Genomic DNA, 71,650 nt, shown 5'->3' with positions numbered 1-71,650 from the left:
TTAATGTGTAAGCAGGCTGCATGACCACTTCATGAGTGTGGTAGACAAGACTTGGGAAGTGACTGGATAGATACCAGCTTGAAATAAATAGTTGAAGGAGCTGAGCTGTTTTCACTGAGATAAGGTGACATGAAGGATAAGATACCTGGGTTCAGATCCCTAGGGGGCTGTTTTGGGGCAAAGAAAGTAACTGTGTTCTCTGAGGTCCTAAGGGTAAATGAAGATCGGATCAGCAGTTGACCTCAGGGATGCTTTATAGATGCAGATATAGGCTTAGCAGAAAGAAGGACTAACTGAACTGTCCAATAATGAGATGTGTTACTTCTGGATGTAGAGAGTGTCCTATTATTGGAAGCATTTAAGCAGAAGTCATTGGACATCTCTCAGAAATGTGGAAATTTCCTTTCAATGTGCAGATTCTAACACCAAAGTAATCATGTAAAACAGGGCTGCCAGTGCTTTATCCCAACACATCTCTCATTCCCTCACTGGCTTTTCTTTTTTCCTGACTGGAACCTTCTCTTCTTTGATGACTGGAAGGGAAAGAAAGGGACTCTGAGGTCTTGGGATCAATGTTCTATATAGACTGGAATCTCTTTTCAGGAAAATTCAAGTTACTATTGGTTTTGGTGGATGTAGGGACATAGAACCCTGCAGTAACCCCCCAGACTAATCTGGGAGATTGACAAAGACACAAGATAACCATAGGCAGCTTTTAGTTCTGGCATATTTGCATTATGAGAAATACAGTTGTTTTCATGTCTGTTTTTCCTAATAAACTGTGAACTCTTTCAGGGATACTATATTTTACATTTCTTTGTGTTCTTCCTGCCTTTCGAACCTTACACATAGTGGCTTCTTGATAGTTTCTCCATAAAGTGTTTCTCAGACATGATCAGATGGTTTGTGATGTAGTTTGTATACCAAATGCTAGGCTGGCATTTCCTCCCAGAGAGAAGAAAGAGCTGGCTTCCACTTTCTTTTTGGGTGACATCTAAAGTAGATAATGTGACTATTTCTAAAGGTAGCTCCCTACCACTTCCTTCATTTCATGGCAACCAGGGAGCTAAAACAATACATTTAAGACCTGAGCTTTTGACAAAGTTCCTAGTGCTGGACACATGAATCTGGTTTGATGCCTTAGGTGTGAGAAGAGTGGAGAGGCTGTAGGTATTTTCTTCAAGCTGAGCCTGGTAGGTTGGTGGACTGGGGAGGCATTTATAAATGATCAGGCCTTCTAAATTTTAGAAAACCTTGTTGATATATGTACCAGCATGGAGGTCTTTGCTTCCCACCATCCTCCTCACTCTTGGGAGTGGGGGCATTGGGGTGGGGGAAGGAGAGAGCAATGTGTTGCTGGTCCTTCAAAAAAGGAAAAAGGAAATCCAGAGTGGCTAAGTAGGGAGAGAAAAAGAAGAGGCCTGGGCCAGAGGAAAGTGTGCTAAGGGAGAACAGGCCTTCTCAGGTCCCTTGATGAAAGGATGAGAACACTCACAGCACAGGAGTCTGGCCTTGTAGCCCATATGAATGGTGGGGAGGGGTACCCTAGGACACACTAGGAGCCTGAGTCCTGGCCCAGCCAGACACCTGCCTGACAGTCCTTCCAGGACTTCCCCGAGGATGGTCCTCCTCTCACTGGGATCTCTCCCAGTATGGCATTAGTAAGATAATACGGCCCTGGGAGGGAGGGTGGAGGGTAAATTAAAATTAGCCCTCTGGACCTGTTCAGCCAGCCTTTAAGCGGTGTTGTTAACAGTGGAAACTGAGAGCCCTGCCTGCACCAGCCCCCAGGGCAGTAGGGGGCTCCCCTTGGAGGGGCCACCAGGGCCCAATGCTTCGCAGAGGGGTAGGGGCAGCCCGGTGAGTACCTGGAGCCTAGGACGCGATGATGCTGTCAGGGACGAGTGAACCCTAAGGGCTGCCAGCCAGTGGACCTATAATCACCACCCTTAGTAGTCTGTTTCCACTGGGTCTGGTTTCTGGGGGTGCTTGGGAGGTTAGTGGGGAAACCTTCCCGCAGAGGGAAGGATGGTTTCCTGCCGCATCTGTCCCAGGAAACTGTGTCTGTCTAGGCTCTGGGGTTCAAATGGGCCTACTTCTTGAGGGAAATTGCTGCGGTTATGCAATACAGGGAGGGTGAAGTTTTGTCTTTGTGTCCCTGTGTAGTATTTGTGAGTCTGTGTGTGGATGCAGCAGGGTGGGCTCAGGGCAGAAGGGCAGAGTTCCTCAGTGTGTGTGGCGGGGGGGGCGGGGAAGATGAGTACTAAAAATAGTCTACTAATGCCTGGCAGACTATTCTAGGGCCCACTGAAACCAGCCACTCTCCCGTAGGAGTTCTTAACCTAGATTCACAGACCCTCCCCCCAAGAGGGCCTTAGATAGAATTCAAAGGGTCCAAAAATACAGATGGGGCAAACAATCACCTTTATATCCCCCTAATCTCTAACTGAAATTTACCATTTCCTTCAAGGATGAATGCAGGCAGCAAATGGCAATAGTATTACTAGTTCCTGTAACTTGGTCACCAGAAGAAATCATAGATATTCCCTATCATATTACAGTTGTGGCAGAGATCTGGAAATGTCATTTATACTCATAATCACTTAGAAATTATTAGTAGATCTTGTTATTTAACGTGTTAGTAAAGAACTTCTATTACTATATCATGCAGTTTTAAAAATATTTTGATAGCTGTATTTCAATATAATTGGTTTCCTTTAATTCTATATATTTTATATATTAAAAATCATTCTGAGAGGGGACCAGAGACTTAGCAAGATTGTCACAGAGGCCAATGCCACCAAAAAAGGGTTTAAAACCCCTGCACTTTGGGGATCAGGACGAGGATCCTTGCACAGAATGGTCACACATAGAAACTCTTAGATTAATAAACCACAGTATGGTGAGATTAAACAAAAAATGAGTTAGGTTTTCTTATCCTATCTAATGAGATAAGGCACAATTCACTCAAATGCCCAAGGTAGCTGGGGTCATGCCTTGTTCTCCCTCTGGAGGCTCATAATATGGGCCCTGCTGTGGGTTCATAGTATGACCTTGGTGAGAGCTTCAGCATTTCCCTTCACACTCCCTTTCCTCTTCATTTCTCTGAACACCACTGCCCCAAATAAAATAGTAAGGAGAGAATCCCTACTGGCTGTCAGAAGAAATGATTTGTAAAGCAACCTTCTATGATTGAGATCCTGGAATCCAGTATGACCCTCAAACCTGAGGATCCTGAGAGCTACAATATGACTGCTTGAGGCAAGGGGGAGGGGTATGTGTTTATTTTTCAGGTGGCAGTAGAAAGAACAGGATGGGGAATAAGGAAACCTGGATTCTATTTCTGGCTCTGCTATTGCCCTGATGTAAGGCACCTGGCAAATCCCTTACCCTATTGGACTTCAGTTTCCTCATCCACAAAATGGGAATAATATTACCTATTCCACTACGTGAAATAGCTCTGAAAAGCACACGATTATAGATGTGTTCTGAGTTCTTGCTAATGAGACAACTGTCAATAACAGCCATGTGACCTTAGGAAAAAGTCTCTGCTCTCCTCTAAGCCTTGGTTTTCCCATCTCTAAATTGAGGAGATTAAAGTAAATAATTTATTATGTGCATTCCATCTCTGAAGTTATAGAGCTTTAACCTCAGGAGGGAGCAACAACCATAGAAATTAGAGACCTAAGTAATAATAAAAATCATAGTGAAAATAGTTACTGAGTACTACATACAGGTGGTATTCTAAACATTTAAGATGTATTGATATTAACTCATTTAATCCTAACAATAACCCTCTGAGGCAGATACTAGTATCATACTATCTTTACAGATGAAGAAATAGGCACAGAGAGATTAAATGATCTGCCATAGATCACACAACTACTAATTGGTAGAGTTGAGATTGAAGCAGAATCCTAGACCATGTTTTACTACTTCCATATATGGCTTCCCAATCTGCACTGGGGGCAAAACAGACCTATATAGAAGGACTTATGATATAGTGTGATGACTGCTATAGTACTATTAAGAGCAAAGACTCAAGGAACTAACCCATCAGAAGGACTTACATGTGACAGAAGGAAGCATGATGTATATCAACAGCCATCATTTCTCTTCCCTTATCAATGGATCTTGGGGTATAAGTAGAGGAGTGGTAGGAAATGAGGCTGGAGATATTGGCCAAGGTTTTCTCATGAAGGACCTGTGAGCCTGGCAAGGCATCTGGGCTATACTCTGAAAGAAAGGGGAGTGATTAAAAGGTTTAAAATATAAGATTGGCAGAGAGAAGATTTGTACTTTTAAATGATCACTTTAGCCAAAATGTGGAGAAATTATTGAAAAGATAAACTAGCTAGGAGACTACTACAACAGTTGATGCAAAAGATGATGGGGGTCTGGATAAAGCACTGGCAATCGGGTTGCCTATAGAGGCCTCTAGGAAGTAAAATCCTAGATTTGATAACCAATTAGATGCGAGTGGAACAATGTGATAAGAGGGCTGACATTAGTCTTGGGCGTTTGGTTTGGTTGACCAGTTGGATGATGAGGAACTGAGATGTGGATCTAGTTTGGTGATGGTGATAGTAGTAGTGGTGGTGTGATACTGCTGACTTTGAAGTACCTGAAAGAACTCAGTGAATACATACCTTTTGCTGAAGAGAGAGCTGGGGGACTTGGAGTGGTAGGCTTGAAATCATCCTGATAAAGGTGAGAGCTACAGCTCTAGAACAAGGAGAGAACAAGGGGAACAAAACTATTTCAGGGGAGAAAAATCAGAAGAGTGTGCTGGCCAGGAAGCCAAGGGAAGACTACATAGGAGGAAGTGGTCAGTGGAGACAGATGTCCCAGAAAAGTCAGAAAAGGAAAGAGCTGAGAAACAGCCAGTAGATTTAACTACAAGGATGAGTTTTAAAGAAATATCTCAGTGTGTGATTGAGGGTGGGTGGAGACAGACTGCAGAGGGTGGAATTGGAGGTGAGGAAATGGATGGTAGACAACTCTTTAGAGATGTTTGGTGAAAAAGAGAGAGAAGAAAAGAAAGGTAGCTAGAGTAGGACAAAGGACCACAGAAGAGTTTTGTTTCCAAAGATGATTGAGGGGGAGGAGCCAGTGGAGAGGTTGAAGGCACAGAGGAAGCTCACCTTTGAAGATCTAGTATATGGTTGCTTTCTTTCTCTTAACAGCCCCATGAGGCAGGGACTATCATTTCTGTCTTATAAATGAGGAAACTGAATGAGTGTAATCTCAGATATCAACATTATTCTATTTTAAAATCACGCTATGGAAATATCACCTGCATTCTGTCATTTGTCAGATTTACAGTACCTTTTTTTTTCTTTAAATTTTAGCATTAAATAAAAATAAAATTGGGAGCACTGAAAAAAAAAAAAGGAGGGAAGAGACTTTCCCAAAGCTTACTCAGATAGGAAATGGGGGTGCTGAGTTACAAACTTAGGTCTGCCTGATTTCTAAAATTATCTTCTTATAATTGCACCTCAAAAGTGAATAAATAAAAGACCATATATGGAGTTGATGCTGACTTGTGGCAGGGGGGCTAAAGTTGAGGGAGACCCCACCCACCCACCTCACAATTTATTCTATGAGGTGTGTATTTGAGGCCCCAGGCTAACAAAGAGGGGTGGAGGTGGACAATGAATAAAAGGAGGTTTGAAGCCCTGAGCCCAGGGCTGCAGGGTATGGGATAAGAGGGAGACTCAACCTCTGAAAACCCTACCAGCTTACCCTGATGACATTACCAGCTGAGGTGGGTGACTTTGATTTTGGAGCATTAGGAACAGGACTAGAAATGCCAAGGGTTTAAGTTGAGTCAGCCATTAGGCCATGGGTGATTTTGTAGGGCCTGGGGATAATGAGGAGAGAAGAGTTGAGGGTTGAGGCAAGGCTCCAGGCTGGGTGGAACAGAGAGGATGGGAAAAGGCTCGACTCAGAGAGATTGGGAAACCATAGTTTCCAAAGAGATGCTGGCAATCAAAGGGATTCCTGGATTGAAATGGTCCTGGTGGAAAAACCAGTTGTCAACAGAGAGGAGGACTTGTCCTGGAAACCTCAACTATTTCCTACTATCTCTTCGACTATGTTTTACTTGAAGTCACCTTTTACTTTTACTTGTAATGTCACCTCTTTATTTAATCAGTGAATGCCATTCAACATCCATTTCCTGAGCAACCCTGTTGCCTGAAGCATGGGGCCTGAGTCTGAGGGGAGGTCACATATGAGGGGCTGTGAAGAGGCTGAATCTCATCTAAAAGATTGAGAGGTAGAGTTGAGGGCCTGCCCCATGAGACTGATGTCAGAATGCTCAGGGATGACAGCTTGACACCACAAAACACCATTCTGTTGGCCTAGCAACTACCAGACCAGAACCACCTCATTAGTCCACACATTCTGAACCAAGGAAGATGTATCTACCAACACCCCGGTCATGATGTAGGCTCTACTGGGAGTGGAGGAATAATAAGATGGAGACAGGAGTCCTCACCCTGGAGTTTACACACTGATGAAGCACAGATAAGTGGAAATGTGATGTGAAAGTTCATAGCTAAAGCCTAGTTGTAATCCTTTGGAATCCCTGCACAGAGGAGGAAGAGATTAGGGAAGGTTTCCCAGAAGTAGGAGTTTGAAGGGAAGACAGAAGAGCATATGCAAAGGCACCAGGCTGTGAAATGGCCTGATCTATTTTGGCAGCCATCTCTGGGGTCTGAAATAAGATGGAGTAGGAGTTAGAAGCAGGGGACCCATGAGTAAAGAGCCTGATGTGAAAGATGGGGGGCAAGCATCCAGGCTTTTGATGGGAGCCCTCAGTCTCTGCTGTTTTTGTCATCCACAGATCTGGCATATCCTCCTGCTCATAATGAGAATAGTTCTGCTCCAATTAGCCAAGGTGAACCTCATGGACATCACCAAAATCTTCTCCCTCCTGCAGCCCGATAAGGAGGAGGAGGACACCGACACGGGGGAGAAGCAGGCTCTCAATCAAGCAGTGTACAACAACGACTCTTATACCTTGGACCAGCTTTTGCGCCAGGAGCGTTATAAACGATTCATCAACAGTAGAAGTGGCTGGGGCGTCCCTGGGACACCCTTGCGCTTGGCTGCTTCTTATGGCCACCTTAGCTGCTTGCAGGTCCTCCTGGCACATGGTGCTGATGTTGACAGCTTGGACGTCAAGGCACAGACACCACTTTTTACCGCCGTCAGTCATGGCCATCTGGACTGTGTGCGTGTGCTTTTGGAAGCTGGTGCTTGTCCTGGTGGTAGCATCTACAACAACTGCTCCCCTGTGCTCACAGCTGCCCGTGATGGTGCTGTTGCCATCCTGCAGGAGCTCCTGGGTCATGGTGCAGAGGCCAACGTCAAGGCAAAACTACCAGTCTGGGCATCAAACATAGCTTCATGTTCTGGCCCCCTCTATTTGGCTGCAGTCTACGGTCACCTTGATTGTTTCCGCCTGCTTTTGCTCCATGGGGCAGACCCTGATTACAACTGTACTGACCAGCACCTACTGACTCGAGTCCCACGGCCCTGCACCCTCCTCGAAATCTGCCTGCACCATAATTGTGAGCCAGAGTACATCCGGCTGTTAATTGATTTTGGTGCTAACATCTACCTTCCATCTCTCTCCCTGGACCTGAACTCACAATATGATAAAGGCACTGCATTGCTGCTACAGGCCCGAGGTGAGTGTCAGGCAGACCAGCTCTAATAGGTCTCCTGGCTTGGAGGGCCGAGGGCCCCAAATCACCCCCCAAGCTAATCCTTCTGGGATGAGTTGGAGAAAACACCATCTTCTTCCCTCTCCTGGGGCCCCAGTAGAGAAGAGGTTACAGATTCCTTTTTACGGAAGGGATCACTAAGATGAGGTAGGGGATAGCACTAGCCCAGTTTCTCCTTCTGGCATTGCCCATGACTGTTTTGTGGCCTTGAACATGCCCTCTCTAGGCCTCAGTGTGTCCCCATTGGTACCATGCATTGAGGGCAGGGAGGGGACATTTCTTAGAAGGGAGAGAGCAATTAGGGCTTCAGTAGCCAGGGCAGGATGGATGTAAGCTTGGGTGGGAGAACTACACTGAGAATTGCTTCTCATGACCTGTTTTTCCTTCCTGTAGCCACTCCACGGTCACTACTATCACAGGCTCGTTTAGTTATCCGCAGAGCCCTGCGCCACGCCAGCCAGCCACAAGCCATCGACCAGCTGGATATTCCCCCTGTGTTGATTAGCTATCTTAAACACCAACTGTAACCTTGCAGCCTGCCCAGAAACACACAATGCCTCCAAAAAACCACCTGGGGACCCAGGTAGCTTGAGGGCACTACAGCTCTACCCACTCGCCTGAAGCTGCTCTCCTGTATTATCCTCCACAATAAAATCCTCAACAAAATAAATCCTGGGGGCTGTTGTGTTGGTGTGTGTGTGGGGTGGGGGAGTTCACTGGGGGAAAGGGTCTGGTTGGCCATGGGGAAGGATTAGAGTGATCGGGCATTCAACAGGCATAGGAGCCTAGCCACTGAAAGAGAAAACTAACCCAATGGCCTATACATCCCCACCAAGATCCTTGAGAGAATTTGGAGCTGTAATGTCTTAGAAGCAAGGTCCTGAAGAATTCAGGTAAGTATAAGGGTAGCATCATCTTGCTCAGCCCTGTATCTCCATTGAATCTCTGGCTGCTATTGTTACCAAACCAAACTTGGGTCCACAGCCAATCTACTGACACCGGGTTGTGGTGAAGTAAAGGGGCTTCAGCCTTTTCAGGGGCTGTTGCCCAATACCCTATTTGAGTCAAGTGACCAAGGAGTCTCCCATTCACTCACCTTGAATCATAGGCTGCAATTACATTAGTCTATTTTATAGTCAAGATCTAACTAGGAAAACAAACTACCAAATATTTGTCACAACGAATTTAACACAGAGAAGAAATTGGTTACATAGGTGATAGGCAGAGAATCTAAGAAGGACAGGAAGTTAACCCAGAGTTTAGTGACAGCAGGAGGCCAACATCACCCTTAGGTTGGAGGGGTGAGGGAGGAAGTATGTCCAGACTCTAGGGACAGGGGTCACCTGATAGAAAGTAGAATCACAGGCTTATCATGGGTATCCAAACAAGAGAAAAGGAAGAAATACCCTCTCCATTCCCTCATTCTTGTCCTTCAATCTGCTTTCAATGTCTGTCTCACTGAGGGAAACTAGAAGTCAACTAATATGAGAGCCTGGGAAACACAGCCTGCAGTGGTTAGTCCTCCTAACTGGTCCAGGCAACCAGGGCCTGGACCAGCACAGATAACCACCCAAATCCAGATCCAGGCACCTTCAATTTTGCTAAATCTTCATCTTTCCACGGTACCTTCTTTTATATCTCCTGCACCACTATGGGTGAGGATGTGGATGAGCAGTGAAAAAGACACAAGGTGAAGGGGTAGAGGATGCGAGCCCAGATAATCTATATATGGGGAGTACTTTAGATGTTTGGAGCTTTTCCTGGGAGCTGCCTTGACAGACCCACCCCCCACGCCCCTACATAATTATCTCCCATCATGCAGGAAGGGAGGCAGGGAATGGAGTCTTGAACTGACTTGTCTCTCCCCGTTCTTACCTCTCCCACTCACCCTAGCTCCTAGTGCCTAAGAGACTTTAGGAAGGAAGGCAAGAATATTGGACATCTATCCCCATGGTCCTGCCCCACTCAGCTTCCAGACTTTCAAATGCATAAAGCATTTTGGAGAGCAGTGCAACTGTTTATCTCCAAGGGGCAAGAGAACTGAAGGACTGGACTGTAAACACAGACTTCAGGGCAGTGAGCTGCAGGTCTCTTCTACCTTTCTTTCAATCTGGGTTCCTGAAGGGTGAGTTATCTGGGATTGCACTCCTCACTCTGCTCCCCATCCCTTTACTCAGGGCTTAGGAGATTAGGAATCAAGCTCAGCAGCTCCATCTACTTTAGGACCCCAGGAAAGTACACCCTTCAAATGGGGCCTGGCCAGAGTGGCCTCCCTTGTGCCATCTGGAACACCGATTCTCTGGTTGACCCTTGAAAGCACGTAGATACTCTGGGCATATCAAAAGAATTGCATTTGATGAGGATGTAGGAGCATACCAAATTCTAGGCAGAGAGGAAGAGCTGAAACTCTTTGCCCCATTTCCCAGATGAGCAGACTGAGAAACTTTCAAAGTTAAGTGCCCATGTTATTGGCAGCTCAGCTCTCCAGACCTCTCTGAGCTGTTGTTCTTCCAGTTGCCTGTGCTGCTGTGGGCAGAAACAACTTTAAGGCCTGATGCCTTGGTTTCTTCCCCATCCAGACAACAGGCCTGGAGTAAAAAGGGATCATCTCAAATTCTGATGATGAATCTTCTGAGGCAAATTTCCCTAGGAGGTGTGAGGAGGAGGTTCCTGGAATGAAATGTCACCCTTGGCCTTTAGTCTCTTGTTGGCATTGCCCTCAGATAATAACCTAGCCTCCCCCCACCCTCCATTACAACCACCAGTTTCCAGGTAATTTGTTTTCCCAGTTAGATCTTGACTATAAACTGAACAAGTGGGAATGCAGCTTCCAAGAAAGCTGAATCTTAACCCTTCTCTCCCTCTCTCCCTGTCTCCTCCTAACTTCCCTTTTTTCCTTCTTTCTTCTCTCCCTCTCTCCTTCCCTCCCTCCCTTCCTGGAATTGCCATTAGCCTAGGGCTGGCTCTGCTCTGCACATGCCACTGACCAGTTTGCATTCTTCCCTGCAATGGGAAAATTCTTTCGCTTTATTCGGAAAGAAGAAGTAGTGTTTGATCTTGGCCTTGAAGGATGTAAAGTGTTTTAATTAGTAGAGAGGAAAGAAAAGGTATTAGTGGAGGGAACTCAATGAGCAAAGACATAGAAGTGGGAAAAAGCAGGGCAGTTTGGGTAACCAATTTAGTCTGGTTCGAGTTCAATGTGTTTCAACAAGAGCTCGGCTGGGGACTAGACTGGAGATGGCTCTGAATATCCTGGTCTTTCGGACTTGAAGATTTCAATCCTTAGAATGGGGCATGCATAGTCATAGGAATGACTTACTGAATGTATAGAGAACATGTTCCCTGATTTCCCAGGGCAAATCTGGTATAATTACATTTTTTACTGAAATATAACTGACATACAACATTATATTACTTCCAAGTGTACAACGTAAGAATTCAATATTTGTGTATATTGTGAAATAATCACAACAAATCTAGTTAACATCTATCACCACACAGTTACAATTTTTTTCTTGTGATGAGAACTTTTTTTTGTGTGTGATGAGAACTTTTAAGATCTATTCTCTTAGCAACTTTCAGATAGGCAATACAGTATTATTAACTATATTCACCATGTTGTACATTACATCCCCATGACTTATTTATTTTATAACTGGAAGTTTGTCCCTTTTGACACCCTTCACCCATTTTGTCCACCCCCAACCCCTGCCTCTGGCAACCACCAATCTGTTCTCTGTGTGTATAAGCTCGCTTTTTTTTTTTTTAATTTTAGATTCTACATATAAATGAAATCATATAGTATTTGTCTTTCTCTGAATTATTCACTTAGCATAATGCCCTCCAGGTCAATCCATATTGTTGCAAATGACAAGATTTCATTATTTTCTATGGCAAAATAATATTCCAGTGTGTGTATGTGCGTGTGCACGTGTGTGTGTGCGCACGTGTATCACATTTTCTTTACCCATTCATCCATTCTTGAACACTTGGGTTGCTTCCATGTCTTGACTATTGTAAATAATGCTGCAGTGAACATGGGGGTGCACATATCTAGTGTCTTTGTTTTCTTTGGATAAATATACATAAGCAGGATTGCTTGATCATATGGTAGTTCTATTTTTAATTTTGAGGCACCTCCATACTTTTTTACATAGTGGCTGCATCAATTTACATTCCCATGAGCTGTTCACAAGGGTTCCATTTGTTCCACATCCTTGCCAGCATTTGATATTTCTTATCTTTTTGATAACAGCCATTTTAACAGGGGTGAGGTCATATCTCATTTTGGTTTTAATTTGCATTTCCCTGATGATTAGTGATATTGAACACCTTTCCATGTACCTGTTGCGCATCTGTATCTTCTTTGAAAAAATGTCTATTCAGGTCCTCTGCCCATTTTTTAATCAGGTTGTTTGTTTTTTTGATGTTGAGTTGTATGAGTTCTTTTGATATTTTATATTAACCCCTTATAGGATATACTGTTTGCAAGTATCTCCTTCCATTTTGTAGGTTGCTTTTTCATTTTGTTGATAGTTTCCTTTGCTGTGCAGAAGCTTTTAAGTTTGATGTAGTCCCACTTGTTTATTTTTGCTTTTGGTGCCTTTGCTTTTCGTGTCAAATCCAAAAAATCACTGCCAAGACTGAGGTCAAGGAGCTTACCACCTATGTTTTCTTCTAGGAGTTTTATGGCTTCAGGTCTTATGTTCAAGTCTTTAATCCATTTTGAGTTAATTTTTGTGTATGGTGTAAAATAGAGGTCCAGTTTCATTTTTTTGCATGTGACTGTCCGGTTTTCCCAACACTATTTATTGAAGAGACTGTCCTGTCCTCATTGTATATCTTGGCTCTTTGTCATAAATTAATTGACCATATATGCTTAGGTTTATTCTGGCAGCATTAATTTAACCACTCTCTTGTGGGCCCAGAGCATTTGACTGCTTACAAAACATTTACACATCCATTATTTCATTTACTTCTATTATAACTCTGAGGTAGGCAGAACAGTTTTTGTACAGATGTGGAAACTAAGTCCCAGAGAAGGGAAGAAAGTTGCCCAAGGTCACACAGTGGGGCAATGGTAGAGCCAGAACTAGAACCCATGAGGTTTCTTGTCTAAGACAGGGCTTTTCACAGGATACCATGTTCTACCTCATATGTGAGTGGGAGCACTGGGGAAGAGAGGGGCAAGCCTTGACTTCATTTCATAGGCCTGGGCAGTGTATATACAGGGCTCTCTCTTACTGAGAATGGTGGCAGCCCCTTAGTTGTCAGAGACCCCAGCCCTTATCCCCATGATAGAATTGGCACTCAGGAGTAATGCAGCAAGCAAGGAACCGTGGCAGCCCCAGGCACTGAGGATAGGCTAAAGGGTTTGGGGCAAGTCCAGAGTGAGGGTCTGGACATATGGGAGGAGCAGAGCTCTCCCTCCCCCTGCTCTATTTTTGTTGGTTATTTCCAAGCTCTAAAGAGGTTTCATTGCTCTCCTAGCCTCAGGGAAACCCTGCTCTTTCATGTTCAAGCCATCTTCTTGATGAAGATGCAAGATGAACAACCATCTGTTTCATCCTGGTACCTTCTAAGTTACAGTCACAGTCGACATTAGCTTCCAGAAACTAGTCTACTTGCTAGCTCCTACTTTGCCAGTCTCCTCCCAGCACAGGTTGCCTCCTCTCAGTAGAAAAGTGGAGCCTGGGCTGATGGCAAGGTCTGCTCAAGTGACTCCTCCAATGCCTTCACCTGCAGTTCCTTCACCTCCTTGACTCTCACAACATCATCTACCCTCCATTTTACCACCTGCTCCCTTGGCTTCACCTGGAAATGCTGGTCCTCCTTTCTAGCTAGAACTGCCTGTTTCCAGAAGAGACATTCCTGGAACCTTATGGTTTGACCCCACAGAATCTCCCATTCTTTCACACAACAAATATTTATTGAGATCTACTCTGTGCCAGGCTCTGTGTTTTAGGGACCATGTTATCTCCTACCTTCTCTTCATTTGTTTCCCTCCCCTGTCTTCACTTCCTTCCCTGTCTATCTTTGACCCTGTGTTCATTAAATCACTTCAATCTCTCACCCAGTAACACACAAACTTTGGATCAAGCCATTGTCCTCTCCTAAGCCTGGACTGATGAACACTATAGAAGAAATAATAATAATAACAAAAAGGCCTTTATCGACTTGCCCATTCTCTACAGTAACTATTTCAAACTTTGTCCAATAATAGCAAGTTTCCTTGAATCTCCCCAGTTACTGCTTTTCCTCTCACTTTGGGGACTCTGCCTTCCAGTTCCCAGAGCAGGTAGAGGTCATTAGATGTGATATCATCAACTTTCCATAACAACACATTCTATGGAATCCACACATCCTTCCCTCTTGTCTTAGTCTTTCCTCCCAGCCAAGGCCCACTCATCTGTAGGGGCTCTGGGTCCCATCCCCAACCACATCCAGGGCCTCCCACCCATCAGTTATCCTGTTTCCTATATCTTCACCTTGATTGGTTTTCCCCCTCAGCATATAAACAAGCTCATATCTTTCCATCTTGTAAAAACAAACCTGAACCCAAGAGCCCCCTCTACCTACTATCTCTTTGCAAACTTCTAGAGCAAGGAAGCTGCATACATTCTCCCTTTCCTTGCAGACCAAATTCTTGACACTCCACTGCAGTCTGGCATACACCCTCACATCTGCTCCAAACTGGCCTTGCCCACATCACCAGTGACTACTCAGATCCATATCCAATGGCACCTTTTCTACTTTTATCTTGCTGTGCCTCTGGGCAGCATCTGACACATACACTCTTGGTAATATCACCTTTTATAAAACTCCTGTCTCCCCTGGCTTCTGGGAGAGTCAGCTCTCCTGGCTCTGGTCTCACCTTGCCAATCCCTCCCTCTCAGAGTTTTGAAAGCTCCTATTCCTTACTCTTCTCTTTCTCTCACACCCTTCATCACCAAGTCTGGCTAGTTCTATCTTCCAAATACATCTAGAACTCAACTACTTCTCACCACCTCAAGTGCCTCTACCCTGGTCTGAGCCACCATCTCCTCTCACCTGGATCACTGTAGGGGCCTCTGTCCTGATCTCACTGCTTCCTCCTTCCTTGCTGCTACAGCTCCCTAGACATTTCACTAAGACCATGCCGACTCCTCAGCTCAAAATCTGCAAAGTTTAAAGTCTTTAAAATAATGCAAAAAGTCATATGCCATCTGCCTCCCATGTTCTCTCTGACCCCCTCTCCCACCACTTTTCTCCACAATCACTCTACTCTAGCTATACTGCCTGCCTTGTTGTTCCTCTAATATTCCAGAATGTTCCCACCTCAGGATCTTTGTACTTGTTTTTCTCTGCCGGGGATGCTTCTCCTCCAGATAGTCTCATAGTTTGCTCCCTCAGTTCCCTCAGATCCTTGCTTGACTTTCACCTTTTCAGTGAGGCCTACCCCAATTGCCCTGTTTAAAGCAGCACCAATACTCCTTCTACCCCTTTCCTGCTCTATTTTTCTTTATAACATTTATTGCCATCTGACATACTATATACTTTACTTATGTATTTTGTTCATTGTCAGCCCTCATGGAGCTTTCATTATAATGATGGGAAATAGAAAATTAAAAAGTGACAATAAAAACAAATAAATAACAATAAAAATAATATACCAGGAAGTGGTAAATGCTATGGGTAAGAAAAAGAGGCCAATTAAGGGATTGGAGAGTAAAGGGACTAGGAATGGGGATTGCTATTTTATATTCAAGTATCCAGGGAAGGTTTCACTAATAAGGTGACATTTGAGAGACATTTGAAGGAAATGAGGCACAAACTATGTCAGTAACTATGTCAGAGCCCCCAGAGCATCTGGCTTTGAAGGCCAGGGGAGGTTGAGTGCAGAAGCTCCACAGAACTGGGGGAGACAGAGAATCCATTCTTGGAGGGCTCACACAAGGTCTCATGCACACCAGGACCCAGGGCAAAAGCAGTGACTTCATAGGAACCTGGGCCAGACCTACCTGTGGGTCTTGGAGAGTCTCCTCGGGAGGCAGGGGTGAGCTATGGTTCACTGTGGGGACAAGAAAACTAGAGGCAGAGGTACCAGGGAATATTCATCAGTGTGAGTTCTCCTGGAGGTTGCCATTTGGCACTAAAACCTGGCCCCACCCAACAGCCTGTTGGTTCCAGCACTGGGATGCCAGAGGCCAAAAAACCAATAGGGTGGGAACACAGCTCCACCCATCAGCAGACAGGCTGGCTAAAGACTTCCCAAGCCCAAAGCTGACTCTAGACGTGCCCCTCGACACAGCCCTGCCCACTAGAGGGCCAAGGCCCAACTCCACACACCAGTGGGCAGGCACCAGCCAATCCTGCCAAGAGCCTGCACAAACATCTAGATCAGCCTCGCCCACCAGAGGCAAACACAAGAAGCAAGAAAGCTACTATCCAGGACACTGCAGAACTGAATCTGCAAATACAGATTAGAACCTACTCTGGGAAGAGTTGGCTCCTGGCCCATGGGTGACAAGAGGGGAGTGTACTGTTGGGATACATAGGACATACTCTACAAAGGGCCACTTCTCTAGGGTTGAGAAACATAACTAACCTTCTACACATAAATATACAAAAAGAAATCGAGACAAAATGAGATGGCAGAGGATGAGATAAGACCCCAGAAGAATAACTAACATGGAGTTACGCAATATACCCAAGAAAGAGTTCAGAGTAATGATCATAAAGATGATCCAAGAACTCGGGAGAAGAATGGATGCACAGGGGCTTCCCTGGTGGCGCAGTGGTTGAGAGTCCGCCTGCCAATGCAGGGGAAATGGGTTCAAGCCCTGGTCTGGGAAGATCCCACATGCCACGGAGCAACTGGGCCCCTGAGCCACAACTACTGAGCCTGCGCATCTGGAGCCTGTGCTCCGCAGCAGGAGAGGCCGTAATAGTGAGAGGCCCACGCACCGTGATGAAGAGTGGCCCCTGCTTGCCACAACTAGAGAAAGCCCTCGCACAGTAATGAAGACCCAACACAGCCAAAAATTAATTAATTAATTAATTAAAAAAAAAAAGAATGGATGCACAGAGTGATAAGTTACAATAAAATTTTCACAAAGAGTTAGAAAATATAAAGAACAACCAAACAAAGTTGAAGAATACAATAACTGAAATGAAAAACAAACTAGAAGAAATCAATAGCAGAATAAATGAGGCAAAAGAATGGATAAGTGAGCTGGAAGACAGAGTGGTGGAAATCACTGCTATGAAATAGAATAAAGAAGAAAGAATGGAAAGAAATGAGGACACTTTAAGAGACCTCTGGGACAATGTCAAATGCACCAACATTCGCATTATAGGCGTCCCAGAAGAAGAGAGAGAAAGGGCCTGAGAAGAAATCTGAAGAGATGATAGCTGAAAACTTCCCTAACATGGGAAAGGAAACAGTCAACCAAGTGCAGGAAGCACAGAGAGTCCCACATAGGATTAACCCAAGGAGGAGCCCACCAAGACACATACTAATCAAATGGACAAAAATTAAAGATAAAGAGAAAATATTAAAAGAAACAAGGGAACAGCTACAAATAACATACAAGGGAATTCCTATGAGGTTATCACCTGATTTTTCAGCAGAAGCACTGCAGGCCAGAAGGGAGTGGCACAATGTATTTAAAGTGATGAAAGGGGAAAACCTAAAACCAAGAATACTCTATGCAGCAAGGCTCTCGTTCAGATTTGACAGAGAAATCAAAAGCTTTGCAGACTAGCAAAAGCTAAAGAATTCAGCTTGACAAGAAATGCTAAATTAACTTCTCTAGGAGGAAAAGAAAAGGCCAAAATTAGAAATAAGAAAATTACAAAATGGCAAAGCTCAATGGTAAAGGCAAACATACAGTAAAAGTAGGAAATCATCCAAACACAAATATATCTAAACCAGCAATTGTGAGAGGAGTAGAGTACAAATGCAGGACATTTGAAATGTATTTGAAATTAAGAGATCAGCAACTTAAAACAATCATGAATATATAGACTGCTATAACAAAACCTCAGGGTAACAGCAACCAAAAATCTACAATGGATATACACACAAAAAAGAAAAAGGAATGCAAACGCAACACTAAAGATAGTCAACAAATCATAAGAGAGGAGAACAAAAGAAGAAAGGAAGAAAAAAGACTTACAAAAAAATCCAAAACAAAGGACACAATGGCAGTAAGAACATACATATTGATAATTACCTTAAATGTAAATGGATTAAATGCTCCAACAAATGACATAGACTGGCTGAATGGATACAAAAACAAGACCCATATATATGCTGACTACAAGAGACCCACTTCAGATCTAGAGACACATACAGACTGAAAATGAGGGGATGGAAAAAGGTATTCCATGCAAATAGAAATCAAAAAAAAGCTGGAGTAGCAGTACTCATATCAGACAAAATAGACTTTAAAATAAAGACTGTTACAAGAGACAAGGAAGGACAGTACATAATGATCAAGGAATCAACCTAAAAAGAAGATATAACAATTGTAAATATATATGCACCAAACATAGGAGCACCACCATATATAAGGCAAATTCTAACAGCCATAAAAGGTGAAATCAACAGCAACACAATAATATTGGGGGACTTCAACACCCCACCTACATCAACAGACAGATATTTCAGACAGAAAATCAATAAGGAAACACAGGCCTTAAATGACACATTAGACCATATTGACTTAATTGATATCTATAGAGCATTCCACACAAAAGCAGCAGAATATACCTTCTAATAAAGTACACATGGATTCTCCAGGATAGATCACATGCTAACCCACAAAGCAAGGCTCAGTAAATTTAAGAAAATTGAAATCATATCAAGCAACTTTCCCGACCACAACGCTATGAGATTAGAAATCAACTGCATGAGAAAAACTGCAAAAGACACAAAACATGTGGAGGCTAAACAATATGCTACTAAATAACCAATGGATCACTGAAGAAATCAAAGAATAATAATAAAAAAAATACTTAGAGACAAATGAAAACAAAAGCACAATGAACCAAAACCTACAGGACACAGCAAAAGCAGTTCTAAGAGGGAAGTTTATAGTGATACGAGCTTATATCAAGAAACAAAAAAATCTCAAATACACGACATAAACTTACATCTAAAGCAACTAGAGAAAGAAGAACAAACAAAACCCAAAGTTAGTAGATGGAAAATCATAAATATCAGAGCAAAAAATAAATGAAATAGAGACGAAGAAAACAATAGCAAAGATCAATGAAACTAAAAGCTGGTTCTTTGAGAAGATAGACAAAATTGATAAACCATTAGCCAGACTCATCAAGAAAAAAAGGGATAGGGCTCAAATCAATAAAATTAGAAATGAAAAAGGAGAAGTTACAAACAACACCACAGATATACAAAGCACCATAAAAAACTATTACAGGCAGCTATATGCCAATAAATTGGACAACCTAGAAGAAATGGACCAATTCTTAGAAAGGTACAATCTTCTAAGGCTGAACCAGGAAGAAACAGAAAATATGAACAGAATGATTACAAGTACTGAAGTTGAATCTATGATTTTAAAACTCCCAATAAACAAAACACCAGGACCAGATGACTTCACAGGCAAACTCTACCAAACATCTAGCGAAGAGTTAACACCTATCCTTCTGAAACTGTTCCAAAAAATTGTAGGGGAAGGAACACTTCCAAACTCATTCTATGAAGCCACCATCACCCTGACACCAAAACCAGACAAAGATACCACAAGAAAAAAAAATTACAGGCCAGTATCAATGATGAACACAGATGCAAAAATTGCCACAAAATACTAGCAAACCAAATGCAACAATCCATTAAAAGGATCATACACCATGATCAAGTGGGATTTATACCAGAGATGCAAGGAATTTTCAATATCCACAAATCAATCAGTGTGATACACCACACTAACAAATTGAAGAATAAAAACCATATGATCATGTCAAAAGATACAGGAAAAGCTTTTGATAAAATTAAACATCCATTTATGATAAACACTCTCCAAAAAGTGCACATAGAGGGAATGTATCTAAACATAATGAAGGTCATATATAACAAACCCACAGCCAACACCACACTCAATGGTGAAAAATTGAAAGCATTTCCTCTAAGATCAGAAACAAGACAAGGATTTCCAGTATCATCACTTTTATTCAACATAGTTCTGGAAGTCTTAGCCACGGCAATTAGAGAAGAAAAAGAAATAAAAGGAATCCAAATTGGAAAAGATGAAGTAAAACTGTCACTGTTTGCAGATGACATTACACTATACATAGAAAATCCTAAAGAGGCTACCAGAAAATTACTAGAGCTCATCAATGAATTTCATAAAGTTTCAGGATACAAAATTAATACACAGAAATCTGATGCATTTCTATACACTCACAATGAAAGATCAGAAAGAGAAATTAAGGAAACAATCCCATTTACCATTGCATCAAAAAGAATAAAATACCTAGGAATAAACCTACCTAAGGAGGCACGAGAACTGCACTACAAAAACTATAAGATGCTGATGAAAGAAATCAAAGATGACTCAAACAGATGGAAAGATATACCATGTTCTTATATTGGAAGAATCAATATTGTTAAAATGACTATACTACCCAATGCGATCTACAGATTCAAAGCAATCCCTATCAAATTACCAATGGCATTTTTCACAGAACTAGCATAAAATAATTTTTAAATTCGTATGGAAACACAAAAGACCCCAAATAACAAAGCAATCTTGAGAAAGAAAAAGGGAGCTGGAGGACTCAGGCTCCCTGACTTCAGACTATACTACAAAGCTATAGTAATCAATACAGTATGGTATTGGCACAAAAAACAGAAATATAGATCAATGTCACAGGATAGAAATCCCAGAAATAAACCCATGCACCTAAGGTCAATTAATCTATGACAAAGGAGGCAAGAATGTACAATGGAGAAAAGACAGTCTCTTCAATAAGTGGTGTTGGGAAAACTGTACAGCTACATGTAAGAGAATGAAATTAGAGCATTCTCTAACACCATACACAAAAATAAACTCATAATGGCTTAAAGACCTAAATGTAAGACCGTATGCTGTAAAACTCTTAGAGGAAAACATAGGTAGAATACTCTTTGACATAAATCATGGCAATATCTTTTTGGATCTGTCTCCTAGAGTAATGGAAATAAAAACAAAAATAAGCAAATGGGACGTAATTAAACTTAAAAGCTTTTGCACAGCAAAGGAAACCATAAACAAAACCAAAAGACAACCTACAGAATGGGAGAAAATATTTGCAAATCATTCGACCGACAAGGGTTTAACCTCCAAAATATACAAACAGCTCATGCAGCTCTATATCAAAAAAACAAACAACCCAATCAAAAAATGGGCAGAAGATCTAAACAGACATTTCTCCAAGGAAGACACACAGATGGCCAAAAGGCACATGAAAATATGCTCAACATCACTAATTATTAGAGAAATGACTACAGTGAAGTATCACCTCACACCCATCAGAATGGCCATCATCAAAAAGTCTACAAACAATAAATGCTGGAGAGGGTGTGGAGAAAAGGGAAATCTCCTACACTGGTGATGGTAATGTGAATTGGTGCAACCATTATGGAGAAGAATATGGAGGTTCCTTAAAAAAATTAAATAAAGAACTACCATGTGATACAGCAATCCCACTCCTTGCATACATCCAGAGAAAACCATAATTCGAAAAGATACATGCAGTCCAATGTTCACTGCAGCACTATTTACAATAGCCAAGGCATGGAAGCAACCTAAATGTCCATCAACAGATGAATGGATAAAGAAGATGTGGTATATTTATACAATGGAATATTACTCAGCCATAAAAAAGAATGAAGTAATGCCATTTGCAACAATATGGATGGACCTAGAGATTATCATACTAAGTGAAATAAGCCAGACAGAGAAAGACTAATATCATATGATATCGCTTATATGTGGAACCTTAAAAAAAATAAAGATACAGATGAACTTATATACAAAACCGAAACAGATCTACAGATATAGAAAACAAACTTATAGTTACCTAAGGAGAAAGTTGGGGGGAGGGATAAATGAGGAGTTTGGGATTAACTACTATATATAAAATAGATAACCATCATGGACCTACTGTATAGCACAGGGACCTATAGAGTCAGCATTTTGCAATAACCTATAAGGGAAAAGAATCTGGAAAAAAAAAAGATATATATGTTGTATAACTGAATCACTTTGCTGAACACCTGAAACCAGCACAACATTGTATATCAAGTACATTTCAATAAAATAAGCAAGTTTAAAAAAAAGCTCTGTATAAAGAGTCACAGGCTCTTGTGTGTTTATATGAAAAAATGGTTTCAAAATTAGTTCTATAACTTTGAAGAGCTGTACACTGAATCAGAAGTAGACCAACAATAATAATACAGTAGCAGCAGCTAACATTTATTGAGAGTTTTGTATGTATCAGGCTCTGTGCTGAGTACTTATGTGTAATACTCATTTAATTCTTATCACAACTCTGTGACATGGGCACTCTTATTATTACTTTTTTTCAGAAGAGAAAACTGAAACTCAGAGAGGGGAATTAACCTGCCCAGTTCACACTGCTCCAAAGTGGTATGGCCAGCATCCCAACCCAGGCAGTCTGGTAGCAGAGCCACTACACTATTTAGCTTGCTTCCATAGGAAGGACAAACTTAGCTAACTGAGCCTCAATTTAGCCAGACAGCCATGGTCTTTTACACTTTCGTCTCAGACCTATCTTTCCAGCCCAGTTTCCAGCTCTTCCTCTCTCTCTATACAAATACTTAGCCCCAGATGTCTAGAATCCTAGCTTTTGCTTAACCCACCATACTCTCTCAGACTGATGGGCTTTGTATTGGGCAGGAACCCTTTCCCTACTTTTCTGACTTGACATAATCCTCAAGGCCATCCTCCATGGAACTTTTCTCTGATGCCCTTCCCTACCCTGGAGGGAAGGAACCTCTTCATCTGCAATACTCCAGATCACCTTTGCCAGACCTCTAGTCTAGCTTTCAGCTCCTCTCAGAACTCCATCGTCAGAGTCCCCTTTCTCCCAGAATGTTACCACTATACCCACTCCTCCCAATGCCTATCACCAGGCCTGGCATAGAGGAGGTGCCCATGGAACATTTGGTGAAGAAAGAAATGAGCAGTATAGTCATGTGAATCAGTCTGTCTACCTGAGTTTATAGAGTTGCCTCCACACAGCCTGCACATCTGTTCTCATGGGCTTTTCACCACAGAAACAAGGTATTGAGCAGCAGAGTGATTATCTCCACTTTGGAGGTGAAGAAACTTAAGACAAGAAAGTATTCTTGCTCCCCACCACCAGCCCCTGTAGTGACCAAACAAGTTGATCATGCATCACTCAGCATGTGTAATGGGGGCCTGGAGGGCACCCTCTTCAAGAAGGCAGTTTGAGGTACAAGTTTATGCCCATACTTGGTCTTGCCATACGTTGTCCCTGGGGAGGAGTGGGCCATACAAACAAGGAGCTGTGTCACACACCCCCCCCAACATCCCTTCTACCTTAATGTGTACATACACAATCTCTACCTGAGACTTGGAAATATCAGGACCAAGAAGGGCAACCAGCTGAGACCTCTTTAGCATGTCAAAGACTACTTTCATTTTCATCAATCCCTATTTATTTTGGGCCCAGCCCAATGTCAAATATCTATCAGTCCCAAATCTGACTGGTGTGGCAGAATGTTTGGTAGCTGGGTAGAGGATATGGAGGACTAGCTCCTGTGACACGAGCCATGCAACAGTGCCCCCTCACCTCAGGGTTATTTCAAGCCCACCACTTGACTACTTTGGACGTCTCTTCTCCCTGTTCCCACAGCTGAGACTGTCCTGGCCCTGTGTTTCCCTGGGCTCCAGATTTGGAAACTGTCTTCTCCAAATTGTAATCTTTGGTCTACTCCAGTGAATCAAGGTTCTGGGTGAAAAGGGAACAGATGGCAGGCAACTAGAGGCACGAGGCAGTGAGAAAGCCTATGAAGGAGGTGCTGGGGAAAAAAAGACACCTCCAAATCAGGTCCAATAAATGAGAATCAGGACTTTGAAAAGCAGGAAAGCACAGCACCAGGGAAACATTATAGTCCAGCCATCCTGATGGGGAAACTGAGGCTAGGGAGAAGAAGGCACTTGCCCAACAAAGTTGCACAATGAGTTAGCCACAGCCCCCTCCTCCCTGACATTTATTTGGACCTAGGACTAGGAGAGGAGGTCTGATGTTCAAATACTGATTTTTGTTGGCCATGTATAGAATGTCATGGAAAGTCACGTAATATTATAAAAAGAATTGAGTTGAACTGTCAGAGTTGGAAGACATCAATGAGCTTGAACAGTCTTACCCCCTCCTTGTGGAGATGGGATAATGGACTGGCCCAGAGAAGAAAATGGACTGGCCAAGGTCATACAGCAACTCTGAGGCAGAGTTGGAGCCAGATCCCAGCTCTAGCGGCCATGTCACTTCCTGTGCCCCACACATGCAGGGGCAGCAGTCCTCCTCTTACTAGTTTAGCAGCTGGATCTTTTCAAGGCAGACAGGACCTAATAGAGCAGCAGAGAACACTCCTCCTGCAATGCAAAAATGGCAGGCATTGTTCTCTAACCCCTCCCCTCTCCTCAACTTTACCACCTCCACCCCCACCCCCCCTGCTTTTTAGACTTTCACAGAGTTTTAGGGCTGGGCCTTCTGGATATTCTTGAGCTAGTGGTAGAACTGGATTCTTTGTTTCCTCTGCTCACCTGGCCCTGGCAGCCACCAATGCCACTTAATGCCCTCAGGCTATTTAGAGACTACCGAAGTTCAGGCTGGCCCCCTGCCACATCTCAGACACATCAGCGGCAAGGCTAGTACAGGCATCCTCACTCCACCTTCAACTTTGACCTCCAGTCTGGGGCCCAGACAAGATTTTTCTCTCAATATCCATATTTTTCAGGGGCAGGAAACTGCACAAAGCCTAGCTCACCATTAAAAGGTTGAGGAGGTCACTAGAGACCTTGGGGATCCCCTCAAATTCCGTAAAAGTTGGGAAATTTGGGTGAGGGTCAATCACGAAAACAGGTCTTTACAGAGAAAAGTGAAAGCAGCCCTGGACTGGGAGCCTGGGCTCTGAACTCCAAATCTGCCCCAGTCGCTGGCAGGGTAGGTGACCTTGGGGAAGCACTTTCTCTTCTCTGGGCAGCAGCAGGCCCTTCAGTAACTGGTGGAAGCTGGATTCTATGGTCTCTTAAGGCTCCAGTGTGCCGAAGAGGCGGAGGAAGCTGGGACGCGGGCGCTGCAATTCGTTTTCCTGGCAGGTGAGTCCTCCGGCGCGGCCCAGGGGCGCGTGCCCCGGGGCCCTGTTTCTATGCCTAAGGATGGGCCCGGCAAGGTGCCAAGGGGCTTTGTAGTCCCCAACCTCTCCGCCCCCGCCTCTCCCCGCCGGCCTCTCGCTCTGGAATAAACTGCCGGGTGGCGGCCAGGGCGCCGCAGCGCGATTGCACCGCGGCCACGGAAATGGGAACGCATGCAAAATCGAAACTGAGCTCCAAGGCTCCAGCGAGCCCCATCCGGGCGGGACCAGCCCCTCGAGCTTGCGGTGTCGCCAAGCAGCGACCGGCCTGGCGTTGGGGGGGGGAAGTGGAGAGTCCCAGCGAGGGGTTCTGCAGCCTCTAAGTCCCCTGCCAACACCACGCCCGCGCTTATTTGCATTTAAAGAGAAACGCACCAAGGAAAACAGTGGGCGAGTCGGGAAACGCCTTCTCACCGTGGCGATTGGGCCATACGCCTGCCAATCAGGGCGCCGATGCCCCACCCTGTGGCCGTGGAGTCCGGGGGGAAGGGTATGGGGGAGCTGCCCAGAGCTTGGGGTAGGGGAGCCGGTGCAGGAGGTGACTGGAGCCGCGGCGGCGGCAGGGGTGGCGGTGGCGACTCTCTCAGCCGTGGCAGCCAAGGTTCCAGCCCCGGCCAGGGAGGCGCAAAAGACAATAAGCGGGCTGGAAACCGGACCGGGCCGGGTAAGCATTGCGCGCGGCCAGGAGCCTCCGCCTGCCCGCCGTCCGGTGCAGTCTCGCGTGCTCCGCTCTGGCCGCCTGGAGAGGAGATCTAAGGACTGGGCCGGTCGGCATCCGGACCGCTCTGCGCTCCCCTTTGGAACCCGCTTTGAGGACTGTCCGGTGAGGGCCAGAGCAGTGTCCCCTGGGCGCGAGCGACCGCTGCTAGAGGCGGAGAAGAGGTGGGCAGGCCGGCGGGCTATCCTGGGCCATGCCTTGGGGCTCTCGGGGGAGGCGGGGATGGGGCCCCACACGTGCTGCCCTGCGGTCTCGGGAGGGGAGCAGCCAACCAGCACTCCCAGCGGTGCATTTGTAGGCCAGGAGCTTTACAGCTTTGTTGTAGCATATTAGCTGGAACAGCTGTGTTACGCGGGTATTGCTCACCCCAGCGGCTCGGCTGCCGCCCCGCCCCTCCCCTCCCCTGCGCATCTCCTGCCTCTCCCTGTCCTCTAGGGACGAAGCCAGCGCGCTAGGCTGGGCCCGACGGGTACTTACTTTGGCGTGGATTGGGGTATCTACATTGTCTGCCTTCTCCCTGGGGGAGCTCATTTGGGCCTGTGGTCTGCTCACTTCCCTTTGGAACCTCGGCCTTGAGGCCCCAACAGCCGCGCCCTCTGCTCCTGGGCCTCCGGGCGCATCTGGCGCCCCCCACCCCCCACCCCGTCGCGGACAGGCGGGCTGGCAACCCGGCTCTCGCTGTACCTTGCGTTAGGGCAGCAGCTCAAGCTAGTCCTTGGGTTAGAGCTGCAAGGCCGCTTTGTGTCCCCCCCCCACCCCCGCCTCGCCTCGCCTCCTCTCCCCTTGGAGGGCACTGGCCGCGTTTTTCTCTCCAGCCTCCGGTTTAAAAATAGCGATAAGCATGGTGGGGTGTGTGTGTATGTGGGGGGGAGGGTGTTCTGTGCCAGAGGCCGAGGGAGCAATTATTGTAGTAGGGAACGAACCGTTTGGGTGTGTGTGAGAGAGCTAGAGAGTCAGCCAAACCCTCCAACTTCGCAGTTACTTAAAATACCCAGGCTGCCGGGCCGCTGTCATTGTCTGCTGCAGACACCTTTGACACTGGTGACCGCTGGACTTTGCCTAGGTTTTCCGGTGGTGAGGGGTCGTGCCCTCCAGGCGCGCCACAGCCCAGGCGGCAGCTGGACTGGCCCCGCAGAGCCGGCCTCGGTTTGGCCAGACTTGTCTTGGCACGGGCCGCGGGGTCAAGGTGAGCCTTTGCCCCTCACACACTAACATCTCCCTCTGCAGCTTTGCCTGCCTGCTGCATTCATCTGGGCTGGGTGGACGGTGCTGCGCTGTTGGACTCTGCACCCCTTGGGGATTCCAGCAGAGCCCCCTCCCCGAGTGCAGCTCCCCCTCATTCGGCCCCAGCCCCATCCACCGCTGTGTGCCTCTGGCAATGGACTCTAGGCCTTTCTGAGGAACAAGAGGGAGGGAGCTACCTAGGGGCTTGAAAGGCTTTTCTTGGACATTTGACCCACCTCTGAGGGTGGAGAACTCTGTGGGCTGCAGGGCCCAGGCAAAGCCTAGGTACCTTTGAGAGGAGACAGTGAGACCCAATAAATCCCTCACTTAAGGGAAGGCTAGCTGGGGACCTTTGCGACACTAGCCAGGACTGCAGATACTACACTACAGTCACCTCCTCTCACTTTGACCAAGCACCAATACAGTCCCCCTATTTGCAGCTGGGCATCCCTGGCCCAGAGCTGGACATGTCCTCTGCACTGCCTCAAACCAACAGCCACCTAACATATCTGCCCTATATAACTCCCTCCCCACACCCAAACCCCCTCACTCTGCACTGTCCAAATTCTCTTCCCTCTCAGCTCTGGGCCTATCTCCTCAGTGCCTTTCCTGCCTGTCTCTTGCAGTCCATGATGACCTCTTCTTTCTCAGAACTCCTCCAGGCTGCCTGCATCCCTTGGGCATTTTGGGGCTTAAATTATAATAGGAGACAAATTATAATTGAGTTTCCCTGCCTCTACTTTGTCTCCCTGATATCATGGATGTTTGGGTTCTTTTGGAACCTCTCAGGGGGGTAAAGGAAACCTGGATCTCAGCCACAATCCCCTCAAAGCCTAGCAATGCATAGCAGTTAATGAATGCTCCAGAAGGACTTGCCGTCTGTAAAGCTTTGGAGAAGACCTTTACCTCTCCAACGTCCTGGTTCATATGAAAATGATTAGAAAAATGATACTGAAGGCTCAGATATTTATTGAGTATACTTAATGAAGATTGAGAAGGGGGGTGGGTTACATCTGAAATTAAAAGTAAATAAATCATGATGTCTCCCTTCAATAAGCTCAGGACCTGGACTGCCCAGTCCCCAGACTACACTACCTTTGGTTGCTGATTCATGAGTCTAGAGGCAAACTACCACGGAGAGAGATGAGAGATCTGTATATACAGGGGAATTGTCCTGGGAAGCCTCCAGAAATTAGAGGGGTTTGTTTAGGCAAAGGATAGTGGTATAAGCAAAATTAGGAGTAGGAAGGGGTGACTTGCAAGCAGGCTGAGTGCAGTGACAGTCTTTTTTGGTTGATACTGTAAGGTAGAAAGGAGGTTGGGGCCCAGTGGTGGTGGGGTTCCCAAGTGCCAGGTTGTGGAATGAGGATCTGATCTTGGGGGAATGGAGGAAGGGGCCATCAAAGAATGGGGAATTGGGAGGTTTTGATATTTTTTGTGTGCAAATATGCCACAATAAAATGGGATTTTAGAAAGGGTTTTAGAATGGGGTCTTAGAAAGGGATAGGAAGAGCACCATAAATTGGGCAGGTAAGAGGCCACCTTTGGATCTGAAAGAACTGGGGGGCAGGCTATCTCTAGAGGGAAACTGTATCTTGTCAGCCTCTCTTTGGCCTTGCAGGGGGTTGGGGGAAAGGAGGGAGCCTGGAGCCTACATACCAACGTGGTGGAGGCTAAGTGTCCCTCAGGCCTCTGCTGATCCTTTTTCTCCCAGCTGGACAGGCCTTCAGGGAGCACCAGTTTGGACACCTATGTTTACAGATGGGAATCCTGAGGCATTGGAAAGCAACAGGGACTTGCTTAAGGTCACACAGCATTTAGGGAGAGGCTGCTGCCTCCTGTGCAGTGACTCCACTGTATCCCACTGTCTCCAGCAGCCTCCATTCAACACAAATCAGCACAAATTGTATTAACTAACCCCTCATCTTACCTCACCCATTCATCAAGAGTGAAGGGATGCTAAGTTAGCTTTCTAGGAACTCCTCCCCTGGCATGTCTCTTGCGTTTTAGTCTTGGTCTACAGCCTGTCAGGGGCTGAAAGTTTCAGGAAGGGAGGTAATTGAAAGAAGTTGGCAGTCCAGTGATCCTCTCCTAGTATAGTGGAGGTGTTAAAAATTCCTCAAGAACTGTTACATTTACAATCTCTGAACCAGGGGATGAAGGGAATGAGAGAAATAGCAACAAGTCTGGTTTGCTTGTAGAATCAAAGAGGGAGAAGGGCTTCCAGCCCCCTCATTTACAGATGGGCTACAAGAGGGCATGCCCAGTGTTATTTCATCAGTGCCCCTGCCTCAAATCGTGACCAGGCAGATAGACTAGGTGATAAAAGTAAAGCCCTCGGAGGAGGCGTTTCATAGCCTTCCTGTGTCATTCATTCCTGGGTTACCCATCTCATTGCCAGGAAATTCTTTCTCAGATCTAACCTGAGCCTCTCATGCTATGCTTAAACCAACTGTGTGTGTGTTGGGGGGTGGGGTTGAGAGCAGCTGGCCACCATTGCTCTTCTGCTTAACAATTCATTGGAGATTTCATGGGCATTAAACCATCTCTTCCACCTCCAACTTCTATTCTCTGAATTAAATAATCACAGTCTTTTCACCTCTCCTTGGTCTTATTTTTCAAACCTGTGCATGTGTAAGTATATCACTAGCAAGGCAGGCAGGGAAACCAGAACCACTGCAGAGGTGCAGGTGCCAGCCGAGTGAGGGTGCATTGCTCCCCTGCACCTCCCCTTTTGGGATTAGGGGATAATATGAACAATGGAGGAAATGGCCCGAGGGAGCTTGGTGGAGTCAGAGGCAGCCATAGTGGTGCTGCAGGGGGTGGGGGTGGGGGAGCTTTGCGACCCTTTGATCTACATTTCTTGCTGCAGAGCCTTCATTGCTTTCATCTCCTACAGGTTTTTTCCCCCCTGCTGGGTTTCGAAGCAGATACTAACCCCTCTTCTCTAGCCAGTACTCCTCAGCCCTCCCTGCTGGGGGCTGCAGCTCTTTCCAGAGAGAGAGGGCTAGGCCCAGACAGTTGTGGTCCCCCTCCTCTCTGTATATGTATGAAATATTCATAGGCTAGGCTTTGTGCATTCAGAAAGAGTAAAATGCTGGGTGGTCTTGCATGGGGTAGAAGTGAGAGGCATGAGGAGTGAGGCTGGGCCACAGTACACCTCTGTTCTGCAGTGGACCCAACCAGCTAGGCATCCAGGCCTCCCAGTGAAGCCTAGGATCCCCAACATCCCATTCCCTCAACATGCCTCCTGACTCAGCAGCCACTAGAAAACTGGACACAGGACCGCCCTTTCCCCAGCTTCTCATGCATCCTGGGGGAAGCAGATCCCCGGTCCGAGCTCCCATTTCTACATGGGAAAACAGAGGCCCAGAACAGGGAAGGGATTTATTTGCCCAAGGTTACATGAGAGCACAAAGCTCCTGGCCCCCAATTCTAGGCTTCTTTCTCTAAGCACACTGATCCTGATCCCCACCCCCCAAACCTCAGTTTCCTTACCTGGTCTCTCACATAGGGTATGGTGCATACAGAGGGGTGGATACATAGGAAAGTCAGGAGTCTCTATTGTTCACTCCACCCAGCTGCTCCTCTGCAGGCTTTCCTCGGCTGCCTTGTCACATCTGTTTCCCTGGGGTTAGCTCCTCTCTTGTTCTTCATCTGAACAGGGGTGGAAGGAGGTAGTGCCTGTCTTTGATCTCACCCTTGCTGGGTTAGTACTGACATAGTGGAAGCCTTATGATGCAGGCATGACACCTTCCTTGGATACATTCCTCTCTAAGGGGGTTGGAAGCCTGAGAGGGGAGTGGCAAGTAGGTGGCTCCCAGAGCCCCCACCGTTCCAGGCAAGTTGGGTAGGCAGCCTCAGCAGCCTGAGGAGAAAGATGGAGCATCAAGAAGATTCACCAGAAAGGCCGGTTTCTAGGCAGAGGCAGTGTCTGGGTGACCACACCTCCCAGACTGGAGAAGCCCCTGTATATTTGGGGCTGAAGCTAAGGGGCAGAGAAGTGAGCCTAGGAAACCTGCAAAGGGCATGCAGAGAGCAAGTCTTGAAAGTCAGGCAAAGGAGTTTGGCCTTGATCCTGTAGGCAAAGCGGAATATTTGGTAAGTAGAGGAGTGATGTGCTGAAATCAGGATTGTAAGAAAATGAATCTGGCAAGGGTGTGCAGGATGGATGAGATGGAAGTGGGGAGGCACGGGGTGGGATTTCAGTGTCATGGCAGGGAGGAACCAGAGGGAACTCTGCTAAGATGCTTTTGTCATCCTCATAGGACCGTGAGGGGTGGGGGGGAATCTGACGAGCTGGAGTGGAGAAGGTAGCTGTAAGAGGCCCCATCACAAGGGCACGTTATTGAACATCTGCTTGGTACCTAGCAAGTAATCTGTCTTTTACATTTATCATCTCTAATCCTTACTGCAATTCTACACGGTAGGTAGCATTTTCTTCATTTTATAGATAAGACGTTTGAGTTTCAGAAAGGTTAGGCCACTTTCTCATATCCCACAGCCTGAAAGGGATGAAGCTGGCATTTTAGTTCTGGGCTGACAAACTCCAGCTAAATTAGAATTCAGTTGAACCAGCGTTGTTTGAGCTCCTGCTCTGTGCTAGATATGGTGACTACCGTATAAGATGAAGGCGGGTGCATTGAGAGAAATGAAAAGACAGACTGAGGGCTGCCAGAATGAATTGCCCAAGGCTGAGTATGTTAATTCATTTGACGGACTAGTGGTGGGGGAGTAGGAGCAGGGGCTAGAGGGCCCAGTTTGGGGTCTGTGCTGCATCTAGAGTTGGTGGGATGCCCCCTTGAGAAGAGGTCCCCCTCAGGAAGCCTGCAAATTAGGGGAGGAGTGGTTTCAGGGATAGCTTGGGTGGGGCTCTGCCAGCAGCCTTTACAGCTCCACCAAAGAATACCAAGCTAGACAGCCCTTTCTTCAGGTCCTGAAAAAAATGGTTTTGAGAGTAGACTTTGGCTGTGGGCTTTAGAAATGGTTGATTCAAATTCCAAATCTCATAGATCATTTTCCTTAAATAATAGCTCAAATTCTTTGTCCCCGTTTTGTCTTTACCTTTATCTTTGTCCCCACTGGCAGGTTTCTGTTTGGACCTTTTTTTTGGCCCCTCAAACTTATCTCCCAAGGAAAAGAAGAGTAGAGAAACATATTCCACGGTTTGGGAGTAGTGATGGTGGGGTTGCTGATGAGGAGAACAGCCACAGGCTGGGTTGGCAGCTCTTGGATTCTGAAGTCAGCAGGCTTTCTGGAATGTGCTAGGTGGGGCCAAAATAGTGGTAGCCAGTGAGGACTGGAAATGCTTCAGAGAAGGCTCAGCTGGGTTGGGACAGGAGTGTGATGGGAGGGGGAGATGATGGCTCTTTCAGGTGTGAGGGGAACCTGCACAGTCCTTACTCTCAGTCTTCTTCCTTTGATTAGGGGCCAGAACGGTGCAGCAGAATGGCATAGAATTGGGACTCAAAGAGGCCTGGAAACTGGTGTGGCTCTGTCATCATCCCACTGTGTGACCTTAGGCAAGTCTTTTCCCAAGCCTAGGCAGTTTCCTTTTCTGTGACAAGGAGTTACCATCCCCTACCAGGCCTGATTAATGGATTGCTGGGAAGGAGAAATGGGGAGTGAGGAAGTGGGGAACACTTTGTAAGCTGATAAGTACCATGAGTGGATAAAGGACATCCGCTGATTTGCATTTCCTTTGATGCTGGTACTTTAGCTGAGTTTGAATTGTTGACCTTTCTGGCTTGGGCTAGAGAACCTGGCTACTTGAAATTCCCAGATAATCCAGAGCTGTTAGCCAGTAGCTGATTTGAGGCAACATTTTGAGTTCCTGAATGTCAAATGTTGGCTAAAAGAACAACTAAAGCCTCCTGTGAGATAACTGCACAGTCACCCTCATTTACCATTTGGGTAAACTGAGGCCCAAGCAGGTTTGGTGACATACCCTTAGAGCACTGGGGAGCACTTTAGTCAACCCTGACTGAGGTAGTTTTGCTGCTAGAAACTGTCCAACTATAGTTTGAATAAAATACATATAAAACTAGTTGCCATGTTTTTGAGCCTCTGTTATATAATGCATTTTATTTGGTACTCTATATACATCGGTTTTGTTCCTTAAAATAGCTTTAAGAGGTAGGCACTCTTAGTAGCATCATTTTCCAGTTGGGGAAACTGAAAGAACTTGCTGGATTTCCCCCAGGTAGGCAGAGCTGATTACAGTGCAGAACTGGCTGACTCTCAGGGAGTGGGGGGCTGGGCTTCCTGTCCTTACTACTCCTTCCTTAGACCACCCTCCCCCACATACATGAGGGCAGGATGGGCCCAGAGTGGGCTTGCTCCCAGGAAAACTTCTTGGAGGAGGTCTGGGAAACTATGACTAGTTGAGGCCATGCCTCTGGAGCTACTGCTTAAATCCACACACTTCTTCCCTGAACTCAGCCTTCTCTAAGTTGGCTGAGCTGGCCCCAGGAAATAGGGCTGGGAGCAGAATGTTTAAGACTTGGTGGAGCTGTTTCCTCCTTATCGAGAAGGATTCCTGGGTCAGGTTTGTGACTGGTCTCCTGCCTGTATTTTGAAAGGAGGGGAGAAGGAAGAAGCTCTGCCCTAGCTCTGACCTAGCCTTTCACTGGTCCGAGAATGGCCTGAGGCTGGCCTCGGGAGCAGGGTTGCCCACAGCCCAATTCTGGCCATGCTAGCAACAGCTGTAGCAAGTGGCCCCTGCCAGGGACCACAGAGTAGCCTTAGAGGGTTCCCTCACCCACCAGTCCACCTGAAACTTAGACAGCCGTACAGGTTGAGAAACCTAAGGGTGGAGGGGCTCTGCATTTAGCAGGACCACTTTCTTGGCAGGAACCATGAAGGGAGCCAGCCTCAGCCTGGAGGAGCTGCAGAATCTGTCCCTTTGCTGTCCCCTTTGCCTTCTGCCCCACCTCACTCTGCTGACCAGTGTACTCTGTGGTCCCGAATAAAGGCAGCATAGCCCACTGGGGAAGGACAGCATTGGGACCTGGTGAGGTAGTAAGGTGTATGGAGAAGGAGCCTGGGCCAGAAGTGGTTAGGTGGGGCTGGGCTAGGGGGGCTACTAGCTCTGGGTGATTCCTGCCACCTCCTGTCCTACTGTCTTGCAGGGGGATACAGGGAAGAGACACTATGAGTGGGGTACATGGCTCTGGGAGGGACAAGGCAGGGAGGTAGGAGACAGCATAGTTTCAAGGCTGGTCCTTGCCAGCAAAGATAACCCTGGGCCTAGTTAGGAGGAAAGCCTGAAGCTGGGGGAAGAGAATTTCATTCCAAGGGACACAGCCTTGCCTAGTTCACCCACTCCCACCACATACACAGAGGGCTTTTTAAACTGCCCTTAACGAAGGACTTTGTATAAATCCACGAACATGTCTTTAAAATCCCGTCACACCTGGCTCTTCCTCAGCATGAGCCAAGGCAGCTAGTCCCTTGGACTTCCTGTAGTGAATGGCTTTCTCAAATGAGTGGCCTTTTACACATGGTCTACTACTTCCTAAGAAACTGGGATCTGACCTGAAATAACGGTAATGCCAACCTTTCTCATTTGCTTTGCACTTTACAGTTTACAAAGTGCTTTTGGTGTCCATTATCCCATCTAACCTCACATTACTGCAGTGGACTGGGGAGATAGAGGGGGTAGATAGAGGAGCTATTTTGATCTCCATTTCACAAACACCCAAGGCTCAGAGGAGTGCCTTGGCCTGTTCAGGGTTCCTTGGCATGGTATGCAACACAGCCCTGTGGCCCATGGCTCCTTCCACAACATACTGCAGATCCCTGTGACAGGGAAGGGGACAATGTAGAGAGCAGTGGACTGGCCTCTACTCCAACGGAGCACAGAAGCAAGGGCAAGAGAAAGCCCAAAGGGACTACCCTCAAGCCAAGGCATCAAGGTTCTGGAAAGCAGCCCTCTTTGAGATTCAGTCTGCCTAATTCTTCTGTTCACAGGAATTCCAGCTCCAAAACCAGTAGGACAATTAAGCCTTTGATTCACAAGGATGGGTAAGCCCATAAGGTTTTTCACTTAGCCCTTGGTCTTCCTTGATGACTAGTCTTGCCCATCCTTTCCCCTAAATAATTGCCGTTTTTACTCACTCCTGTCTAACAAGGCCCAGATTGAATGCCTCCTTATCAAGGCAGCTTCTCTGAGCCCAGGAGCTATCTTTCTGCCTTTCAAGTTTATCCTGGGATATGATCACAAGGTCTGAAGAATGATACTTCAACACTCTGCTTAAGCAATAATGGGGACTCTTCTCTAAGGCCTGCATCATATTGTGCCTTCAGACTGTTATATATAGGTTTTTCTACCTGTTAGCCTAGGGGATCCCCAAAAGCAAGGACTGGGGTTTCCCCTTCTGGCAGCACTGAGCTTAATAACTATCATTTAACCAAATGTTCTGGAGAGGTTCATTTCATGAATTCCACAGAGGGGGGTAGAATTTCACAAATAACTCCATTTATTGCCACCCCATCTCCTCAATGCCCAGCGCCATAATGACAACACTGTCAGTAATTTCAGGGCTGAGGTAAAAACATCTGTGCTCTGGAAAATGAGCGATTCAGATAGATGATAGGGCCCTTATTCCCATGAGACCCTGGGGCAGAGGACTCTGAGTGTATGTGTGTATGATTGTGTATTTGAGGGGTAGCACTGTCTATTGTGAGTCTATCAGTTACAGGGCTGAGCTGGAACAATGCCATGTTAAAGTATATCACACAGAATCAAAAAAACAAAAACTTAACCTGAGCAAATGGCAATACAGATCTCTGCAGAGAGGGGATCAGATGAGGTTTTTTTTTTTTTTCTCTTATTTTCTGGATAACCAGCCATTATCTTGCTCCTAGTTTAATATTCAGTTCTGCAGAGCCCCTGATGGAAGCCTGGATCACATTGATGATTCAAGTGTCAGGCCAAACAAGGCACAAGGCACAAAGTTAATATTTGCTAGACAAGATCAGGGACTCCAGCAAGGTTCCTCTAATGAGGTCAAAGGCCAGAGTGTAGCTGCCAGGCTCTCTCCACCTCCAGCGCTGACCCTTAGTTTCACTGCAGGTGAATGTGTGAGTGTTATTACCGTGGCAACCAATCACAGGGCTGATGTGCTGGCTAGCTGCTCTTAGGACAACAGTGTTGCTTGCCTCTCCTTCTCTCTCTCTGGCTCCCAGCAGCTGTTCTGCCTCCCTTCCCTACCCAAGCTCCTTATCTGCTGGCGGCTACCCTACAGTGAGGGAACAGTGGTGAGGGACTTTCCAGGGAGGGGTCATTGGGTTTTAGCAGGCTGGTCACTGATCCAGCTGTCAATCAGTTGTAGTCACTGGAATGAATACATCAGACAGTGGGGTTGGGGAGGGGGATATGTTGGGGTAGGTGGTGGCTAGCTCGTCTTTTTATTCCATCTCTGTGACATTTGGATATTTAGAGGATTGGGAGCTTAGACCAGAAGAGTGTGTCTTGCACCAGGTTTGTTTATTTATTTATTTATTAATTTTAAAAATTTTTATTGGAGTATAGTTGCTTTACTATATGTTAGCATATAGAAACTAATGTTTTGTTAGTTTCTGTTGTATAGCAAAGTGAATCAGCTATACGTATACATATATCCCCTCTTTTGGATTTCCTTCCCATTTAGGTCACCACAGAGCATTGAGTAGAGTTCCCTGTTGCACCAGGTTTATTTATTTAAATAGCTGTTGAGAGCCTAACTCCCAGACCAGGGACATGAATCATGTGGAGTTGTGCCTTCAAGGAGTTCCCTTTCTAGATAGGGAGCTAGATGGGGGCCAAAGTAACAAAAGGAGCAGAGAAGAAACAGTCTGCCTCATGGTTCTAAAGTGGAACTTGGAGGTTTCAGCTGCTGAGGGCCACATTAAAATCTGTTCGCAGCAGGACAGTAACTAGAGAGTCTGACCTAGACCTACCCCTCACATAACCACTATGACAGGGAGGTATTTCTAGGTGTCTTGGACAGAGGATACTGAATCCCGGAGAGTGCCTTGCCCCAAGGCTACCATGCCATCTTAGCTGATCCTGGATTGCAGCTCTGGAATGTGGGTCTGCAAGGCTCCTACTCTGAGCTTTTGAAGGTCTGAGCATGGTCCTACAGGCAATTTAAGGAGCCTGCGGGAAGAAGGTGAAACTTCAGGTCTACTTTTCTACCCAGTCCAAGGCAAAATGTCAGTGAGAGCCCTGGCTAATGTGAAATTGAGGCCTGGATGTTGCAGAACCCAGTGAATACTTAATGGGCTATTTTGCCAGATGCTTTTCAAAAATCCTATGTCATAGGAGTTGACTTCCCTTCTGCCTTTCCTGCCTCTCTACTCCACCCCCTTTGATAATCCCTCTCATGACCAATAGCACTGTGGGCCTTTTTCATATCTGCAGTTCCCCCTGCCCAGTGCTCCCCTGAGCTTAAAGTGACCTGAAGTGAGTGGACCCAGCAAGTGGGGTAAGGGTGATGGCTGCACGTTGCTCAGTGTAGGGTTTTGCTGCCTTGGAGCCCAGAGGAGGCTGGCCCAGCAAGTCAAGCATATGGAGTGCATTAAGGTTTTCCCTACATTTTCTCTTACATTCTGGTTCCACTCAAGCCTGAAACCACAGACACCTGTGAAAACAAACCCAGCCTGGTTGCTTGCTCACCAGTACTGTCTCTCTGTCTTTGTCTCTCTCATCTTCAGCCCCAACTGCGATGCTTCCTGACTGATGATGTTATAACAGTGCCCAGAAGCCAGAAGGCTGCATTTTTCAGCTGAACATACCTGAGTTGTCCCCACCATCATGGAGACCCAAAAGGATGAAGCTGCTCAGGCCAAGGGAACAGCAGTCTCTGTGGATACCCAGGACCAATGGGCAGAGAAAGGAGCCAAGAACAAGGCAGCTGAGATGACAGAAGGGCCAGCATCAGAGCAACCCTCATCTGGCCCAGGTAGGCTGAAGAAAACTGCCATGAAACTCTTTGGTGGCAAGAAGAGCATCTGTACCCTGCCTAGTTTCTTTGGAGGGGGACGAAGCAAAGGTTCTGGGAAAGGCAGCTCTAAGAAGGGTCTTAACAAGAGCAAGACCCACGATGGCCTGAGTGAAGCAGTCCATGGCCCTGAAGACATTGTCAGTGAAGGAAATGGCCTCTCCTTACCTTTGCCTGAGTCATCCTGCCGACTTCCCAGCTCTCAGAGTGCCCATGGATCTTTGGAGACAGACTCCAGACGCAAGACGTCTGTGGCTGGAGCCACAGAGAAAGCTAGGGCTGAGAAGGCTCCCTTTGTACCCAAGCCAAAAAAAGGCCTGAAAGGTTTTTTCAGCAGTATCCGCCGTCACCGGAAGAGCAAGGTCTCTGGGGCTGAGCAAAGTGATCCAAGAGCCAAGGAGCCTGAGGGGACCAGAGGCAGGCCTCATGAGCATGTGAGCTCAGCCCTTCTGTCCCACACTGAGACCCTCCAAGCCCCAAGAAAGGAAAATGCCAAATCCCAAGATGTCCCTGGGCCAAAAGTTTCTTCAGTACCAGAGACTTCTCCAGCAGCCACTGAGCAGACAGCCTGCAAAGATCCAGAAAAAACCATGGAGGCCTGTGCCTCAGCACTCCTGCAGCCCAAATCTGCCCCTGAAGCCAGTGGCCCAGAGGAGCCCCATAGCCCAGAAACAGGGGAGAAGGTTGTGGCAGGAGAGGTAAATCCACCCAATGGCCCTGTGGGGGACCAGCTGAGCCTCCTCTTTGGGGATGTCACATCCCTGAAAAGTTTTGACTCACTGACAGGTTGTGGTGACATAATAGCAGAACAGGACATGGATAGTATGACAGACAGCATGGCCTCTGGAGGCCAGAGGGCCAACCGAGATGGGACCAAACGAAGTTCCTGCCTGGTGACCTACCAAGGAGGGGGCGAGGAGATGGCCTTGCCTGATGATGATGACGAGGAAGAAGAGGAAGAGGAGGAGGAAGAAGAGGAAGTCAAGGAGGAAGAAGACGATGACTTAGAATATCTGTGGGCAAGTTCCCAGGTGTACCCAAGGCCCATTCTAAATCCAGGCTACCATCCCACCACATCCCCAGGCCACCTCGGTTACATGCTCCTTGACCCAGTTAGGTCTTATCCTGGCCTAGCCCCTGGAGACCTTTTGACTCCTCAGAGCGATCAGCAAGAGTCTGCCCCCAATAGTGATGAGGGTTATTATGACTCCACCACACCTGGACTTGAGGATGATTCAGGTGAGGCCCTGGGGCTTGTCCGCAGGGATTGCTTGCCCCGAGACAGCTATAGTGGCGATGCCCTCTATGAGTTCTATGAGCCAGATGATAGTCTTGAGAACTCCCCACCTGGGGATGACTGCCTTTATGACCTCCATGGTCACAGCTCTGAGATGTTTGACCCCTTCTTGAACTTTGAGCCGTTTTCTTCCTCTCGGCCACCTGGGGCAATGGAGACAGAGGAAGAACGGCTAGTGACCATCCAGAAACAGTTGCTGTATTGGGAACTTCGGCGGGAGCAGCGAGAGGCCCGCAAGGCATGTGCCCGAGAAGCTCACACTAGGGAGGCCTACACCCAAGAAGCTCACACCAGGGAGGCCCATGCTCGAGAGGCCCACACCCGGGAAGCTTATGTCAGAGAGGCCCGAGCTCGAGAGGCCTATGCCAGGGAGGCCTGTGGCCGAGAGGTCCATGCTCGAGAGGCTCAAGTCCGAGAGGTCCAAGTCCGGCAGGAGAAGCCTATCATGGAGTATCAGATGAGGCCTTTAGGACCGTCAGTGATGGGCCTGGTGGAAGGGGCATCAGGGGCCTCTCAGACTTCCCACAGAGGAACCACCTCAGCTTTCCCTGCCACTGCAAGCAGTGAGCCAGACTGGAGGGACTTCCGTCCTTTGGAGAAGCGTTTCGAGGGAACCTGCTCCAAGAAAGATCAAAGTACCTGCCTGATGCAGCTCTTCCAGAGTGATGCTATGTTTGAGCCAGACATGCAAGAAGCAAATTTTGGAGGATCTCCCAGGAGGGCTTACCCTACTTATTCACCCCCTGAGGAGCCAGAGGAAGAGGAGGTTGAGAAGGAAGGGAATGCCACTGTGAGTTTCTCTCAGGCCCTTGTGGAGTTCACCAGCAATGGGAACCTCTTCTCCAGCATGTCCTGCAGCTCTGACTCTGACTCATCCTTCACTCAAAACCTCCCTGAGCTGCCCCCCATGGTGACCTTTGACATCGCTGATGTGGAACGGGATGGGGAAGGCAAGTGTGAAGAAAATCCTGAGTTCCACAATGATGAAGACCTTGCAGCCTCCTTGGAAGCTTTTGAACTGGGCTACTACCAGAAACGCGCCTTCAACAACTACCACAGCCGATTCTACCAAGGCCTACCCTGGGGTGTGAGCAGTCTCCCTCGATACTTGGGACTGCCTGGCATGCACCCTCGTCCTCCACCTGCTGCCATGGCCCTCAACAGGAGGAGCCGCTCCCTTGACACTGCTGAGACCCTGGAGCTGGAGCTCTCCAATTCTCACCTGGGCCAGGGCTACATGGAGTCTGATGAGCTTCAGGCTCAGCAAGAAGATTCAGATGAAGAAGAAGAGGAGGAAGAATGGGGCCGAGACAGTCCCCTGTCCCTCTATACTGAACCTCCAGGGACCTACGACTGGCCTGCCTGGGCTCCCTGTCCTCTCACAGTGGGGCCAGGCCCTGCAGGAATAAGTCCTAGCCAGTTGTATGGGCCTTCCAGCCAGTCTCTACATAGACAGGCAGTCTGTTGCGTATCTCCTGTCGCCATGTCAATGTTGCTGTCAGTATCAGGGCCAGAGCCAAGGGCACCTAGGGAATCCAAGTCTCATCTAGCTCGACCTTCGCACCTACCCCTGCCCACGGGCCCTTGTTATAACCTCCAGCCAAAGGCCTCCCAGAGTCCGAGGGCCAGGCCTCGAGATGTGCTGCTGCCTGTTGATGAGCCCAGTTGCTCCTCCATTTCTGGAGGCTTCAGCCCCAGCCCTCTGCCCCAGGCCAAGCCTGTAGGCATTACCCATGGCATCCCTCAGCTGCCCAGGGTCCGGCCTGAGCCCACAGAGCCTCAGCCCATTCACTATGGGGCTTCCAGCCTTGACCTGTCAAAGGAGAGGGCCGAGCAAGGTGCCTCTCTCCCCACCAGCTACTCCTCCACTGCCATGAATGGAAACCTAGCTGAGTAGTCATCATCAATTCTGGAGTGGGGGGCATGGGGCCTGAGCATGTGAATGGGGATCAGGGTTGGGCAGAGGGGTGGGGGGTGGGGGTTGCTGTTTAACTTGAAAATCCTTTTGGCCAAGGAAAGCTCCTATGAGTTTTCACCTTTTTTTTCCCACTTCCCTTGTCTGCCATCTGTGGCCACATTCAGCTCAAGTACATCTGCCCTGGGAGATTGCTGCTGCTGCTGCTGTGCTCCAGTTTTTGCTTTTGGGTTTTTTTCTTGTGACCCATGCAGGGTTTGGGATGCTGTAATTTTGTGCCTATTCCAGTTGCCAAGGTAGTGATTATATATATATAGCATGCATCCTTGACACAGACTGAACCCTTAGCACCCTCCGCCACTTCTCCACCCAGTGAATGATGAACCACTGATGAGCAGCCACATCTACAATGCCTCCCACTTGGGGACAGGGAGCTTGTTTGCTGTTAGCAATGTGAAATTACGGTACAGATCCCCCCACCCCCACTTCCTTTGGTCTTGGCATAGCTGCCACCATTACATCAGATGATATAATCTATTAGCCCCAGCTAGCTGTCCTCAGAGAGGATCAAGTAGCATGTGTCTCACTGCCTATTGCTGTGGACTTTGGCATCATAACCAGATGAGGGCCTTTTAACCTGGCCTGCTACAGCTTGGGTTGAAGACAAAAACGCTAATTCCCTTAATGGAGTGATCAAATTCATCTAGTTGCAAACAGAAGGCAAAATAGGGTTCTATTGTAGACACTGCCATAAGTCTTGAGCTCTGGAATGATAGGATTTTTTCCTTCTTTGTTTCTTTAAGCTTGTGACTGCCTGAATTGCAGATGCTTTTGAATTTTGGTTCTTTTTTCCTCCAAAGGAAATTTTTATTATTACAAGGAACACATTCTTTTAATTGATATACAGGAAGAGAAGCGGCCTAAATTAGGCTTGGCGGTAGGGGCTGGGGTTTTTGCAGGTTGCAAGAGGATAGAAAAAGGAGGTTCATTTGTCCAGCCATCAGGAGAGAGGATTTCATACATTGCAGAGCTCATGGCAACTCAGCTTCTTTTGGGAAAATTGCTTCCCCCCGCCAAAGACAAAAACTTCCTTAATCCTTGCCTACCCCTTCACTGGACGCAGTAAAGAGGCTCCATGCTAGCATTCCCAAGAGACAGGACACCAAGGGTATTTAGGCTGCTGTTCCAGGCTCTCTAAAGACCTTTCATTTTCCAATTAGCCAAGTTCTTAGCATCATCAAAGGACCGTGCTTCTTGAGAGAAAAGACTGTGACCTGCCCTCACTCTGCCAAGCTGAAGAACTCTGATTTGTATGGTAATTGCAGCCCTTTATGGAATGAATGGCACCCTCCCTTCTGCATTCACACAGTTTTCATGTTAAACTAGCTTGGAAATATTTGTGGGGAAGAGTTGCTGTCAGGAAAACATTGCAACAGGCTAATCTTGCTAGGCTCTACCTCTCATTAATCACCAACATGAGAGGGGTCCTTTTAAATTTCTTTATTGGAAATGGTATATGGAACATTTTTTACCTGGATATGTTGACCCAAATTATGATCCTTGCTCCCCTGACCCTGTCCTTATACCCCACCCATCTCCATGCCTGTTAAGAGAAGTGGTAAACAGGGCTCTTGCTATTCCCAAGATATGGCAACTTAGCTTAGGAACAGATGCTGTTGGCCCCCCAAGTCAAGATGACTTTGTGGGCAAACCGCCACCTGGACAAGGGATGTGTCTGTGCTGGTCTTTGTCACCATTTCTCAGATTGGGTTTGGCCCAGTGCCCCTCACCACAAAGAGCAAACCTGGATGGTAGAAGCTGTACCCCTGGAAGCACCACATGAATTTGCATGGCACTGACACCAACACTCAAGGGACCCAGACCAGCTCTCCAGGCTGACTTTGTCTGCATTGTGAAGAAATGCATTAGTCATGGAGCTGGAGAATCAAATAGGGTGAGGAAGGCCCTCCTCACCCCTAGCACAGCATTCCAGGAGAGAAGTGCCCAAATTCTGGCCTCTCACCAAAGCTGCCCTGGGAGGGTGGGGCTGAAATTGGCCTGGCTTTTTGGCAGGCAGGAAACACTCACCAAATGCCTTTACAACAGGGGAAAACCCACCACTTGCCTCTTCTGTCTCTGCTTGTCCTTCATGGCAGCCTAAGCTGCTGTTTATATGTGGACTGTGCCAGTCACAGCAGGTAGTAGAGCCATCATCAACCTCCAGAGCCTGCTGAGTCTATCTGAGAAGAGAAAAAGTAGGTTGTCAGCCTTTGGCCAAGGACTGAGAGCTGCCCTCTGTAACAAGAGGGCAGCAAGAGGTGCCACCTCTGCAGGGGGCAGTCATAGCCCTGACATACTTTGCTGGGCTGTGGAAGGTCGCATATCACAGTAAGTTTTAGCACTGAGCATCAGCTCATGGTTTGAACATTGTTGCCTGCAAGTCCTTTCACTGTCCCGGGCAGCCCAGAGACAGGATCCTCACCAGCAAAAGTAAGGCAGTCAGGGTGCATGGCTGCAGAAGCAGGCTCCTTTGAGTCTCACTCTAGATCCAAGCAGTTCATGGCTGAATCCCAGCTGCAGCCTAGAAGAGGAAGGAAGACTGGCTGGGGACTCATGATGACAGATCAGGGTGACACTGGGAGAGCCAACCAAGCTCCAGGCCTCTCCCCAAGCATATGCCAGTGTTTGCTTAGCTAACATCAAATATGTCCCGGACTACTAAATGTGTAGATGTCAAGTCCGCAAATGAACACCATTTCTGCACTGCAAGGTCATGGGATAATGCTTTTGGATATGACTTCAAGGGAAGATGTGACTTGAGAGAAGGTGACTGCTCTTATCTTGCTACCCAGCAAGCAGGCATATGTAGTGTCAGATAGCTCTGATCCTGAGAATTCTCAAATGAGACTGGCCTTCAGGGGACCAGTGACTGGATAGAGAAGGCCACCTAGAAGGTCTCTCCCAGGGCTGTCAGTTTCTCAGTGCTTTAACGCCTTCAAGGAAGTCCTGCCTTGGGGCTCAGTTAGGGCCTGCCCCAATCGTCTGGACTCAGCTTGGGCACCAGTCCATGAGCCTCCTGGGCCAAAGGCTTTGGTCAAAACCAGTCTTTCTCCCTCAGTACTGTACCAAGGAGGGAAGTATCTTCCCACACCCAGGGTGCATTCCCCTCATCCTGCTGCCAGTGACTTTCCCACCCTTGCCAGTGCTACCGCCCCACCTGCCCTCGGCCCCCAGGCCCAATAGCTAGAGGGAGGCATAGGGGGTTTAGCAGGGAGACTTCAAGTTTACCCATGTGTATGTTGCATCCAAGTTGTTTTTAATATATATATATCAAAAGTCAATTATCTATTTTTGTATTGTTTGCATTTTATATTCATGGAAAACAATGTTTATCAATTGTTCTTTTCTGATATATTTTATTTTTAAGCGGTGCTGTTTACAGTTTTAGACAAAACGAAGATGACACAAAAATTGCTGCTGCTTGTGCAGAGGGCTGGCATCTCAATTGCCCAGGACTCTCGCTCTTTCCCCTCTCCCCATCCCTGATGTATCGTACTGTCCATCCCCTCCCTCCATGATAGAGACAGCAGAAGATGCCCAGGTACTAAGACAAATGCCAGGTGACTCAGGCATGTGGAACCTGGTAGACAGTGTGTCGTTTATGGTTTATTTTTTTCTTTCAGACCTTGCCCTTACCCGTGTATAGACCTTCTGTCTCTGTCCCTCTTTCCTCTATGTTTTGTGCTCTAGTTTTGAAACCAGAGTGCCCACGTTTTGCTATTTGTCGTGTTGAGTTTCTGCAAAGGAGCATTTTGGGGATATTCTCCACCCAGAGAGGAGGGCAGGGGGTTTCAACTATTCCCCCTCTCCCCAAGAAGCTGGGGGAGACAGATGGAAGTGATGCTTGAACCATCAGGAATTGTCCATCTCATTGAGGAAACCCTTACATGGGACTTTCCAGGAGCTCAGTTGATTGTGACATTCGCCCAGAAGAGACGTTGGGGAATTCCTTGACCCCTCTTGCTGCTTTGGGGGAATCTCTTCCTCTGCCACCATTCCCACTCCCCTGCCCTGCTCCAGCTCACACACTGATGGGACTTTGGGGAACAGTGACTGTTAGGGTGATGGCTTGCTGGCCTGATCCCTACTTTTCCATCCTATAGTCACTCCAAAGAAGAAAATCCACATGGCGTGTATATGTGTGAGGGTTGGGCCTACTGAGAGGCAGGGCTTTAATTATTATTCTTGTTACTATTGGTGCTTATTTTCCCTGATGTATACGGGGTGGGGGGGGGAAGAAACCAGGAATGTATATTTAGGTCATGTTAAATAAAACGGCTGGGGGACAAAGGGAAGAAATTGGAAACTGCAGTACATCCTCACCCCAGGTGTAAGAGTTCTTTCTCTCCCAGTGCAAAAAGGGGAGCATGGCCCCTGAATGTGCCCTAGCTTCCCCTTCCCTATCCCTGAGACATCATGGAATTACCTGGATTGTGACCTCTCCAATCCTAGTTCTCATTGACATCTGGATATCTTGATGCACTGCCTGTTTGTAACAAATATTTCTTTTGCTGAATGCTAATAAACTGGGTTCAAGAGGGACCCCCAGTCACTAAAGTGCATTCTTGTGGTTTGTTCCACAGCAACATGCCTGTGACCCATGGTTGTTGGGTTTGCCCTTGAAGGGAAATGAAAAAAAGCAAGGGGGTGTGTGGGAGTCAACAAGTAGGGGGAACAGAAGCCAGAGCTGAAACTGAAAGTAGAGGAAACTTCAGTTCATCCAAGCCATGCCCTGCATCTCAGTCTGATGATGTGTTGCTCTCCATCACACCGTCCATGCCCTGAGACCTGCCTGGGGGCTGGCTAGCACTTCTGAAATTAGCCTCAGTTCATGTAAGTGTGCTGGCTTCCCCACCAGCCAGGAGGCAGAGGTGTGGACCTCCTCCTGATGGCTCCAGCAAAAGGATGCATCTAATGGTGGGACTCTCAGGCCAACCTGAAAGGAATAGCATACTTTACCCAGGCCTATGGGCAGAGATGCTGGCCAGGCAGCTGACTGCCCCACCTATTCAGCTGTGGGGATGATTGGGAAGCATGTGGCTTCTGCCCCTTATTGCAAGGCACCTCATCTGTTGGCACCAGCAACAGATGTCACCTGGGTCAACAGATGTCACAGCAACAACTCAGTCACCTGTGTCATATCCTGATATCCAGGCCTGTCCAAGCCTAGGCAGTAATCACCTTCCCTTTTCTATTACCCACATAAAGACCTACCTGTGCAATCAAACAGGAGAAGGTGATTGTGCTAATGGCTCAGGTTTCTCTAATCCAAACTCTTACCACTGGCCCCTGGTAAGCAAGGGCATCTGGCACCTGTTGGTGGGCTTCCTTGAGTTCTGCCCAACTGCCATGTACAAGCCAGAAGGCCTGAAATAGCAGCCGCTTGAACGTGCTGTGGATAGTGCTGCTAGGCTCCCTGGGGCCCCTTTTCAGACTAGATAAGAAGCTTGTTGGCCCCCAGGACCTCGTGAATCAAGCAAAGCCAAAATAGAAGCAAATTACCAAGAGAGAAAAGAGAACATCCTGGAAGGGAAGTTGATAATGTATAGAAATGGAATTCTCCACCCTGGGCTGCTCATGAAAGGAAGAAGAGTGTTGTAGCTGCTCAGGGAGATTTTGGAGCAAGACCTTCTGGGAAGGCCTTATTACATCCATTGGAAATTCACGGGAGTCATGGAGTCAGGGAGGCTTGGGCTTCTGCCCGAATTTTTGCCCCTCATTAATCTATGAGGACTTGGGCAAATCCCTTCTCCTTCTGAGTCTCAGTTTCCCCAACAATAATATGTGGTGGCATGGGCATAGATTTGACTAGACTAGTTTCCGTATGTAAGACAGAAGATTGGGCTACCTCAGAGTGACCAATGGAACTTTGTCAACTACCTAAGTCCAGCACTCCCCACACTGATTCTAACTCAGTTGGCCTTGGGGGGAGTTCTTTTTGTGGTACCCGACATGACTGACGTATTGCACCTCTTCCTGTTCTGCTGTGACTGATAGCTACCTTCACTGTGACATCCTGGGGAGTCCTTTGCAATACTAGAGAGGGCCATTGGTGGAGGGAACCTCCTATGACCTTCCTTAGATCATCAAGAAAACTGGCTTGGTCAGCTCTAGTGCTATTCTCTGGTCTGCTTGAGGGCTGGGGTTGTGCCTAGCAAATGGGCTGCCTTTGTTCCCAGTTTCTGTTTAGAGCAGATGGAAACCCTGCAGACAAGAGAACTTTGTGCAAGACTTTTGGAGGATGCTGTGGGCAAGCTGCTAGCTCCCCACTGCCCCCACCCTGACTGGGCTCTGGGCCCTACTGACTGTGTTCCTCTTCTGGATAATTCCTAGACTTTGACTGGCCTGCATGACTTTCGGGAGCCAAACCTAGCCAATAGGAGCAAGTGACCTGTAGTAGCACTTTCTAGTCTGCAAATTCCTTCCATCTCCATTTTCTTCTAAAAGGCCCCTGAAGCAGGTGGGCAGAACAGATGATTTTATACCCAGTTTACAGGTAAGGAAATTGAGGCATAGAGAAGTGAAATGACTTGCTCATGGTGATCTAGAACATTGACTGCAAATCAGGGTGGGAAAGAGGATGGGCAGGCTGGAGTGGAAGATGTGGTGGAAGAGAAAGATTAATAATAATAATTTTCCAAACACATAATAATATCATTGTGTGCCAGGCCATAGACACTTTACATTATCTTGTGTAATCCTTACCTTAACTGTATGAGGTCGACATTGTTGTTATCTGCATTTTCACATAAGAAAACAGGGCCTCAGAAAGGTTAAGACCCTTGCCAAAGTTCACACAACCAGATCACCAGACTTCAAATCTCCTGCTATTTCTATTGTAGTGAAGCTGCTGTTACAATGTACATTATGGGTGCTAGGGGTGAATCCCAGCAATGTTCTCAGCAGCAGGCCCAAAGTCAGAGCATCCTAAAGCTAAAAGGGACCTCTGGCTGCTTCCTTATCCCACTGAGCCCAGCCTAGCTTCCCAGCTCCAAGCCCAGGTCAGAGGCCCTTGTGAGCCCAGGGAGCAACCCCTTTCCCCCACTCCCACCTCCAGCCTTGGATCTCTGGGAATCGTTCCCAGCCAGGTGGGCCCAACCCTTCTCCCACTTAAACCTGCTAATAAGCAGCCTGGGAAAAATGATGAATGGCAGAGTGAGTCAATAGACGTGAGCCTGGAGAACTGGCCTCTGGCCACTCAGACCTTCACCATCAATTGGAGCATTGCCTCATGAAGAGTTACTTAATTGCAAATCACTTAATAGCCACACTGGGAAACAGTCTCATTCTCTGGAAGAATAATTGCTGTCTGATGGGCTCTTGAAGGCTGCTCTCCTCTGCTCCTTCAGTTTCTCTCCTGCTTTTCCACTTCCTCCTTCTGGATGCCTGAGCATATTTTCTATGTGGTTCTCCCAGCCCATCGAGAACCTCATGAGGTTTCCCAAGGGCTCCTATGCAGAACCCAGTGCCAACAGGAAGTGGATGCTCTGTGTGTCCACAAATGCTATGATTAAAAGTAATGTTATGTCCTTCAAGAGGCTGAAAATGGAATAAGCATCCATCTCCATCCACAAACTCAGATGTGGGTGGGCAAGAAATAGTCCTTGTTTGTTTTATTTAAAGTAACTGAATTCTGACTCCAAACCTCCCATCCTAGCAGGGAAGCAGAAAATTCCATGTTTGTCATGACTGGGGACCCACTCAAGGGTGGCACTGGAATCCAAGGGGTACTTCGATTACCCAGAAATTAAGGCAAGGGCAACTAATCTCTAATCTATTCCAGTCACCACTGATACCCTCATTTTCCATGCCAGCAGTGAGGGAAGGGAAGCTGAGAGCCCTGAGGTCCTAGGTCTTGCCTCCCTCTGGGTACCTTAAAGCCATCTCCTCCCCATCTTTGAGGCACTGCCCTAAGCAGTGCTTGTGTTTCTCTACTGCCCCAGACTCAGGAGCTCTCCCTTTCCAGGTGGGGCTGGGAGTGCTAGGGATCTCTCTTCTTTTATTTTTTTTTTCTCTCTGGGCTTTTCCTTCTCCTTTATGACTATATATCTTCAATGGGATTGTCATACTTTTATAAAAGAATGATAGATTCAGTGACTTCAGTCTGCTTTGGCTTTCTATACTGTGAAATCCATCTTGCAAGAGGTCTTTCAAAGGCCTGGTTACCTCCATGGAGCAGGAGAATGGGGAGTGGGGACATAGAGGGACAATAGACACAAACAAACACGAATATTTCCAGAAATTACCCTGCCACAAAATACTGCCTTATTGAAGAAAAAAATTTTTCACTGTCTTAGAATTTAGAACACCAAGATTTTAGTCCCTTTAGTTGGCCTGCAACTGATGGAAACTTGATTTCTCAGAGCCTCAGTTTCTACATCCTTAAATGAGGGGTTGGAGAACACAGAATCTCAGGCTGTGGTCCTTTCCTCACCCTTTCCCTTTTGATGCTTAAATTTCTCCTACAACATCTGTCTTGTTGCTGCTCATCTCCCCTAACATAGAATCCTGGGGAAGTTTTAATACCTAAGATGTCCCTACTTATATTGAGCTGGAATAGGCCTAGCTTAGTCCCTGAGAGCCACACAGATCCTGTTTGCTATCTACTCTCTTTGCCCTGTAACAGTCCTTCCAGATCGGAAGGCAGAGATGGTGTTCTTTGGTTCAACAAATATTGAGTACCTGTTATATGCCAGGTTCTGTTCTAGGTTCTGAGGGTGCAACAGTGAATAAGCAAGCTTTTAAAAAATCCCTACCCTTTTGGAGCTTACTTATTTCCACATGTGGGCAGAGAATAAAACGAAATGAATAAACAAAAGTTATAGTATGTCAGATGGTGATAGGTACAATGGAGAAAAATAAAGGAAAGACAGGAGGTTGCAATTTAAAATAGAGTGGTCAAGAGAGGACTCACTGAGCAGGTGACATTTGAGAGAAGAACTAAAACCTTGAGGTGAGAGCAGATAATAAATACCAGGAACAACCAGGAGGCCAGTGTGCCTGAAGTGGAGTGAGTAAAGGGGGCAGTAATAGGAGATGAGGTCACAGAGATAATGTTGGAGTGGGGGAGGTGGGAAGACCATTGTAAAGACTTTGACTCTTGTCCTTAGTTAGATGGGAGCAGAGAATGACATGACCTGATTCATGTGTTACCTGGAGTTGTCTCTTTTCCAGGCTAAACAGCCCTAGGTCCTTCCAACCTTTCCTCATATGTCCTTGGTCTAAGCCCCTTCCCCAGCCTTCTCAATCCCTCCTGGACGCACTCCAGTATTAGTGGCCCTCTTCAAGTTTGGGTCCCAGAACAAGACTCTTTAGACAAATTCACCTGGGTGCTTTTTCATTATTCCTGGACACCTACAAGAGGCTAACTGGTATTAGTTTTGGAGCCAAACAGACCTGGATACTCTTCTTGGCTCCACGACCTACCAGCTATGTGAGCTTGGATAAGTGAGACCTTCTCTAAGCCTCAACATCTTCATCTGTAAAATGGAAGAAATAATCTGTATCTTGTGGGGATTAGTGATGATGTGTATAAAGCTTCTCTATACAGTGCCTGGCCCATGTGAGCCCTACCCAGATGATGGTCAGTCTAAGTTGTCATTGTGGCTTGTATCCTTGGCACATAGACAGCCTCAATTTGGATCCTTGGTAGGTGTGGACCTGTAGTGGGAGAGAATCTAGTCAACCTGGTCACCCTCTGTGAAGGCCTAAGCTGCTGGGGAAGTAAGAGTATGGGCCCATCATGTTTCTCCCATTGAGTTCTGTGAGTGCCTGTTGATGGCTGGACTTGGGGCTCCCAGAAAAGCCAGGGCTGTCAGTATCTAGGATCAAGGTCCCATGTCCTACCCCAAGGGAAGGTAGGATTGGAGACTTCAAGGAGAATGGGTGGCAAGTTTGACTTCTTTTATCAGAAATTGGAGGTGCCTGAAGCCAGGAAATCTGTAATGGGCTGTACCTGGAAGAGCATGCTAAGGTCTGAGCTGTATAATCAGGATTAAAACCATCATCTAAGTAAGGAGCTTAAAGTAGGCATGAGAAGCCCAGGTACAAAGGGAGGAAGAAAGTGAGGAACAGGAGGACCAAACAGGTGAGTGTGAAGGAGATAAACAGTGGCTGGTGCTTGGTGTCAAAGCTGGGCTTTTATGAGTTCCCAACAGCTGTTTGTGTAAGCATGTGAGCTGTATCTACATACAGGGTGCAAACAGAGGACTAACCAAAATGCTTTCCTCAGGGTCCCTACCTTGAGGGCTGCTTTCAGGTCTTAAAGCCAAGTACTTGTAGGGTATTTATAATGCCACTTCTGGGGCTGGGCTTAGTGGTAGGCCAGTCTGAAGAAGGACTCTACTCACCTGGGAGCTGAAAAAATGACTTGAGGCAGCCCTGTGCTGGGAGCAGCCAGAGTGTGTAACAGGCAAGTCCTTGAGATTCTGAATAGGTCTGTCATCAGCCTTGAGCATATTTTCTCACCTGCTAAATGGGGCCATTAATGCCTACTCAGCCTCCCTCCCACCAATCCTGTGCTTCAGCAGAGACCACCTTCATTTTCCTACTGGAAAATGCAGTAAACACTAAATGTGAAAGTACTTTTTAAAAAATTGTAAAAGGCTACAGAAATGCAATGTGATAGTAGTACTCAAATGCTTTGGCACTGGTTGTCTGCCCTCTATGAGCTCATCTCTCTCACAAAGCCAGGGCCCTATGGAAAGCCAGTAGCCACATCCTACATTGTAACAACCCAGTCATTGGATACAGTGACTTTAAAGTCTTATTTTTGACGTGTATGTGTGGGGGGTATGTTTTCTTTTTTTTATTTTGAAAAATTGCCGCAACTAAAGGAATTCACTTTCTTGATTCTCCCAACTCCTCAATCTCAGTTTATCCCCAACTTCCTCATCCATCAGGTAAGAATATGAATTCCTGTCCTGTCTCCCTCTTGTTTTCCTCCTGAAATGGATATACAAGTTATTTGGAAAACTGTAAAGCAAAGTGCCAAATGGTTGTCATTACTGGCATTATCTGTGCAGCTTGGATTCTTCTGGAGGAGGCTGCATCTTCAAATTGACAATTACTGCCCTCATACTAAGTCTGAGATCCTGTGCTAAGTGTTATAAATGGGTGTAGAGATAAGCAGTGGTGTGTTACAGCCAGCTTGTACCAGCTCTCAAGAACCGATTGTGCACATCTCTTTCCAACTCCGCATTCAATGACATCACATTGGTAGATAAAATTGGCAACGGTGAGAGTAATTTCCACCATGGAAATCGGCAAACACTACAAATACGGAACTTTTTTTTTTCAGAGATCTAGAACTGTTTCAATCATAAAGGAGCTGCCAATTTAGCGGTGGTGTGTATGTGTGTATTTCTGTGTGTGTATGTCTGTGACTGCACATGCATACATACTGTGGGAAAGTGGTAAGGTAAGCAGGCACATGATTATAAGAGGAAAGTACTAAGTTGAACCATGTGATATTGCTGTTTGTGCCAGTCAAAACTAGTTGAGTACTGGCAATTTCATATATTTCAACCTAATAGAATGTCATCTTTAGCAGAGGGGAGTACCTGGAATGGAAAAGGATTTCTCAAGTCCCCTCAGATGACCTGAGGCTGAGCTGGAGTTAGGCCCCGGAACTCCTAGTTCCTTGTCTTAACCCTGAAGTCTCCATTAGCATTTTATTTTCCTCTGGTTCCTTGTCAAAATGGACAAGGCTCTGACATGAAAACCACAGTACTGATTGGGTAAGATAACCACAGGCCTTTTACCTCATTGCCTCCTCTAAATTAAGGTTAGAATTCAGGTCATATCCTTATTCCATAGCCTCATTGTCCCAAACACACACTTTCTCTCTCCCTCACTCTTTCTCTTCACCCCCACCCTCACCAGTCTTCCTGTGTCTTGCATCCTAAGAGTGCAAGAAATTAGACTATGTCCAGAGGAGAGCAAAGGAAAGTTATTATAACAGTTGGAAATAGGATCTATGAGGAAAGGTGAAAGGAAGTTTGCCTTGAGAAAAGAAATTTGCCTGTCAACAGAATAATAATGTCCACATCTCAAAAGACAGATATACAGGGGGTGCTATACTGCTTTTTTCCATTTCCTGAAGCCAGAAGAATTCAACATTTCACTTAATGGCATTACCAGCCAGCCAGACTCTTAACAAGAGTCATCACTGACTCCTTTCTTTTGCTCAGTTGCCATATCTAATCGTTCACTAAATTCTGTTGACTCTTCCCTTTAAATATTTCTTGAATCTATCACCTCCTCTCCATCTCAGCTGCCATGGTCCTAGGGCAGGCCTTCACCCCTAGTCTCCACTGAGCTCCATGCATCTACTCTCAGCTGCTGCCACCAGAATGTTCTTTAGAAATCACCCAACTGTTCAGGCCATGCCTCTTGTGAAGTCACGATTGCCTATGAAATTAATACTGACTTCCTCAACCTGGCATTCAAAACCTTCTATCTTACAGCTCCAAACATTTTTGTAGTCCTAACTCTTACCACTCTATATACTAGATGCTTTAGCTGATTCCTCAATAGGCCCCCACTGTTACCACCACAGGACCTTTATACATGCTCTTCCCTCTAACTAGACTTCCACCACCTTCATCCATTGAAATCCTACTTATCCTTCATTACACTTCCTAAATGCCACCTCCTTCTGTTTTCCACATCATAGGAGGTTCATTTGCTGTTCTGAACCCTATTCATTTGCCTTTCTGTGTTGTTAATCAACTTAGTATAGTCGTAAGAGTAGTAGCTTTTAAGCCAGACTGCTTAGGTCCCAGTCCTGCCTTTGCTACCTACTAGCTGTGTCACATTGAGAAAGTTGCTTAACTTTTCTTGTGCATATTTAAAATGGGCAACATATTAGTACCTCCCTCAGAGGTTGTTATAAAATGTTAAACATTTATTAACTTAATGTTTGTTAACTGTAAACTGAAACATAGTAAATGCTGCTGTTATATTTATATTCTTGTCTCATCTCTCTGACTAGCCTATTATTCCTTAAGGGCAGAAATAATACATTACTCATCTTTATGACAGGTAATAATGATTTTTTAAAAATGTTTTACAGGGTCTTCTGGTCCAGATGTACTTCCCCTAAAGTACAATTATAAATTCTGGAAATAACATAAGACACAACCAAAGGAGAACTTGATAAGTGGTAAGAAGAGGTGAGCTGGCTAGGGATCATAGAATTGGAGGAAAATAGCACAACATCAGGACATCATGCATCCTCCAACCCATGAAAAAATGGTGACATGGGCCTGGTATTTCCTGACCCCAAACCTAACAACAGAAAGCAGCCAAGGAAAGTTTAACCCTCTCCCAGAAGGAACAGATGTCCCTCTGACAACATCATGTGATTCCAACAGCACCAGCAAAGAGGATTGACTGGGAGTTCTGCTAATAATAAGCAGTAAAAGGAGCCATTCTCTTTTTCTGCCAGGCCTCAGATTCCTCTCTACTATTAAGAGACATCAGGTAACTATGTGGTACCAGCAAGGGTTATCCTAGCAAAACAAGTGGCCCAGCTTGGGATATGCTCATCCTCCTTGCAGGACACTGACTATTTTCCCCCTAACCTAGGTTCACCAGGTAGCCTGGCCTGGGGGATTCTCTCCACCCCTCAGGCAGCAACATCAGAAACAAATGGGAATTCCATCAGCACCAGGTAGACCAAGAAGACTAAAATATTACCAGAAAGACCACAAAGAAAACTAAATTTCCATTGAAGCCACAGCCCACAAAAGTAGTCCAGGACCTGCATGTTAAACCTAAACAGGATGACTGCCTGCTAACATAAAACATTTATATAGGATGCAGAGTCTCCTAACATACTATGCAAAATATCCATGATAAAATAAAAAATCACCCATCATACAAGAGCAAGGAAAATCAAACTTTAACAAGAAATGACAATCAACAGATGCCAACACTGAGATAAATCAGATGTTGGGAATAATCTGATAAGGATTTTGAAGCAGCCATCATAAAAATGCCTCAGCAGCCAATAACAAATTATCCTGAAGCAAATGAAAAAATAGAAAATCTCAGCAATGAATTAGAAGTAATCAAAAAGAATCAAATGAAAATTTTAAAACTAAAAAAAAAAAAAAAACCAGTAACTGAATTTTTAAAAAATGCTGGATAGACTCAAAATTGAAGGATATAACAGAGGATAGAATCAGTGAACTTGAGGACAGATTAGTTGAATTTATGCAATCTGAACAATAGAGGGAAAATAGGTTGAAAACAATGAACAAAACCACAATACCAGTGGGACAAAAACAGAAGATATAACATTTGTATCATTTGAGTCACAGAAGGAGAGAAAAGAGAATGGAGGTGAAAGAGTATATGAGAAAATGATGGATGAAAACTTCCAAATTTTGGTGAAAGATAAACTTACATATTCAAGGAACTGAGTGAACCCCAAATAGGACCAATACAAACAATCATAATTAAAACTTGAAAACTAAAGAAAAGAAAAAACCTTGAAAGCATCCAGAGAGAAACAATATATTATTTATAGGGGAACAAGAATTTGATTTTATTTTAATAATTATTAAAGAAAGTCACAATTTTATTCAGTTTATTTTTTCTGGTTTTATTAGATAAATAAAAAATTTTCAATGGTTCAGAAATAATTCTTTTCTTATTGAAATATAGTTGGATTATAATATTATATTAGTTTCAGGTGTACAGCATAGTGCTTTAGTATTTTTAGATTATACTCCATTAAAGATGTTACAAAATAATGGCGATAAGTCCCTGTGCTGCACAATATATTCTTGGTTGCTTATCTATTTTATACATAGTAGTTTGTATCTCATAATCCTGTACCACTATCATGTCCCTCCACCCTTCCCTCTCCCCACTGGGAACCATTAGTTTGTTTCCTATATCAATGAATCTGTTTCTTCAATCTCAATGAATCTGTTTCTATTTTACTATATATATTAGTTTGTTAAATAAAACAAACTATTTATTAGATTCCGCATATAAGTGATATCTCTGACTTAAATCACTAAGCATAATATTCTCTATGTCCATTCACGTTGTTGCAAATGGCAGAATTACATTCTTTTGTATGGCTGAGTATTCCATTATACACACATAACACATCTTCTTAATCCATTCTTCTGTTGATGGGCACTTGGGATGCTTCCACATATTGGTTATTGTAGATAGTGCTGCTATGAACATTGGGGTGCATGTATCTTTTCAAATTATTGTTTTCATTTTTTCCAGGTGTATACCCAAGAGTGGAATTGCTGAATCATATGGTAGTTCTATTTATGGTTTTTTAAGGAACCTCTGTACTGTTTTCCACAGTGACTGCACCAATTTACATTCCCACCAGCAGTGTACAAGTGTTTCCTTTTCTACACAACCTCACCAAAATTTGTTATTTGTAGACTTTTTGATGATAGCCATTCTGACAGGTGTGAGGTGATATCTCATTGTGGTTTTAATTTGCATTTCTCTGATGATTAATGATGTTGAACATCTTTTCATGTGCCTGTTAGTCATCTGTGTATCTTCTTTGGAAAAATGTCTATTCAAGTCTTCTGCCCATTTTTTGATTGGATTTTTCTGATATTCAGTAGTATGAGCTTTTTATATATTTTGGATATTAACCTCTTGGCAGTGATATCAATTACAAATATTTTCTCCCATTCCATAGGTTGTCTTTTCATTTTGTTGATGGTTTCCTTTGCTATGCAAAAACCTTTAAGCTTAATTAGGTCCCATTTGTTTATTTATTTATTTTTTTATTTTTGGCTGTGTTGGGTCTTCATTGCTGTGCACAGGCTTTCTCTACTTGCGGCGAGCGGGGGCTACTCTTTGTTGTGGTGAGTGGGGGCTACTCTTTGTTGCAGTGAGCGGGCTTCTCATTGTCATGGCTTCTCTTGCTGTGGAGCACAGGCTCTAGGCACACAGGCTCAGTAGTTGTAGTTCGCGGGCTCTAGAGTGCAGGCTCAGTAGTTGCGGTGCACGGGCTTAGTTGCTCCGTGGCATGTGGGATCTTCCTGGGCCAGGGATCGAATCCTTGTCCCCTGCATCGGCAGGTGGATTCTTAACCACTGCGCCACCAGGGAAGCCTTCCCATTTGTTTAATTTTGCTTTTATTTCTTTTGCCTGAGGAGACAGATCCAAAAAAAATATTGCTATGATTTATGTCAAAGAATGTTCTGCCTATGTTCTCTTCTAGGAGTTTTAAGGTTTCAGGTCTTATATTTCAGCCTTTAATCCATTTGAATTTACTTTTGTATGGTATGAGGAAATGATCTAATTTCATTCTTTTACATGTAGTTGTCCAGTTTTCCTGGCACCACTTATTGAAGAGACTGTTCTTCCCTGTTGTATATTCTTCCCACTTTTGTTATAGATTAATTGGCCATAGCTGTGTGGGTTTACTTCTGGGTTCTCTATTCTGTCCCATTGTTCTACGTGTCTGTTTTTGTGCCAGTATCGCACTCTTTTGATTACTGTAGCGTTGTAATTCAAAGAGGGTGATACTTCCGGCTTTGTACTTTTTTTTCAAGATTGCTTTGGCAATTTGGGGTCTTTTGTTGTCCCATATAAATTTTAGGATTATTTATTCTAATTCTGTGAAAAATGTCATGAGTGTTTTGACAGGAATTACATAAAATCTGTAGATTGCTTTGGGAAGTTTGGCCATTTTAACAATATTAATTCTTCCAATACAAGAGCACTGGATATCTTTACATTTCTTTGTATCATCTTTAATTTCCTTCCTCAGTGTTTTATAATTTTCAGAGTATAAGTCTTTCAACTCCTTGGTTAGGTTTATTCCTAGGTATATTATTCTTTTTGATGTGATTTAAAAATAAGATTCTTTTTTTAACTTTCTCATTCTGATAGTTTCTTATTAGTGTATAGAAAAGTAACAGATTTCTGTATATTTATCTTGTATCCTGCAATGTTACTGAATTCATTTATTGGTTCTAATAGTTATTTGGTGGAGACTTTAGGGTTTTCTATATAAAGTATCATGTAGATGACAGTAGTGACAGTTTTACTTCATCCCTCCCAATTTGGATGCCATCTATTTCTTTTTCTTGTCTGAATGCTATGGCTAGGACTTCCAATACTACGTTAAATAGAAGTGGTGAGAATGGGCATCCTTGTCTTTTCCCTCAATTTAGAGGAAAGGCTTTCAGGTTTTCACCAATGAGTATGATGTTAACTGTGGATTTGTCATAAATGGTCTTGCTAATGTCAAGATACATTCCCTCTATATTAACTTTGATGAGAGTTTTTATCATGAATAGATATTGAATTGTGTCAAATCCTTTTTCTAAATCTATTGAGATGATCATATGATTTTTATCCTTCCTTTTGTTACTGTGGTATATTACATTGACTGATTTGTGAATATTGAACCATCCTTGAGTCCCTGGAATAAATCCTCCTTGATCATGGTGTATGACCACTTTATATATTGTTGGATTCATTTCATTAATATTTTGTTGAGGATTTTTGCATGTATATTCATCAAAGATATTGTCCTGAAATTTTCTTTTTTTGTAGGGTCTTTGTCTGGTATTGGTATCAGGATAATGGTCATCTTGTAGAATGAATTTAGGATTGGTGCATCCTCTTCAATTTTTTGGAATAGTTTTAGAAGGATAGGTATTATGTCTTCATTCTATGCTTGATAGTATTCCCCTGTGAAGCCATTCAGTCCTGGACTTTTGCTTTCTGGGCGTTTTTTATTATTACAAATTCAATTTCACTTCTACTGATTGGTCTTTTCAGATTATCTGTTTCTTCTTGATTCATTCTTGGCAGGTTGTATGCTCCTAGAAATTTGTCCATTTCTTCTATGTTGTCCAATTTGTTGTGATATAGTTCATAGTATTCTCTTATGATTTTTTATATCTCTGTGGTATTGGTTGCTCTTTTCCCTTTTTTGTTTCTTATTTTGTTTATTTGTGTCCCCTCTTTTTCTTCTTGGTTAGTCTGGCTAAAGGTTTATCAATTTTGTTTATCTTTAAAAAAATAGCTCTTGGTTTCATTGATTTTTGTTTTTTGGTTTCTATTTCATTTATTTTCTCTCTGACCTTTATTATTTTCTTCCTTTTGCCAATTTCAGGCTTTTTTTCTTGTTTTTCTAACTGTTTAAGATGGTAGTTTAGGTTGTTTCTTTGAGATTTTTCTTGTTTCTTGAAGGAGGCCTGTATCGCTATAAAATTCCATTTTAAAACTGCCTTTGCTGGATCCCGTAGATTTTGGAGAGCTGTGATTGAATTTTCATTTGAACTGAGGTATTTTCTGATTCCCTCTTTGATTTCCTCATTTACCCCTTTGGTTTTTAGTAGCATGTTGTCTCATCTCCACATGTTTGCTCTTTTCCCATTTTTCTTACTGTAATTGAGTTCTAGTTTCATAACATTGTGATCAGAGAAAATGCTTGATATATTTTCTATCCTCTTAAATTTGTTAAGCCTTGTTCTGTGACTTAACATGTGACATACCCTGGAGAATGTTCTATGTGCACTTGAAAAGAATGTGTATTCCACTGTTTTTGGTTGGAATGTCCTGTAGGTATCTATTAATTCCAACTGGTCTATTGTGTCATTTAATACCACTGTTGCCGTATGGATTTTCTGCCTGGATGATCTGTCCATTGATGTTGGTTGGGTGTTAAAGTCCCCTACTATTATTGTATTATTGTATAGTTCTTCCTTTATGTCTGTTAGTATTAGCTTTTTTTTTTTAATTTGACAGGCCCAATTTTTTTAAAATTAATTAATTAATTTATTTATTTTTGGTTGTGTTGGGTCTTCGTTTCTGTGAGAGGGCTTTCTCCAGTTGCTGCAAGCGGGGGCCACTCCTCATCGCAGTGCATGGGCCCCTCAATATCGCGGCCTCTCTTGTTGCGGAGTACAGGCTCCAGACGCGCAGGCTCAGCAGCCGTGGCTCACAGGCCCAGTTGCCCTGCAGCATGTGGGATCCTCCCAGACCAGGGCTCAAACCCCTGTCCCCTGCATTGGCAGGCGGACCCCCAACCACTGCACCACCAGGGAAGCCCAGTATTAGCTTTATATATTTAGGTGCTCCTGTATTGGGTTCATATATTTTAAGAGTATAATATTCTCTTCTTGTATTGATCCCTTCACCATTATATAATGCCCTTCTTCATATTTTGTTTTAGCCTTTGTTCTAAAGTCTATTTTGTCTGATATGAGTATTGCTACCTCTGCTTTCATGTCCTTTCTGTTTGCATGAAATGTCTTTTCCCGTCCCCTCACTTTCAGTCTGTGTGTGTCTTTAGGTCTGAAGTGAGTCTCTTGTAGGCAGTATATAGATGGGTCTTGCTTTTTTATCCAGTCACCCTATGTCTTTTGATTGGAGCACTTATTCCATTGACATTTAAAGTAATTATTCATAGGTATGTACTTATTGCCAATTTAATACTTGTTTTCAGGTTGTCTTTTTAGTTCTGCTCTGACCATTACTTCTTTTTGTTGCTTTCCTTATGGTTTGATGCTTTTCTTTAGTTTTATGCTTGTGTTCCTTTATTTTTTGTTTTGTGTATCTATTGTAGGTTTCTGGTTACCATGGGTTTCATATATGTTGACCCATATCTTCTTGTTTTAAACTGGTAGTTATTTAAGTTCAAACACATTCTAAGATATCTATGTTTTTTCTCCCTTCCTCATATTTTGTGTTTTTGATGTCATATTTTAAGTCTTCATGTTAATCCTTTAACTGTTTATTGTAGTTGTAGTTCATTTTACATGGTTTTCCCCTTTTGTATAGATTCTTACTTCTCCTCCACTCAGAGAAGACCCTTCAGCATTTATTTTAATGCAGGTTTAGTATTGATGAACTTTTAAAATTTTGCTTGTCTGAGAAGATCTTTTTCTCTCCTTCTATTCTAAATGATAATCTTGCTGGGTACCGTATCCTAGGTTGCAGGCTTTTCCCTTCCATCACTCTGAATATATCATTCCACTACCTTCTGATCTACAAATCACATGCAGAAAAATCAGCCTTATGTGGGTTCTCTTGTATATGACCCTGTTTTTCTCCTGCTGCCTTTAGAACTCTTTCTTCATCTTTAACTTTTGCCATTTTAATTATGATATGTCTTAGTGTAGGTCTTTTTGAGTTCAACTTGTTTGGGACCCTCTGTGCTTTTGTACCTGGATATCTGTTACCTTCTTAAGATTTGGGAAGTTTTCAGCCATAATTTCATCACATACTTTTTCGATCTCCTTCCCTCTCCCTTCTCCTTCTGTGACCCTATAATACGAATGTTAATATGCTTACTGTTATCACAGAGATCTCTTAAACTGTTCTCATTTTAAAAATTTGTTTTTTTATTTTCTGTTCTGACAGTTGATTTCCATTATTCTATTTTCCAGATCACTTATGTGTTCTTCTGTAACACATAGTCTGCTATTCATTCCTTCTAGTGCGCTTTTCATTTCAGTTATTGAATTCTTCCTTTATGATTGGGTTTTAAAAAATATTTTCCAGTTCATTGGCAAAATTCTCACTGTATTCATATATTATTTTCCCTAATCCAATTAACATTCTTATTACCAATGTTTTGAATTCTTTATCTGGGAAATTGTTTATTTCTCTTTCATTATTTTTTCAGGGTTTTTCTCTCACTCTTTCAATTGTGATGAGTTCCTTTGCCTTTTCCTTTTGCTTAACTTCCTTTGACTCAATGAATTTAGGTGAACTGTTACCTGTTGTGATCTTGAAGGTGTATTCTGATGTGGGAGCATCTCTATACAGACTGTGTGTGCCTAGTGCTTTTGGTAGGAGAGCTGAATTTGACATGGATACAAGTCACATCTTTCCTCAGGATGTGCTGGGAGCTATCACCTTCATAAGGGGTGGGGCTGGAGATGGAAGGGCTACAGCTGGAGCCAGATGTTAGATAGGATTTATCCTCTGCTCAATGGCTATCACCACCTGATTGGGCTGAGGTCTGATCCCAAGATGCTGGAGCAGCCCTGGGGGTCGGACCTGAGATGGCTCAGTTTCCTTTAAGTGTATGCTTTCCCCTCTCCAGCACTGGGATCCTTGCCCCAGAGAGGGAGAGTGCTGAGGCAAGGGGAGCCCATGTGAGCTCTCAGCTCATGTTGATCACAGAAAGAGTTCTGAGCTGTCTCTGATGTGTTGCCTGTGCCAGCACCAGCAATTGTTTCCTTTGTTTTGCTCAGACACAACCTCAGGTCCAAGTCCCCTTTGTCCCCCACAGCTGGCAACTCCTTACAGCCTCTGCAGCCCCCACCCTCTTGTTGGACAGGGCAGGCAGTCCTGTGTGGACTCTTGGTGTATATTGGCATGTGAGCTATGGTGGAGTGGCTGCAGTCACAGTTCTGGGCTGCTTCTGAGGCAGTGCTTGAATAAGTGCCAACAATGGCTGTTGCTGCCCCACCCAGGGTCAGCCAGCCATGTGGTTTCAATCTGCCCTTTCTGCCCTGCCTGGAGGGCAAACCAGGGTTCACATGCTCCTCAAGAGCAGAGTCCAGGCTTCCCTCAGCCTTCTTGTAAGTCCCAGCTCTCCAACCGGCCAAGCAGGCTCATCTCCCCTGTGTAAGACCCCAAGACTGGGGCACCCAATCTATGGCTCAAACCATTTACTCCCCAGGGTAGATCTCCACCCATGTATTCTCTCTTTTCCTCTGAGTCTCTTCCCAGGTGCACAGGTCCTGACCTGATCACTTTTTTTCCCTTCCTACCCAGTTACATGTGGATCTATCTTACAACCTTGGTTGTACAGAAGTCTTTCTGCCAGTTTCCAGTTAGATTTAGTGAGAATTCTTCCACATGTCGGTGTAATCTTGATGTGTGCATGGAGGGAGGTGAATATCACATCCTCCTATGCTGCCATCTTGATCTATCCCCCAGGGGAACAAGAATTTAAATGGCAGCAGGTTTCTCATCAAAAACCATGAAGGACAAAGGGAAGTGGCAGAATATTTTTCAAATGCTGAAAGAAAAGAAGAATGAACTGTGAATTCAGTGTCTTGTGAATAAAGGGAAATAAATAAAAGCATCCTTGGAAAACCAAGACTAGAAAGTTCAGCAAGGTTGAGAATATAAGATCAATACACAAAAGTTAATTACAACTCTACATAATAACAATGAACATGTGTAAAGCAAAAATTAAAGGCCCAATATCATTTACAACTCAAGGTGATCAGGTACTTAAAAGTGAAATGTAAAACTATAACACTTAAAAAATAGAAGAAAATTTGGGGAGATCTAGGGCTAGGCCATGAGTTCTTAGACTTGATAACAAAAGTGTGATATATAAAAGGAAAAACTATTAAATTGGATCTTTGGAAAATTAAAAAACTTTATTTTTTATTTTTTATTTTTACTTTTACAAGAGATAAATAAACTGACCCAAGCATTGTAAATGGATGACCACAACAAAAGCAACAATGATTACAAATACCAAACATGAAACACACTCATACTATGTCATAATATTGACATTCAGTCCAGTAATCCTCCACTGTAACAGCTCCTTTTCTTTGCAGTGAAAATTGATTTGTATATTTTTTGCCTTTGAGTTCTTGTGGGATTTTTTATTTTTTATTCAAACAGAAAGTCACAAAAATTATAATCATCCTCATCAGTTCACTCAGTCCCATGTAATTAATTTTTTTTATTATCTTGGTCTTTTGTTAGCACTTTTATGAATTCATCAGTTTTCCATTAGAGTTCTGAAAATGCTTATTCATTCAGTTCAGCAGTATAGTCAGTTACCAGAAACCTGTACTTCTCAGAGTCTTTTCCATGAATTCCTTGAAGATGAAACCCTTTTACAGGAACATTTTTGCAAAAGTATCAGAGTACACCTAGAACTGTCTGTAAATGACAAAAGACTTAAAAATGATGACGGTTAAAAATTTGATGAAAGTTCATAATAATGAAATTGACAAGTAAATTTAGTTATTTCTGAGATATACATTTTAAACTAATAACTAGAATTATGACTTATAACATTATAGCAGAACATATAAGATTTTTAGAAATTTCATGTAATGTCTGGAACATTTATATTAACATATTTCCATACAAATAACCCAAAGAAAGTTTAGTATTAGTTATTTGTATTGTATTGTTTGTTTGTACTGCAGGTTCTTATTAGTCATCAATTTTACACACATCAGTGTATACATGTCAATCCCAATGGCCCAATTCAGCACACCACCATCCCCACCCCACTGCAGTTTTCCCCCCTTGGTGTCCATACGTTTGTTCTCTACATCTGTGTCTCAACTTCTGCCATGCAAACTGGTTCATCTGTACCATTTTTCTAGGTTCCACATACGTGCGTTAATATACGATATTTGTTTTTCTCTTTCTGACTTACTTCACTCTGTATGACAGTCTCTAGATCCATCCACGTCTCAACAAATGATTCAATTTCGTTCCTTTTTATGGCTGAGTAATATTCCATTGTATATATGTCCCACATCTTCTTTATCCATTTGTCCGTTGATGGGCATTTAGGTTGCTTCCATGACCTGGCTATTGTAAATAGTGCTGCAATGAATATTGGGGTGCATGTGTCTTTTTGAATTATGGTTTTCTCTGGGTATATGCCCAGTAGTGGGATTGCTGGATCAAATGATAATTCTATTTTTAGTTTTTTAAGGAACCTCCATACTGTTCTCTATAGTGGCTGTATCAATTTACATTCCCACCAACAGTGCAAGAGGGTTCCCTTTTCTCTAGCATTTGATGTTTGTAGATTTTCTGATGATGCCCATTCTAACTGGTGTGAGGTGATACCTCATTGTAGTTTTGATTTGCATTTCTCTAATGATTAGTGATGTTGAGCAGCTTTTCATGAGCTTCTTAGCCATCTGTATGTCTTCTTTGGAGAAATGTCTATTTAGGTCTGCCCATTTTTGGATTGGGTTGTTTGTTTCTTTAATATTGAGCTGCATGAGATGTTTATATATTTTGGAGATTAACCCTTTGTCCATTGATTCATTTGCAAATATTTTCTCCCATTCTGAGCATTGCCTTTTCATCTTGTTTATGGTTTCCTTTGCTGTGCAAAAGCGTTGAAGTTTCATTAGGTTGCATTTGTTTATTTTTGTTTTTATTTCCATTACTCTAGGACGTGGATCAAAAAAGATCTTGCTGTGATTTATGTCAAAGAGTGTTCATCCTATTTTTTCCTCTAAGAGTTTTATAGTGGTCGGTCTTACATTTAGGTCTCGAATCCATTTAGAATTTATTTTTCTGTATGATGTTAGGGAGTGTTCTAATTTCATTCTTTTACATGTAGCTGTCCAGTTTTTCCAGCACCACTTATTGAAGAGACTGTCTTTTCTCCATTGTATATCCTTGCCTCCTTTGTCATAGATTAGTTGACCATAGGTGTGTGGGTTTACCTCTGGGCTTTCTATCTTGTTCCATTGATCTATGTTTCTGTTTTTGTGCCAGTACCATATTGTCTTGATTACTGTAGCTTTGTAGTATAGTCTGAAGTCAGGGAGACTGATTCCTCCAGCTTCGTTTTTTTCCTCCAAGACTGCTTTGGTTATTCGGGGTCTTTTGTGTCTCCATACAAATTTTAAGATGATTTGTTCTAGTTCTGTAAAAAATACTATTGGTAATTTGATAGGGGTTGCATTGAATCTGTAGATTGCTTTGGGTAGTAGAGTCATTTTCACAATGTTGATTCTTCCAATCCAAGAACATGGTATATCTCTCCATCTGTTGGTATCATCTTTAATTTCTTTCATCAGTGTCTTATAGTTTTCTGCATACAGGTCTTTTGTCTCCCTAGGTAGGTTTATTCCTAGGTATTTTATTCTTTTTGTTGCAATGGTAAATGGGAGTGTTTCCATAATTTCTCTTTCAGATTTTTCATCATTAGTGTATAGGAATGCAAGAGATTTCTGTGCATTAATTTGGTATCCTGCAACTTTGCCAAATTCATTGATTAGCTCTAGTAGTTTTCTGGTGGCATTTTAAGAATCTCTATGTATAGTATCATGTCCTCTGCAAACAGTGTCAGTTTTACTTCTTCTTTTCCAATTTGTATTCTTTTTATTTCTTTTTCTTCTCTGATTGCCATGGCTAAGACTTCCAAAACTATGTTGAATAATAGTGGTGAGAGTGGACATCCTTGTCTTGTTCCTGATCTTAGAAGAAATGCTTTCAGTTTTTCACCATTGAGAATGATGTTTGCTGTGGGTTTGTCCTATTTGGCTTTTATTATGTTGAGGTAGGTTCAATCTATGCCCACTTTCTGGAGAGTTTTTATCATAAATGGATGTTGAATTTTATCAAAAACTTTTTCTGCATCTATTGAGATGATCATACGGTTTTTATTCTTCAATTTGTTAATATGGTGTATCACATTGATTGATTTGTGTATATTGAAGAATCCTTGCATCCCTCGGATAAATCCCACTTGATCATGTTGTATGATCCTTTTAATGTGTTGTTGGTTTCTGTATGCTATTATTTTGTTGAGGATTTTTGCATCTATATTCATCAGTGATATTGGTCTGTAATTTTCTTTTTATGTAGTATTTTTGTCTAGTTTTGGTGTCAGGGTGATGGTGGCCTCATAGAATGAGTTTGGGTGTGTTGCTTCCTCTGCAATTTTTTGGAAGAGTTTGAGAAGGATGGGTGTTAGCTCTTCTCTAAATGTTTGAAAGAATTCACATGTGAAGCCATCTGGTCCTGGACTTCTGTTTGTTGGAAGATTTTTAATTGGAGTTTCAATTTCATTACTTGTGATTGGTCTGTTCATATTTTCTGTTTCTTCCTGGTTCCGTCTTGGAAGGTTATACCTTTCTAAGAATTTGTCCATTTCTTCCAGGTTGTCCATTTTATTGGCATAAAGTTGCTTGTAGTAGTCTCTTAGGATGCTTTGTATTTCTGCGGTGTCGGTTGTAACTTCTTTTTCATTTCTAATTTTATTGATTTGAGTCCTCTCCCTCTTTTTCTTGATGAGTCTGGCTAATGGTTTATCATTTTTGTTTATCTTCTCAAAGAACCAGCTTTTAGTTTTATTGATCTTTGCTACTGTTTTCTTTGTTTCTGTTTCATTTATTTCTGCTCTGGTGTTTATGATTTCTTTCCTTCTGCTAACTTTGGGTTTTGTTTGTTCTTCTTTCTCTAGTTTCTTTAGGTGTAAGGTTAGATTGTTTACTTGAGATTTTTCTTGTTTCTTGAGGTAGGCTTGTATAGCTATAAACTTTCCTCTTATAACTGCTTTTGCTACACCCCATAGGTTTTGGATCGTCGTGTTTTCATTGTCATTTGTCTCTAGGTATTTTTTGATTTCCTCTTTGATTTCTTCAGTGATCTCTTGGTTACTTAGTAACGTATTGTTTAGCCTCCATGTGTTTGTGTTTTTTACTTTTTTTTCCCTGTAATTCATTTCTAATCTCATAGTGTTGTGGTCTTAAATTTACTGAGTCTTGATTTGTGACCCAAGATGTGATCTATCCTGGAGAATGTTCCATGCACACTTGAGAAGAAAGTGTAATCTGCTGTTTTTTGGATGGAATGTCCTATAAATATCAATTAAATCTATCTGGTCTATTGTGTCATTTAAAGCTTCTGTTTCCTTATTTGTTTTCATTTTGGATGATCTGTCCATTGGTGTAATTGAGGTGTTAAAGTCCCCCACTATTATTGTGTTACTGTCGATTTCCTCTTTCATAGATTTTAGGAGCTGCCTTATGTACTGAGGTGCCCCTATGTTGGGTGCATATATATTTATAATTGTTATATCTTCGTCTTGGTTTGATCCCTTGATCATTATGTAGTGTCCTTCTTTGTCTCTTATAACATTCTTTATTTTAAAGTCTATTTTATCTGAAATAAGTATAGCTACTCTAGCTTTCTTTTGATTTCCATTTGCATGGAATATCTTTTTCCATTCCCTCACTTTCAGTCTGTATGTGTTCCTAGGTCTGAAGTGGGTATCTTGTAGACAGCATATATATGGGTCTTGTTTTGTATCCATTCATCAAACCTGTGTCTTTTGTTTGGAGCATTTAATCCATTCACGTTTAAGGTAATTATCGATATGTATGTTCCTATGACCATTTTCTTAGTTGTTTTGGGATTGTTTTTGTAGGTCCTTTTCTTCTCTTGTGTTTCCCACTTAGAGAAGTTTCTTTTGCATTTGTGGTAGAGCTGGTTTGGTGGTGCTGAATTCTCTTAGCTTTTGCTTGTCTGTAAAGCTTTTGATTTCTCCATCGAGTCTGAATGAGATCCTTGCCGGGTAGAGTAATCTTGGTTGTAGGTTCTTCCCTTTCATCACTTTAAGTACACCATGCCACTCCCTTCTGGCTTGTAGAGTTTCTGCTGAGAAATCAGCTGTTAACCTTATGTGAGTTCCCTTGTATGTTATTTTTTGTTTTTCCCTTGCTGCTTTCAATAATTTTTCTTTGTCTTTAATTTTTGCCAATTTGATTTCTATGTGTCTCGGCATCTTTCTCCTTGGGTTTATCCTGTATGGGACTTGCTGTGCTTCCTGGACTTGGGTGGCTATTTCCTTTCCCATGTTAGGGAACTTTTCGACTATAATCTCTTCAAATATTTTCTCGGGTACTTTCTCCTTCTGGGACCCCTATAATGCAAATGTTGTTGGGTTTAATGTTGTCCCAGAAGTCTCTTAGGTTGTCTTCATTTCTTTTCATTCTTTTTTCTTTATTCTGTTCCACAGCAATGAATTCCACCATTCTGTCTTCCAGGTCACTTATCCGTTTTCTGCCCCAGTTATTCTGCTATTGATTCCTTCTAGTGTAGTTTTCATTTCAGTTATTATATTGTTCATCTCTGTTTGTTTGTCCTTTAATTCTTCTAGGTCTTTGTTAAACATTTCTTGCATCTTCTCGATCTTTGCCTCCATTCTTTTCCGATGTCCTGGATCATCTTCACTATCACTATTCTGAATTCTTTTTTTGGAAGGTTGCCTATCTCCACTTCATTTAGTTGTTTTTCTGGGGTTTTATTTTATTCCTTCATCTGGTACATAGCCCTCTGCCTTTTCATCTTGTCTATCTTTCTGTGAATGTGTTTTTTGTTCCACAGGCTGCAGGATTGTAGTTCTTCTTGCTTCTGCTGTCTGCCCTCTGGTGGATGAGGCTATCTACGAGGGCTGATGGGAAGGACTGGTGGTGGGTGGAGCTGACTGTTGCTCTGGTGGGCAGAGCTCAGTAAAACTTTAATCAGCTTGACTGTTGATGGGTGGGGCTGGGTCCCTCCCTGTTGGTTGTTTGGCCTGAGATAACCCAACACTGGACCCTACCTGGGTTATTTGGTGGGGCTAATGACAGACTCTGGGAGGACTCACACCAAGGAGTACTTCTGAGAACTTCTGCTGCCAGTGTCCTTGTCCCCATGGTGAGCCACAGCCCCCCACCCCGCCTCTGCAGGAGACCCTCCAACCCTAGCAGATAGGTCTGGTTCAGTCTCCCCTGGGTCCCGATGCACACACTACTTTTTGTGTGCCCTCCAAGAGTGGAGCCTCTGTTTCCCCCTGTCCTGTTGAAGTCCTGCAATCAATTCCCACTAGGCTTCAAAGTCTGATTGTCTAGGAATTCCTCCTCCCGTTGCCGCACCCCCAGGTTGGGAAGCCTGACGTGGGGCTCAGAACCTTCACTCCAGTGGGTGAACTTCTGTGGTGTAAGTGTTCTCCAGTCTGTGAGTCACCCACCCTCCAGTTATGGGATTTGATTTTACTGTTATTGTGCCCCTCCTACCATCTCATTGTGGCTTCTCCTTTGTCTTTGGATGTGGGGTATCTTTTTTGGCAAGTTCCAGTGTGTTCCTGTTGATGATTGTCCAGCAGCTAGTTGTGATTCTGGTGTTCTCACAAGAGGGAGTGAGAGCACGTCCTTCTACTCCGCCATCTTGGTTCATCTCTAAAAAACTTTTGATTTGCAAAAGACTAGCAAGAGGATGAAAAGATAAGTTACATAAAGGGAGACACTTTTTTGTTGTTGTTACTGTCATAACTGTATGTGTGAAGAGGCATTGCAGTGCACTTTTTGAATTGTGGTTTCCTAATAAAGAATGATGCTGAGCATTTTCCTTGTGCTTATTTACTACCGTATATCTTCTTTGGAGGAACATCTATTCAAATCCTCTGCCCAGTTTTAATTAGATTATTTGCCTTTTTTTCTGGTTGTGTTGTAATTTATTCATATATTCTAAATACTATGCTCTTATCAGTTATATTATTTCCAAATATTTTCTCCATCTGTGGGTTATTTTTAACTTTCTTGATAGAGTCCTTTGATTCACAAAATTTTAAAATTTTGATGAAGTCTAATTTTTCTGCTTTTTTCTTTTGTCACTCATTCTTTTGCTTTCATATGTAAGAAAACATTGCTTGACCTAAGGTCATGAAGATTTACTCCTATGTTCATGTATTAGTATACTTGGGATGTTGTAAAAAAGCACCACAAACTGGGTGGCTTAAACAACAGAAATGTATTGTCCCACAGTTCTGGAAGCTAGAAGTCCATGATCAAGGTGTCAGTAGGATTGGTTTATTCTGAGATCTATGAGAAAAATTCTGTTTCATGCCCCTTGCCTAGCTTCTGGTGGTTTGCTGGCAATTGTTGGAGTTCCTCGGCTCATAGAGGCATCCTTTGATCTCAGTCATCATCTTCATGTGGCATCATCTCTGTGTGTGTATGTCTCTGTGTCCAAATTTCCCCTTTCTATAAGGAAACCAGTCATGTTGGGTTAGGGCACACCCTAATGACCTCATTTTAACTTTACTATCTCTGTAAATACCCTATCTTCATATATGGTTACATGCTGAGGTTTAGAAATGCAACATATTTTTTGGGGGAAATGCAATTCAACCCGTAACAGTTTTTCTCTAGAAATTTTATAATTTTAAATTAGTTTTAGCTCTTACATGTAGGTCTCTGTTCCATTTTGAGTTAATTTTTATATATGGCAGGAGGTAAGCATCCAAATTCACTCTTTTGCATGTGGATATCCAGTTGTCCCAGAACCATTTGTTGAAAAGATTAATCTTTCCCCCATTGAAATATCTTGGCATCTTTGTCAAAAATCAATTGACACTCAGTCCAGTAATCCTCCACTGTAACAGCTCCTTTACTTTGCAGTGAAAATTGATTTGTATTTCTTTGCCTCTGATTACTGGACTGAATGTCAATATTATGACATAGTATGAGTGTGTTTCATGTTTGGTAATTGCAATCATTGTTGCTTTTGTTGTAGTCATCCATGTACAATGCTTGGTGTCAGTCTATTTATCTCTTGTAAAAATAAAATACAGTGTGTGT

At 44.3% G+C, this 71,650-nt stretch overlaps 2 protein-coding genes across 6 annotated transcripts; both read left to right on the top strand.

Annotated features, from left to right (window-relative positions):
* The first annotated feature begins 1,737 nt into the window (after positions 1-1,737).
* On the top strand, positions 1,738-8,406 carry ASB12 (ankyrin repeat and SOCS box containing 12). The gene is made up of 3 exons (XM_082376713.1): positions 1,738-1,860; positions 6,851-7,700; positions 8,130-8,406. Exons 2-3 carry the CDS (start codon positions 6,875-6,877, stop codon positions 8,261-8,263), a joined length of 960 nt encoding a protein of 319 aa, XP_082232839.1. The 5' UTR covers positions 1,738-1,860; positions 6,851-6,874; the 3' UTR covers positions 8,264-8,406.
* Positions 8,407-25,605: 17,199 nt separating this feature from the next.
* On the top strand, positions 25,606-55,491 carry AMER1 (APC membrane recruitment protein 1). Of its 5 annotated transcripts, none has more exons than XM_082376552.1 (2): positions 25,606-25,792; positions 37,769-55,491. In XM_082376552.1, the coding sequence occupies exon 2, from the start codon at positions 37,869-37,871 to the stop codon at positions 41,247-41,249; it is 3,381 nt and encodes a 1,126-aa protein (XP_082232678.1). In that variant the 5' UTR covers positions 25,606-25,792; positions 37,769-37,868; the 3' UTR covers positions 41,250-55,491. The 5 variants fall into 5 exon arrangements, 4 of the variants coding, with proteins under 4 accessions (XP_082232678.1, XP_082232679.1, XP_082232681.1 ...); XM_082376553.1 differs by lacking the exon at positions 25,606-25,792 and adding an exon at positions 25,804-25,951; XM_082376555.1 differs by lacking the exon at positions 25,606-25,792 and adding an exon at positions 25,992-26,010.
* The last annotated feature ends 16,159 nt before the right edge of the window (positions 55,492-71,650 follow it).

This window comes from Balaenoptera borealis (genome assembly GCF_965194805.1).
Source record: "Balaenoptera borealis genome assembly, chromosome: X".
Classification (NCBI taxonomy): Eukaryota; Metazoa; Chordata; class Mammalia; order Artiodactyla; family Balaenopteridae; genus Balaenoptera; species Balaenoptera borealis.
Note: the sequence above shows the minus strand (reverse complement) of the source record. Positions and strands in the feature narration are given on the sequence as shown.

What these genes read in the sequence shown, in the direction of transcription:
- ASB12 (XM_082376713.1), top strand. Translation starts at nt 6,875, where the DNA reads ATGAGAATAGTTCTGCTCCAATTAGCCAAGGTGAACCTCATGGACATC. An exon ending in ATTGCTGCTACAGGCCCGAG is followed by an intron (nt 7,701 to 8,129) that starts GTGAGTGTCAGG and finishes TCCTTCCTGTAG; the next exon opens with CCACTCCACGGTCACTACTA.
- AMER1 (XM_082376552.1), top strand. Translation starts at nt 37,869, where the DNA reads ATGGAGACCCAAAAGGATGAAGCTGCTCAGGCCAAGGGAACAGCAGTC.